This window comes from Electrona antarctica, assembly GCF_951216825.1.
Source record: "Electrona antarctica genome assembly, chromosome: 3".
Lineage (NCBI taxonomy): Eukaryota > Metazoa > Chordata > Actinopteri > Myctophiformes > Myctophidae > Electrona > Electrona antarctica.
In genome coordinates this window covers 25,431,833-25,500,381 of record NC_136808.1, presented here as the reverse complement: position 1 = coordinate 25,500,381, position 68,549 = coordinate 25,431,833, and the positions used below count along the sequence as shown (strand labels likewise).

Below are 68,549 nucleotides of genomic sequence, written 5' to 3'. Positions count from 1 at the left end.
CAGAACCGAGAGAGTGACACATTGTTGTGGATGTAAACGGCGCAAGTTGTAGCTGTGAAGTAGTTTGGATTGTGTAGTCGCAGCGGTGCTACAAAGTGAATGTTACAATTCGCACGGTGATATTGTAAGTCGCAAATGCGAGGACGTAGTGGCACTGGCGAGCCCTGTGTAGTGTAGTGCCATTGTCGCGGCATCGCGAGGCGATCCAAATCCCCCCCCCCCCGCGCACGCACGCACACACACACTGTACGTAGCTGTTTGTTGTTGCAGCGCGCGCGTGTGCGTGTAGTGTTGGTGTTGGTATCCATATATGCGCCTGGGTTTGTCCCGCTTGTACCACGCCAGGTGTCGACGCGGTCGTGTTAGCATTATGGTAAGTGTCCAAGTTAGAATCAGAGTGTGCGCTGTGTAGTTGTTCTTCTTCTAGTAAACAGAAGCCGTGTGTGTGTCACACCAAAAGTGGTGACCTATAGAATCCTGTACATAGAAGCATCACGCAATCGTCTCCCTCCCTGTGTGGGTCACGTGGTGGGCTGTGAGCCAATGGGAGAGGGAATGTAGTGTTGCCAGGTCCGCGTATTGTAAGCGAGTGGTAGTGTGTGTAAGTAGCGTGTTGAATGGCATTTTTTCTGTGGTTGTTTTCATAGACGTGGCAACAAATTAGGCGGGGGTGTCGGTGCTTGTGGCGTGTTTGTGTTTATTATTGATATTGATATTGTTTGCGAGTGTGGACGGGAGCCGGCTTTAGTGGCAGTGCGATGACAATTTTTACGCGGCTGGTGTCGAGTGTGGCCGTGCGGCGCGACATGAGGAGATAGCCGTGGATCGACGCGGAGGGTAAGTGTGTGACGTGTTAGTGTGTTGTTGCAGTGTGTGTTGCTTCTGCTTCGGCTCCCAGCGTGTCGGCTCCCAGCGTGTCAGTGACGTAGTAGCTGGTGCCTTTTGTTCCTGTGCGTGCTTTTGGGCACATGTTTTCAATTGTATTGTATATATAAGGATACTATAACCGCTCCTAAAGCTCTTCAACCAGCAGAATGACAACGCTCCAACTGATATTTCAAGGCAATTTATTATAGCCCAAGACAACGTGAAAAGCTGCAACACAAAACAAACAATATCCTTTTTAACACAATTAATTATTAATATGAAATATGAATCATGAATGTCCTCTTTGACAGTCGAGCTGTCCTTTTAAAGTGTCCATAATCATGAAAATACTCCACATTCACAATACACAATGAAACTTCCATTACATTCACATGTTCAAACAAACGATGAAATGACAATAGGCTACTGTTTACAAACAAAACAACATGTAACATACCGTGTTGCGCCTTCTGCCAATTATTTTAGGAGAGTTACGTTATCTGTATCTTATATTCTTTATTTTAAGGACTCTTTTTTTGTCGTAGGAAGAGCTCCTTGCACCACTGAAACTCTGTTCTGACTGAGCTTAGCTCACACAGGTGCAATCAATGCTGCTCAACACTAATCACATAGGACCATACCTGCATGCCCTTACAACAGGTCATAATGAAATGAGCAATAGAAGCCAAGGCACCACACACCATACAAATTCAATATGTTACCCAAAACAAAAATACATACAATGTTCACATATTACACATTTTTAGAAAGGTAAACAATAAAATAAAATATTACAAAATACCCATTGCTGGGACAGCTACATACTATATTATATCAGATCTTTTTTCACCCTGTGCCAATTGCCTAAACTGTAATCCTGGAGGGATCCAAACGTAATTCCGACGGAGCATTAGTCCGACATGCGGAAACAACGGTCGGACTAGCGCTCGAACATGCACTGCTCCCGTTGCTGCTCTGCCGACCTGGGGAGAGCCCCGAACTGAGCTCATGCTTCCTTCAATGCATGAGGAGAGAGCAGGCCGCTTCTTATCACCTGACAGGGGGGGAGTTTTACCGGCTGGACGTAGCATGTGGAAGGAACACGTTATTCCGAACAGTTCCTTTCCCCTCCATCAGGCACCCCGGCTGGCCAGGGAGAGGCAGTATAGACCAGGATTACTGCATGTTTTTTTTGTGAGGGTACCTACCCTAGGGGACATGGGGCGAACATGCAAACTCCACACAGAAAGGCCCTTTCGCCAACCCCGCCTCGGGTATGGGCACTGATGACGCGGAGGAGGGAACACGCCCCCAGCGCCCACAGCGTCCCCAGCAGGAATCGAACCCAGGACCTTCTAGCTGTGAGGCGACAGCACTACCGACTATGCCACCGTGCCGCCTATTTACTTATTTCTAACCTGATTCTCAGTAAAACAAAACAAAGAATACATGAACCACCGCACCGAGCGGTCGGTGTGAGATCGGCGGGGGAAAAAATGAGGGCGAGATGGATTATGGGCGATGGTACCTGTTAACCAGAGTAATCTAGTAAGAGAGTGGCGACATGGTTGACTCCCATTGTAACAATGGAATGCAGAAGTGCTCATTCTATCTCAATGGGATAGTTCCAGGCATAGGAGCAATGTTTGGAACTATAGCCCATAGGCACCCGCTTTGCGGCGAGATCAAAGCGTGTCGCTACTCTCCTACTCTACACTCTGCTGTTACCTTCCTCAGTGGTCATGTGGTCATGTGGCACTGACCTATCACGTCTCTCCTCAGTGGTCATGTGACAGCGCTCAAGGGCCAGCTGGGCGTGTCGGTCCACCGTCTCGCGGACGAACCTCTGGCCCGTGCTGCGCTCCCACTCGTTCTTCAGCTGCCACGCAGCCTGCTGCTTCCTGCAGAAGTCTGCCCCCTGGTGGCGGGAGGCCTCCTGTCGCCTCCTCTCTGCGGGGCCGGGATGAGGTCACCGCTCTCGCCCGCTTTTTTATTAACACATTAAAAAGAAATGTTTTAATTAAAGGGATACTATAAGCAAGTCTCTGTGTGTGCATGTGTGTGCATGTGTGTGTGTGTGTGTGTGTGTGTGTGTGTGTGTGTGTGTGTGTGTGTGTGTGTGTGTGTGTGTGTGTGTGTGTGTGTGTGTGTGTGTGTGTGTGTGTGTGTGTGTACAAACACTCTCCCCCCCACCTCCTCTCTCTGAAAGGGAACACGGGGAGAACATGTGAGGGTACCTACCCTAGGGAACACGGGGAGAACATGTGAGGGTACCTACCCTAGGGAACACGGGGAGAACATGTGGGGGTATACCTATACCCTAGGGGACACGGGGAGAACATGCAGGGTACCTACCCTAGGGGACAGTGTGATCCAGGGACTCTCTGGGTTCCTTGAGGGGGTTTAAATGGACCCTTGCAGGTCTGTAACTCTGAGTGTACAAATGGAACCAAATGGACCATTACAGGTCTGTAACTCTGAGAGTGTACAAATGGAACCAAACGGACCCTTGTCTGGAACCAAATGGACCCTTACAGGTCTGCAACTCTCAGAGTGTACAAATGGACCCTTACAGATCTGTAAATCTGAGAATGTATGGAACTAAAAGGACCCTTACGGGTTTGTAACTGTCTGAGGGTAAGAAATGGAACCAAATACTCTCAGAATCTGGGGTTCCTTGGAATTGGTTAACAAACAAACAAACAAACAAACAAACAAACAAACAAATTAAATGAAATGAAATGTTTCTTTATAAATAAACTCACCACAGCTCCAGAGTGAGGCGTTGGTCCAATGAATTCCTTCTGAAGCTTTGTCTTCTGATACGTGGACATGTTCAAATTAAACTCATTCATATACAAACTAAACTAAAACTAAACCGCAGAGGCAGAGCAACGCTCGGTCGGCAACGCTTTTAAGTTGCTGTGGCAACCGTCAAACAAGGACTTCATATCATCGCTCTGTTTACATCTCGCGGCCTCTGTCTCCCTCCAGTGGAAAACGTCGGTAACTGTAAAACTGTCAGAGTATCAAATTAAACCATTGACGACTGATTGCTTGTCTGATTGATTTAAGTATTTATTAACAGTTTGCAGAATGGGTGCATTCCCTGTGTGTGTGTGTGTGTGTGTGTGTGTGTGTGTGTGTGTGTGTGTGTGTGTGTGTGTGTGTGTGTGTGTGTGTGTGTGTGTGTGTGTGTGTGTGTGTGTGTGTGTGTGTGTGTGTGTGTGCGCGCGCGCCTGTGTGTCACAGTGCATAGTGCTTTTGTTTAGTTTTTTGTGGTTGTTTGTCACTCCTTTTATATCTTATTCAATGTATCGTCCCTCTTATTATTTAACTAATGTTGTGCACTAGCATAATCTCGCGTTACCAGACTGTTGCCTCTCGCAATCGAGACGCTAGCGCTAGCACGGATAAGATTTCCGGTTTGATTGATTGATTGATTGAAGAATTTATTAACAGTTTGCAGAATTACAGTACATTTCAAGCACAAACTCAATACAAAGGCTGTTAACTGTGAGTGGACGACCCAATTAAGCATTACACTTGTTTCCAATAGGGTCCACCATGTTCAAATCATCAAAACATTTAGAGACGTACAAATAGACACTTCTATAGACAGAACAGGAATTCATCATAAAGGAGGTAAAAAGGGAAAAGAAATATATACAGTGAGGGGAAAAAAGGAGGGGGGGGGGGGGGATTCAGATTTTACGGGGGCCAGTTTCGAATTGCAGCCATCCGTAGGTGCCCTTTGAGAGCGGTTTTGAAGGAGTCAAGGGATTCGCATGTCTTAATGACAGTTGGTAGGGCGTTCCACATTTTGGTGGCATAGGAGCGAAAAGAATTTAGTCCCTTGTTTGTGCCGAATCTGGGTTGTACATGGTTCGTTGCACTCCCTCTGGTGTTGTGGGTGTGGACTTCGTTAACATTAAGGAAGTATCTAGACAGGTACATGGGTATCTTGGTGGTGTATTGAATCTTGTGGACCAGACCCATTGCAAGATGCTGTACTCTGTCGTCGACCCTAAGCCATTCCAGCCTGTCGAAGTGGGCAGGGGTGAGGTGGGTTCGGGGGGCTAGATCAAGTAGGAGCCTGACCAGTTTGTTTTGGGAAGTCTGGAGCCTGGTTTTAAGGGCCTTTGAGGTGCTGTGGTACCAGGAGGTGCATGCATAGTCAAAGAAACCCTGTACAAGGGCTCCTGTTAAGGTCTTCAAGGTGTTTTTGTTGACCAGTGAGGAGATCCTGTAGAGGAATCTTGATATGGTTGACTTTTTTGATTACGTTGGTGGCCATTTTATCACCGGAAAGATTAGCCTCCAGGATGGAACCTAGGTAGGTAATTTCATCTTTACGTGTGATAACATTGTCACCCACTCTAACCAAGAAGCCATTTGCCTTGCTGAGATTACTAATAGAGCCAAAGAGAATGGATTCAGTTTTTCCCAGGTGTAAAGATAGTTTGTTATCAGCGAGCCAGGTGCAGATTCTACCGAGTTCAGAGCTGAGGGCATTTTCAACCTGCAGTTTGTCCCTGTCCGAGACCAGCAGTGCTGAGTCATCTGCGAACAGGAACAAGTTGCAGTCACAAGCTGAAGTCATGTCGTTTACATATATTAGGAACAGTAGAGGCCCTAGTATGCTTCCTTGTGGAACGCCACAGCTCACTGGGAGGGGGGGGGGGACAGTGTTCCGTTCACTTCCACCATCTGTTCTCTCCCCTCCAGGTAGGATTGCATCCAGCTCACTGATGTGCTATCGAAACCAATTGCTTTTAGCTTGTTAACCAGTATGGAGTGGTTCACGGTGTCAAAAGCCTTTTGGAGGTCCAGCATGACCATGCCGCAGTATTTGCCAGCGTCCACCTCTTGTTTGATGTGGTCGCTCAAATAGAGAAGGCATGTGTCAGTGGAGTGGGATGTTCTGAAGCCAGATTGGAACTCGTACAATAATTTATTAGTGGCAAGATACTTTTCAACCTGTTCATAGACTATTTTTTCCATCACTTTCGAGATGGAACTAAGAATAGAAATAGGGCGGTAGTTGCCGGGGTCTAATTTACTCCCTTTCTTGTGCAAGGGGGTTACTTTGGCCAGTTTGAAATCTTGGGGGACCTGTCCCTGTTTGATGGAGAGGTTTACTATGTGGGTGATGATTGGAGCTATAGAGATGGCTGAGTCTCTGAGAAATTTGGAGGGAATGTTGTCATGGCCTGTGGCCTTGTGGGGTTGGAGGGCACTCAGTTTCTTAATTACCTCATCAGTTGTTACCATAACTAGTTTAAAATCGTCTTTACAAACACCTAGGTTTCTGTAGAAGGTTGTAATGTGCTCTACACCAAAGAGCCCAGAGTGGGAGGGCAGTTTGTTAACCAGAGTTGTTGCTATGTTTGTAAAGAAGATATTCAAGTAGTTGGCCACATCAAGGTTGTCAGTGATGAGAGTGTTGTCCGATTTGATGTTTATGTTCGAAAATCTGGTTTTTAGTTTCTGACCATAGCTTAGTTGATTGTTTAGTAGCTTCCAGAGCTCATGAGGATTGTTTTTGTTTTCCTGAGCTTTATCATTAATGAAGTTACTTTTAGCTGATTTGGTCATGGCAGTTACACTGTTTCGTAGCTTGATTCGTTGTGTATTTAGGTTGTTCAAACGAGCTTGGCGAACACTGTCGAAGCGCTTGGCTAGCTTTGACTTGCATTTTAGAAATTCAGAGCATTTTTTGTCTCTGGCTTTCATTGCAGCCAGTATGTCCGAATTCATCCATGGTTCCGAGCGGGTTTTGCCCCTGGTGGTTCTCAAAGGAGCCATGTTGTTCAGTACTGATGTAAATTTGGTTTTGAAGCCAAGCCAAGCTTCTTCGACAAGTGTGCTTTTAAGCTCATCGGACCAATCCAGACTCTCCAATACTTGGTTAAAAACCTCACTAGAGTAGGTTTTGAGGTCCCTTGATATGACTGTTTTGTGGCAGCCGGTCTTAAGTTTTTGTATTTTGCGGGTACAGAATATCATAAAATGATCACTAAGCCCACATACAATAACCCCTTTCTTGGAGATTCTGGATTTGTCCGAGGACAGAATGAGATCAATGACAGTTTGAGTAGAATCACACACTCTAGTGGGTTGGGTAATTAGCTGACTGACACTATGTAGATCACAGAACTTACTGAATGACTTAAACACAGGTGCTTCCTTACGTTGCATGTCTGTATTGTAGTCGCCAATCAGGATTTTCTCTACACATTCCTCCTCAGCTAAGCACCCCTCAAGTATATCATAGAACCCATGTTGGTCAGGCGGTCTGTAGACGGTGCCCACTAATACTGATTTAGCCTTTTTGAAAATTAATTCAACCCACACAGTTTCAATTTCATCATGCTGTAAGTCAGTACGAGTAACATATTCAGTGTCTTTGTGAATATACATACACACGCCACCACCATGCCTGTTTCTGTCGTTTCTGATCAAGGAATAGTTCTCTATAAGATAGATAGTTCAGAATAAGATAAAATAATATAATATAATAAAATAATTTATTTTAAAAATGCATTTACCGATAGGGACCCCTGTGAGAGAAGATTTTGATGGCTCTAGCATTGATTCTCAAACCGTTACATTTCAAGGACCCCCAGTTTGACATGCATTAGGGCTACGGACCCCCATGGCATTTCTATCTCTGGGACCCCCAATTTATATTGTAAAATCAATGTTAATTTAACTCTGAGAGTGTACAAATGGAACATTTGGTTCTAAACTATCATTTAGGTGGGGACCCCCTGGAACTCCCTCAAGGACCCCTGGGGGTCCCCGGACCCCACTTTGGGTACCACTGATATAAACAACAACAACAACAGTATAATTAACTTAAAGGAGCATTCAGTGATTTGAGTGATTTGGAAAACCACCCAGTCCGCCCCGGTAACAAAATGTGCACATGCACGCTCTACAGTGGGGGGAAGTGCAACAGACCAACAGCACGTGCACCAAGGCCTGCCCCACTCGATCATGATTGGAGGAAGGCCCCTCTCATCCTGATTGGATGAAGGCTTTGCCACCCACCACCAAAACTGAAACTAGGGTTTTTTGACCCCAGGGGCTCACTGGGGACAGGGAGGAACTCCTTATATGGTCAGCACACTCTATAGTAGGGAGGATTATCCAGAAAAAAAGAAAAAATAAGTGATATTTAGATTAAGTCAAATCACTGAATATACCTTTAAGGATTCTGGGAAAATATATTAGAGCATACATACTGTACATGGGCCATTATGCGGCCCCCACCTTCACTTAATGTGGCCCTCAGGTTAATATCGGCATACTGATATCTTATTGATTTCAGCTGTTACAATTACAAACATGACTAGACCCGCTTTAAAAACCTCAGTCTATATTAGTAGCTTAATGTTATTGTCTTTTTTATGTCCAATGTGTTTGTATTTAGTAAAAGGCATGAAAAAATGAGGGATGAAAAAATAGAAGGAAAAGAAAATTCAGGATTTCAATTCAAATATAGCAAAAATATCTGATCTACAAGCTCAAAACGCGTCGCAGCTTGTAGACCGTCTATTTTTGCTACGACAGTATATGCAATGTGGCCCATCTGGAGTGAGTCTGGAAATATATAGTGGCCCTCTCCATCGTCAAAGTCGCCCACCCCTGTATTAGAGTCATACAATGTTAACAGTGTTTCAGGATTAGAGGTCTGAGGACCATTTGAAGTTCCAAATTTAAATGAAGTAATGTTAGATTTGTTAACTGTAACTGTAGGCCTACCGTGGTTTTGAAAGGTGTTCATTCACATCCAACCATCAGATATGACTTGTTTTCAATGTTGATTGATTGAAATTTGTTATTTCACGGTATGTAGAATGGGTACATGTCAAACGAAAGCACAAGTCAATATAGAAACTGTAGTGTGGAGGACACCATGATTAAGCATTACACTTGTTTACAATAGGGTCTACCATGTTCAATTCATCAGAACATTTAGAGATGTACAAATATACACTTCTATGAAAAAAGACTGGAAACCATCATAAAGAAAGTAAAAATTGGAAAAAACATGAACAGTATGGGAAGAAAGAGGTGTGGGCCCAGGGGCACGTGCCCAAAGTGCCCATATGGTAGATCTGGCCCTGCACATGTCTTTATGGCTGTTGGTAGGGCGTTCCACATTTTAGTGGCATAGGAGCGAAATTAATTTAATCCCTTGTTTCAGCCGAATCTGTGTTGCACATGGTTTGTTGAACTTTATTTTATTTTATTTTATCTCCGATTATTTGCAGGGTCATATCCGCCGATACCGATTCGGACCGATTCCGATATTATACAGAGGACCACAATGAAAACAAGCCTAAGCCCTAGGGGCTTTGCTCAAAGCCTGTTTATAAAGTATTCAATCAATCAATACATAATAGCCTATATATACTCTTTACCAAGTGTCTGTTTTCACAACTGAATGACTACTGAATGAGATGCGTACACAATTTAATTGTATTTATTTTTTTGCTGGTGAAAACCGATTAAATAATCTGTATTATATTTTGAGACCGTTCCGATACCGATATGGCATTTTTATGGCTGATATGGCCTATTCCGATTATGCTATACCGATTAATCGTGCATCCCTAAAAAAAAGTATTTAAAATAAAATAACTACAACATGCAAACAACATACAAAGAATATAATTAAATTATCTGGTCAATCAGAACAGACTTCAATTCGTTATATCAAAATGGGCAGGGGTGAGGTGGGTTCGTTCGGGGAGTGAGGCCAAGTATAGTAGCCTGACCAGTTTGTTTTGGGAAGTCTGTAGCCTCATGTGTCCTAGGCCAGTGGTTCCCAAAGTTTTTCATGTCAAGGACCCCCAAACTGACACTAATTATCCCATAACAATTTACAATTTACAATTTAGGCATTTAGCAGACGCTCTTAATCCAGAGCGACTTACATTAGGCAGGAACAAAAGTATGGGAATACATCACATATATAAAATGCATTTATCAAGAAACATGCGTAAGCTAAGAACGTAACTAGAACATATCTATATAATGACACTATACATATTAACTATACATATATACTATACTATGCTATACATATGTAGGCTACTATGATGTGCTATGACTATATACAATGCAATTATTGTGCTGTCTACATTACATGCTATAAGTCTGTTTCAAATGCTATCTAAGTCTAAAAAGTGCTATCTAAGGGGGTAGGATAAGTGCTATGGGCCATGATGGAGTCTGAAAAGGTGGGTCTTCAGACTACGGCGGAAGATTGGGAGTGATGCCGCAGTTCTGACTGCAACGGGGAGTGCATTCCACAGTTTTGGGGCCAGAAGGGAGAAGAGTTTGGGACGTGTGGAGCGTTGGCCCGGCGTTTTTAGTGAGGGTACTTCCAGCTTTCCTGCGTTGGCTGATCTGAGTGCGCGGGAGGGTTTGTAGGGTTCAATCATGCTTGCAAGATATGGGGGAGCCATACCTTTGGTTGCTTTGAATGCCAGCATCAGAGTTTTGTATTCTGTGCGGGCAGCGACTGGGAGCCAGTGCAGGGAGCGGAGCAGGGGGGAGACATGTGAGAATTTTGGCTGGTTGAAGACCAGACGAGCTGCGGCATTTTGGATCATTTGGAGAGGCTTAAGTGCACATGCCGGTAGGCCAGTAAGGAGCGAATTACAATAGTCAAGTTTTGACAAGACTGTTGTCTGGATTAGGAGCTGGGCTGATTCCTGGGTGAGGAACGGTCTAATTCGTCGTTAGATCCCCATTTGAAAAGATATGCCAGGGACCCCCATAAGAGAAGATTTTTACGGCTCTAGCAGTGATTCTCAACCCGTTTAATTTCAAGGACCCCCGGTTTGACATGCATTAGTCTACGGACCCCCATTTAATGGCATTTCTATCTCTGAGACCCCAATTTATAATTTAAAATCAATGTTAATTTAACTCTGAGAGTGTACAAATGGACCCATTAGGGTCCATTTGGTTCCATTTGTACACTCTCAGAGTTACATACCCATAAGGGTTCATTTGGTTCCTTTTCATCATCATTTCATCATTATTGTAATATTGTATATTGTATCATAATTATCATTTTGCTGGGGACCCCCTGGAACTCTCTCAAGGACACCTAGGGGTCCCCGGTCCGGGGACCCCTAGGGGTCCAGGCCGGACCCCACTTTGGGAACCACTGCCCTAGGCTGCACGTATACCACCCTGATGCAGCCTGACTAACAAATGCAGCACAGTCTCCCAGGATTGAGGAGCAGTCCTGGTCAGAATTGATGGGAATGATCGACTCCTGGATCCTTCACTTCAGCCCCATTCCTCATGCTGGTATAGTGAGTTTCCCATACATTCCTGAACCTGATCATGGTAGAATCTGAAGCTGTGAAACATTGCTAAATTGCAGCTTCCTTTACAACAGACAACAGCGTTCTCTGCTGGCCATTATGTACAGAATCCAGCAGAGATCCCTGCTGTACTGTACATATATAAGATGCGATATTTGGAGGCATCTCAATGATCATATAAACACTTCAGTGGCATTTTAAAGGTGCTGTAAGTATAATGTGTTTGGTTAAAACAGGGTAAAGCTCTATACTATTATACTACTAGTAATCATTGCTACAGTGTTTGTTCAGTAACAGGGGTGGGGTCTCCCCATGTTGTAGAGTTTATATATATATTTTATATACTGCAATCATGTATACTGGAAATTATTTATATCTTGTTATAATGTCTTTATTGTATTTTAGAGGTAGAGGCCTCGTATAAGCCTCCAGGGCTTCTTGCCTCCTCCTGGCACTTTCCCTTTTTTATTTTTATGCTTTAATGTATAGAGTATGCACATGCTTAAAGTGAATGGCAATCGAGTGGCAAATCGAGTGGCAAAGCAACATGCAAAGTGAGTTTAACATTGTTTAATGTCGTTTAATGCAATCAGATATGACTTTTCTGTGTGGATGTATGGGCTGTGAAGGCCAGAAAGTAGTTTTTTGACACTCAGTAGGCGTTCCTACATAACTTCCTGGTTTGATGATGATGTCACGCGCATACCCTCTATTGCTCTATACTGTATAGTGCTAAAAATCAAATCAAATCAAATCAAATCAAATCAAATCAAATCAAATCAAATCAAATCAAATCAAATCTTATAAAGCTTATAAATGCCTATCCTACGAACATCAAAATCCTCACGTGGTTACAGCAATTGAAGGAATTACAATAAACAATCCAAACAATTTAATACCATCGTCAAGAAGATTCATAACCAATTGACGAGAACCAACACCATACCCCACCCACCCCCGTGTCACCATAGAGATCCACCAGGATCCCTATAAATTAATTACCATAATCATCATCATCATCATCATCATCATCATCATCATCATCATCATCATCCTCATAGGTTAAATATGTTATACAAATTATCTTATGAAATACTGTATTTAGCCAAAAGGATATGCTTGAATAGTATCTTGAATCGAGAGATGTGTCTGCTGTGTTTCACATCCTCGGTCAAGCCATTCCATATTTTCACCCCACAGACAGAAATACACATGCTCTTCCGGGTGGTGCTGACACAGGGTTGTTGAAAGTTTAGGTCCCATCTTAACTGATAGCGTCCCTCCCTATCCTTGAACAATTTTAGAATATTCACAGGAAGTAATTTATTCCTTAATTTATACATAATTTGTGCCGATTTAAATTCAACTTAATCTAAGCATTTCAGTGAAATTAATAATCAGAAAATACATTTTCAGTTGGGTGCTGCTTTTAAATCGCCCTACCTCAATATGTAATTGTTTTTACTTGTGCATTTTCAGTTGCTTAATTTCAATGTTTCTGTGTGTTATATCTATATATATTATATGCCTAATATATATTCATATGCCTATATAATTCACCTTCAGGGTGATTAACTCTCTGTCTGTGAATTATCTCCCGACAATAACCACCTAGCCAGATATTATCCCTAACATAACGAGTACAAAAGTTGGCCGTTAGAGCAACGTGTATCAGACACCATGCAGTCACTTTGCTGCCTTAACTGTCAGTGGATGACATGAGTTGATATTTCACCCCAGTCTTCTGGACTCTGTAAATGGCCACTACACAGATCATGGCGACGGCAGCGAGCAGACATCCAGCGATGAAGACCAGGTTCATGTTCAGGTTCAGGCTGCTGGTAGCTGAAGAAATAAATAAAAACCCACACTGTTTCAGCTTGCAAACATTGTTTTTAGATCATTAGTTGAGCTGTCATGAAACTGTTGTAATGAGGCAGTATCTACTGTACTCTGTACTATATATACTATACTCAATCTGTGAATACAGGAAGGGTGGGCATTTGTTTGGGAAGACATGGGCACTAGAGAAGACTTTTAGTAAAATATGCCTAAAATCTAACCTTAATCCTAACCCTAATCTTAGTAAAACTATGCCTAAACCTAAATTGTGTTTTATTTTTATTTTATTTCATATTTCAGTGGGTTTGAATGCTCAAATCAAATCTACAATCTCTCAAATGTTGCAACATCATTTTATAACCGTCATCATAATACTGTAGAGATCCTTTATTTCCTTACGTAACGGATGCAGGACGTTTGTTACCTGTGCTCTCAGTCGCAGTTGACCGTCTCAGGCGCAGGGGACCCTGGGAAATGAAGTGGTTGGCCGTTTGAATGACAGCCTCCCTCTTTACTTTAGCTGACTGTGTGGAGTTACTGCATCCCCGAGAGCATCTGGTGTTGTTGTTCCCAGCTTCACACAGGATAACGGAACAGCTGATGTACACCTGAAACATCAATGATAAACAATACCACTTTAACCAGGGCGGGAACCCCTTTTGTTGTTTTAAGGATTATGTTATACTATAGCTATTGAAAAATAGCAGATCTACAAGCTCATAGCGCAGCACCGAGTGCCGTGCTACGAGCTTGTAGATCTGCTATTTTTGACAAACCGTGGAAATGTGGTGCAAATCTTTGGGTATATTGTTTCAGAGCGAAAGTTTTTAGCTCAAATCTTTGCTTCTGGGGGGGTCCCTGGAACTATACATATTTTCAGATGGGGGTCCGCAACCAAGTACAGATAATTCTGGGGATCCTCGACATGAAAATTGTTGAGCACCACTGACATAGAAACATAGATTTTTCAGAAAACTGTTTTAAGAAGCCTTTTTTTTCTTTAAACAAATACATATCTCCTCGGTTCACCTGATCATGCAATCCTATGAATTTGAAGGCCTCCATTGTGAATTGGAAATGTTTCTCATGCCGTGGTGACAGAATTGCAACAGTGGGGTCGACTGCACACCTGCATGGTTGAAACCAAACACAAATAAATCAATACAAATGCATTACACCTTGGTACGTTGCAACCGCAAACAAAAAGACATAAAACACACCTGAACAAACAAACAAAGAAACAAAGAAACAAACATGATTCCATGATTACCTACGGACAAATCATCAATCAATCATCAAGAAAACATTGGTGGATGCCAAAATCTTCTTAAGAACAAATTTCCTCTTATAATAACTTCTTAAGAACGGTTGGTGCATGCTTGAGGCCAACTATATGTGGCTATGAAGTATAGCATATGGGTCAGCAGCTCTTTAAAAGAAAGTTGGGCGTAATTCAGGCACAGGCATAGGGCTCCATCTTACGCCACCCTTATACCTTATCCCTAAACGTATTTGCCATTTTTTACTATTTTGAAAAACCTTTTAAAATAGTTCAACTAGCCGATCTACATCGAGACATTGTGAGCTTGTAGATCGGCTATTTGAACTATTTTAAAAGGTTTTTTTAAAATAGTAAAAATTGCAAATTAGTTTAGGGATAAGGGTTAAGGGGTGGTGCAAGCTTTAGCCCCAGGGGTATATGCATGGGGCTTTTAAATCATCAGGTCACAGGGATTCCCACCTTACAAAAGCATTATTGAAAGAATGATAACTTTGGTCGGGTCACTCGGGTGGGGAATGATATAGCAAAAGAGTTTGGAGTGGTTGATATGAAAATTAGTCCAATAGTGGTATATGCGGAGTTGCCAGATGGTGTGGCCATGAGGTATATTGGCATTTTTTAGAAATAAAGAGGAAAGAGAGAGGACAGGTTGACTTGGTTAATGTATAATTTACATTTGAATGTGTACAGTGAATTTGTGAACATACAGATGGTTCTAAACAACCTGAAATGGGAGTGACAGGGTTTCGGGTGGCAGCGCCATGAAAAAAGAATGCTGTGTATACTGTGAGAGAATTGGTTAAAGCAGTCAGTGAATGAATTATCATCTGCTAATGTGACTATATCAAATGGGCCTGACACTATTAATACCACAATAACCTGTATTGTGCTATACTAAATTGACCATCCATAAGTAAGTATTATTTTCCACTCACCCATGTTCTATGATGGAGTAGGTATTGGGGTAGCTGGGGTTATCGTACGGCGCGGCCCTGCAGGACTCCACAAACAGCTCGGTGTTGTTGACCAAAGACGTGGCCTCTATCTCCATGTAGATGGTGTCCCCCACGTCGTACTCCAGCGGGTAGGAGCTGGGGTCCATCATGGAGGCGAAACTCTGGCTGTGGAAGAACTCAAACTGGTAGGTGAAGGTGCCGAAGCCTTTCTCCTGGACGGTGAGGTTGCTCCGGTGTGCGGTGAAGCTCGCGAAGGTCACGTTGCCAGTCTTGGGGTACTTGCAGTATAAATCCACCTCCAGCAGGTGCTTGTGAGTGATCAGGGCTTTGGCATCGTCGACGTTGGTGATACAGTTTTTGAATATGAGGTTGTCGTCATCCTCCTGCATGGAAATGTAAAGACTTAATCTAACCGGTAGCAGGCTGGCTATCTAACATCAAGTTAATGGACTGTAAAGTATAGTAGACATTGAACAGTGCAGTCTGTTTATTTATTGGTCATATTTAATTTGCAATAGTTATTTATGACAGACAGACAGACAGACAGACAGACAGACAGACAGACAGACAGACAGACAGACAGACAGACAGACAGCTCTCTAGTTACTATAGAGAGTTGTGTGTAGTATTGTTCTAGAGCTGAATGATGGAGAGTTGGTAACCAAATGGATCCTTATTAGATATTTAACTCTTGACAGTGTAACTAAAATGAAACCACATAAACCCGTCAGAGTTAAATTATTGTTAAACACCTGCATTAGGCTACTTAATTAGAGCATGTAAAATCATTCCATATATTGCCATATCTCTCCTATACGCTATATACCACAAAATCTTATCCAACGACGACAAAATATTCTTTAGTTTTGGGTCTGCGAGGCTAAATCTGATCAAATGGTTGTCTGTGGCTCAAATGCAAAATAAATAACGTGCCTTGATATGAAATTGGTTGAAAACCTGCACTGTTCTAGATCTAGATGTTCTAGATGTTCTTAATCTAGAGCAGTGCTTCTGAGGGGACTACTGTACCTCAAGCTGAGTGCCACAGCCACTGAGGGGGACTACTGTACCTCAAGCTGAGTGCCACAGCCACTGAGGAGGACTACTGTACCTCAAGCTGAGTGCCACAGCCACTGAGGGGGACTACTGTACCTCAAGCTGAGTGCCGCAGCCACTGAGGGGGACTACTGTACCTCAAGCTGAGTGCCGCAGCCACTGAGGGGGACTACTGTACCTCAAGCTGAGTGCCACAGCCACTGAGGGGGACTACTGTACCTCAAGCTGAGTGCCGCAGCCACTGAGGGGGACTACTGTACCTCAAGCTGAGTGCCACAGCCACTGAGGGGGACTACTGTACCTCAAGCTGAGTGCCGCAGCCACTGAGGGGGACTACTGTACCTCAAGCTGAGTGCCGCAGCCACTGAGGGGGACTACTGTACCTCAAGCTGAGTGCCACAGCCACTGAGGGGGACTACTGTACCTCAAGCTGAGTGCCGCAGCCACTGAGGGGGACTACTGCGGTGATGTGAGTGCTGTTTCCAGTGCTGTCCACGAGGCAGGCTACGTTGCTTGCATCATTTAGTCGTAGATGACCCAAGTGTCCCTTGAACGAGGATTTTTCCACCTCTACTGTCATGGCTGTTGCGTTACAAATCACATTGGCTTTCACTGAAATAAGAGGTTTTGGGAGGAAAATTATTATTTTAGTAAAACCTGTATGTCTACAAATAGTTTGAATGCCAAATGTAGGCTACAGTAGTCTAAATATAATAATAATAATTGTAATAATAATAATAATAATAATAATAACAATAATAATAATAATAATAATAATAACAATAATAATAATAATAATAATAATAATAATAATAATAATAATAATAATAATAATAATAGTAGTAGTTTGAGTGAATGCATGTGACTCAGCATTAGGAATGTGTGTCCTCATAATAATTTTAATGGGAGATATCATGTAGCCTATATTATGTGTTCAATCTTGCTCATAGAGCATATAGTTGCATATTTATGTTGCCATTCAAAAATAGGCCATTCATTTTTCCCCATAGAGATTTACAAAAATATTTATATCAATTATTTTAAGCCTAGAATCAAGCCATCCAGAATCAAAGGTTTAGTTGTCATGATTCACCACTGCCAGCATCCTGGATGGCTTAATTCTCAGCTTAAAATAATTGATATAATAATAGAATATGTGGACTCATATATGTGGACTCAAAAAAGGTCAGAGGCGTTCGTTCTTTTGTGGGTCTATACAGAGCAAGACAGAGTTACGACAACTCTGTTCACTTCATGGGGCCTTCCTGGAGACTTCTACATCTATAGACTTCTATTGGCGAATAGGGACACCAGAAGTTTACGGAATGCATTGGATGGGCTCGCAAGAGTACATGAACCATGTGACCAGGCTGTTTTCTGCCCCCTCAATGTCAGGACTCTCTTGTCGTTCGTTTATTTAGTACACTCGGTGCGTTGTCGTTCGAAAATCCAGTGCGCTGCGCACCGGGTGTGCCGAGTGCCCGCACTGAGCGACCCTACCCTGAAGCTGGGGTTGTCCGGTGTCGGTGTGAATGCGTCACAGCTGTGGTCGTTCGTAAATAAGGCACACTGAACACACTCTGTGACGTCACCGCCCACCACACTCAACAAACTGACCACATTCCCGGTGCACATTTCCGAACGCACCCTATGGCTCCAGAGCCATCTAATAGAAGAGTTACGATATAGAGGGGGCAGAAACCGAGCGCTTGATCGCTGTTCATGCAGCCTGAACTGAGACAAGCTGGAGTTGGAAATACATTGTTTTCAACGAGGGTGCATGGCGCAAATAAGAGCTATTTTAGGCATGTGTGCATATACGAACTGTTTTTGTATTGTACAGTAACAACTAAAGTCTCTTTAATGTTTATGTTGTACTATTACTACAAAACAATCTAAAATAAAGGGATTTAAGATCATTAAATCTGGGCTGTTGCCTGAGTCCAATGCATTTCTGCCTACTTCCGGTCCAGGACTTGTCCCAGTCGCGAGTCCCCATTTTCAATAGAAGTCTATGTAGAAGAGGACTTGGACTGGCCCCATTGAGTGAACGCAGTTTGCGTAACTCTGTCTATATCTAAGGCTCTGGGCCTACTTACAGCCCAGTAGCCTTTAACGACCCTCAACAGTGACACCTCTGATTATAATGAATGTAGATATTCACTTCAAATTCAAATAAATGTTCTACATTTAGGTTGTTGTTGCTACTGTATGGTGTCTTTAAAATTGTGGTTGTGTCAGCAACAAAGACTCACCTCCTCCCTGTACCACCTGCACACCAACACACCTCATCTCAGATTGATACACATCGACATTCTTATCCCTGAAATGAGTGACAATTTTGACAAACAACCGTCATCTTCAATTAGTGTAATTTCTATTTTTTAAATATATTTTTTTATCCCACGATTTTGTAACCCATTTTTCACCCCTGTGTCAATTATCTGATGTGATCCTGCAGGGCTCTACACCTGCACCAGCCTAGTCCCATATATGGGGGACATGGGGAGAGCAACGGACTTGAACTCATGCTTCCTTCATGCCTGAGTGTCCATGTTGCTCCTTTTACACCTGACAGGGGGGAGTTTCCCTGGTTGGACGTAGCACGTGGAAGGAACACGTTATTCCAACCAGTTCCTTTCCCCTCCATCAGGCGCCCTGGCTGGCCAGGGGGAGGCAGTTTAGAGACCAGGATTACTGCATGTTTTTTGTGAGGGCACCTACCGTAGGGGACACGGGGAGAACATGCAAACTCCACACAGAAAGGCCCTTTCGCCAACCCCGCCTCGGGTATGGGCACCGATGACGCGGAGGAGGAGACACGCCGCCAGCGCCCACAGCGTCCCGAGCGGGAATCGAACCCAGGACCTTCTAGCTGTGAAGCGACAGCACTACCAACCAATTATTGCCCCAATTATTGTCATTAGTGTCATTTCACTGACTAGGCTCAGGCTGTAGCTGAGTTCGGAGACGTTAATTGCAATACATGTAGCCTAGGCTACTTTTAGCCAGACATAATGTGGTGTCCTCTCAAGCTTGCTGCCCTGGCTGGTCTGCAGGACCGCATGCACCTAAAGACTGCATTATCACTGATGTAAAAATGTGGCTGCTTTGTAGGCTATACTTTTCTTTGTTAAAACAAAAAGGTTTTCGTTATATTGGTTAAATCACAAAATTCTGATAGTATGGTGTTTGTTCCGTAACTAGGTGTCTCACCAATACATTTTGAGGTGGGCTGCCAATTTCATGCAGACTATCAATAACCACTTGTGTAATCTGTATCCTGTGCGAGTTCTCTATCGTGAATGGCCCTTGATACATATTAGTATTCCGGCCTGAAAATGCATTAATTGTCTGATTAAGTAAAAAGTAAAAAGGTTTATCTTGAAAAAGTGGGGGGTTTTAGAATACGTTCTGTGAGGAAGTTAGGGCATTAAATATGATAATTGATGATAAATAATGTATTACGTTGCACCACTTGGTCTATAGGCTAGTGGATGGACTATACATTTTTTTGTCCCAAACTCTCAAATTGTCAATCATTAATATTTCTGTAAAAAGGGGAGCGATGACTTTCTGGGCAAGGGCATTGCATAAGATTTTATTAATCTTGAAAAAACATGGGCATTTGTGTATTGGGTAACAGCAATGATCTACCAACCTCAATCCCTCCTGGAGAATCCATATTATATTAACCCATTTAGACCTGAGGCTGATTCTCGAACCCGGGCTCCCCCAGAGTTAGTGTCGAAGTGTCCTTATGAGCAAGATACTGAACCCCTAATTGCTCCTGATGTGCTGGTTGGTGCCTTGCATGGTTTCCGCCGCCATCAGTGTGTGTGTGTGTGAATGGGTGAATGTAATGCACAATCTATGTAAAGCGCCTTGGATAAAGGCGCTATATAAATGCACCATTTACCATTTACCATTTACCAAAAAAACAGTTAAAAAAACAGTTTTCTGAAAAACCTGTGTTTCTATGTCAAGGACTCCCAGAATTATCTGTATTTGGCCGCGGACCCCCATCTGAAAATATGTTGTAAAGATTTGAGTTAAAAACATTTGCTCTGAGGAATGAATGTGAGGCCTGGCTTACAAAAACCGTGCCTCAACAAAAAAGCAAATGGGGAAGTGTTGTCCCAGGTCATCAGGAACAGGAGTCCATCGTAGAACAAACTCGTCTGTTTTCTTTCTTGGTGGTACAGTAGTGCTCTTAGTGACATTCAGCGGTCCACTGAAGAACAGATCATGGATTCTGCATAAAACAAATTAACACATTTCATCTTGCATAATGCTTAAACCCATTTAGACATGAAACCAGATTCTACAAATGTCTTCTAAATCATGACAGTTTTCAGAAAAAAACAATGTTTCTATATCAGTGGTTCTCAAACTATTTCATGTCAAGGACCCCCAGAATTATATGTAATTGGCCCTGGCCCCGGACACCCCCCCCCCCCCTCCTGTGAAAGAATATTCAAAGATTTGCGCCACATTTCCACGATTTTTCAAAAATCGCAGATCTACAAGCTCGTAGCGCGGCACTTGGTGCTGCGCTATGAGCTTGTAGATCTGCTATTTTTCACAGCTAAAGTTTAACACGGTGGTGGTTAAACGCAAGAGCTACACAAATGCGTTCCCGTCCCTGCATGGGTTAAACGGGAAACACTTTTGTCAATAACACAACAGGTTGTTGGCCCGTTAGTCTTACAGGCACTTAGCACAAGTGACTTGTGCTTTGACTCTGATCTCTGTCTCTTTGTTGACTTCAGCTTGGAGTTGCTCTCCGTTCTTGGGCGTCGGAAGCAGGAGCCTCGGTATATATACTCCCTCTACACACGAGGGAGCCGGAGAATCCACTGCAATTTAAATGAAAATCTATTTCACCCTCAACAGTAATGTGATAGATATAATTACTAATGAGAGACATTTGTGGCCAAATTTGACTGAGGGACTGCCATTGGATTTTTTTTTAAATTTTCGTTTGAATCATATAGCTTCAAATTGACATATTGGTTGTTCAGTTTGACCCACCAGTTTTGGAGATATGGCTTATAGAGTAATGTCTTGCAGAAAACAGCGAATTGAGAAAACGGGCTTGAAAGGTTCACTTCTGTGGACTCTAACATTACACCTAGCTACATTATTTCATATTTACATGTCGATGTCAGCTCTGATATTTATTTCAGACATGCTCTAGAATGTGAAGAGTCTGCCTGCATGTGCTATTAACTCATTTAGGATCAAATATAAATAAATTCAGTTTTTCTCCTCTGGCAAAAAGCTGGAGGTTGCACGATGGCAGGCTCTCAGTCAAATCTGGTCACATTTGATCTGGCATCATAGTCCACTTGCCAGAATGTGAACCCGGGCATGTTGAGTACACCAACGTTTTATGTTAGAAATGTTGAGTATGGGTCCCCAGCATGTAGAAACTGATTTCATCATGGTTTAAGTTAAACATGTGACGTGTCAAACTAGAGGGTTTTCATGATGCTGAATACATTCTAAGCATTAGCTGTGCACAAAAACACTCCTTGGGCTAAAAACGGACATAGCCGATGATGTCAGCACATTTGGGCGCAAAAGTGGCTGTGGCCGTTTTTATCCCAAGGAGTGTTTTTTTTTGTTGCAAAACTAATGCTTGGAATGGATTCAGCATCATGGAAAGCCCCTAGTATGACTCGTCACATGCTACATAAATCATGATGAAATTTTGATATTTTGTTTTGCCTTCTATAGGTTGTTAATGGTATGGTCACATATTATGCCAATTATGAAAATTGCTCAACATATGCAAGTTAGCATCCGGCAGTTTCTACATCCTGGGGACCCATACTCAAAAGTTCTTCATGTCCGGGTTCACAATGGGGCTCTATGGGCCAATCACAAGAGGTGAAAATTAAAGGGGTACTTCACTGCTGGAATATACTGCAATCACACAAAGTTAGCACTATTTGTAGTGGGGAAAAAGTACAAATATTTGAAATTGGTACCGTGTATGACTTGAAAACGAATAGTCTTTGTGTGTTTGAGCTGTCAGGAAGCAACCAAGTGTAAAATGACTTTTCTAAAACGGGTAGTCCCAATACTTGATTCTGATTGGCTGGTTACCGTCACGTGACCGGTGTAAATTTCACCGATAACCCACACCTTCAATCACTTTATATCATTCGCAGCTGATTCCGCATCTCTGTAGCTGTACTGTGAATGACTGCATATGACTGTGAATGTGTGGCTCCAGGTGGCCCCGTAAAGACATCAAACGCTATTCTCCCGTCACATAGCCTACTTGCAGCAAAACAAGGAAGTGATGCGGCTCGCTCTGGTGGCGCAAAGCGTAGCTACTTTTGTGAATGTAATAGTTTTATTAGGTTAATATTGCTATATCTTTGTAACCGTTTTAGAAAAGCAATAAGCCACTCGAGGCCCCAGCTTACCGGGTATTTTACAATGGCTGCCTACGCCCCCAGCCATTGTAAAATACCCGGTAACCTGAGACCTCTCGTGGCTTATTGCTTTAATACTGGATCTCTTGTCCACTAGTCCCCTCCTAACATTTTAGTCTAGTTTTTATTTGTTGACGAAATTTGAGTATATTTAGTCTTAGTTTTAAACATCATAGCTTAGTTTTCATTTTGTTTCCATTTTAGTTTTCACCAGTGGAAAAAGGTAGTCGACGAACATTTTTTGTCATAGTTTTAGTCGACGAAAACAACACTGCTGTCAACCATCAACCATGTTTACTTACCTTGAAGAGTGAAATGTAGAGGAATCTTGCTCAGAGGACGAGAGGACGTGGACAGGGAGGAGACTTGTGATTGAGAGCCATCCGTGTAGGTCAGAGTGATGTCACGCCTTGGGAAATCCTCAACCACCAACTCGATCATATTGGAGACGCCAGGTGTAGCAAAAGTGCTAGTGTGCAATGCGCAAGAACCCTAAAATGAGATAATTCTGATGAGCGACGATAGAAGACAAGATCCTTAAATGTTATATTATATCACACCCGAGTCAGTTTTCTAAATATTCTCTATACGTTTGAAAACTTGAAACGAGACATTCTGCATAATGAGTATACTTGTTGGTACTTTAAGTACATTTTGATACCAATACTTTTGTACTTTTACTCGAGTACTTTTTCCATCACTTTTTCCAACCTCCCCCATCTCTCCCCCCATTTCCTGTCAGACTAGCGTAATCTATCAATAAAGGCAAAAGCCCCAAACAATTAAAACTGGGGCTCCTATAGGACCTGAGGCCGATTGTAAAAACACCTTCTGAATACTGAACTAAGTTTTCTGAGGAAAAATAAGAAAATAAGAAAGAAAGAAAGAAAATGTAAAAAAATGTTATGCTGCTAATATACTTATACATATAGCAACAAGAACCCCAAAAGGGGTTCCCGTCCTGAATGGGTTAAAAAAAGAAGAAAGAAAAAACTCCACTAACCGGATCCAGGTAGACGCCTGTGGGCAGCTTGCATATGTGACACTCGCCAGTGCCGGTCTTACCATATCTGCATCGAACCTGGTCCCCATCAGGATCAAAGGCGGTCAACATCATCTTGTATGACCTTGGGCAGTTAACAGGAAATCTATAACACACATGCAGTATGAACAGAAAGTAAGTTAACCTCTTAAACCAAAAAGTGTGCAGTGCAAGCATATTATTTATTTAGATCTACAGTAACATACCCCACTTCACATTCCCGTTGGATATCTGACATACTATACTTTTTAAAATTGGAAAGAAATTAAATACACATTGCGTGGCTCAATCTCCAAATTCAGTAAAGCATGGCAGCCTTTTCTATCTCATGTTGACCGCCTTACACTCGTGCCCTCGATTGAACCTGAATAGCTGTCACCTGACTAGCCAACCTGTCTTGTCTGGATGATGTTTGTGACCATGAACTGATTTGTATATTGACTATATTGGAGTTGTTATTTTATTTTATATATATATATATATATATATATATATATATATATATATATCTTCTTTTTTTCTTTTTTTTTATGTTCTTTGGTTGTCTTGATTTGAAATTTGTGTTGTTTTGTTGTTGTGTGTGTTTTTTGTATTTGTATTACTCTGTTTGTATTTCTCAATTTACTACTTACTATTTGTAAAAAACAAAAAATGAATAAACAGAACATTAAAAAAAAAGAGATCTACATATACAGTATAGGTAGTAAACTGACCTCAGGAATGGCAGACTGTTAATGACTGGAGAGCTGTTTGGTGTTCCAGTGTCAGACCTTGTTCCCAAATCCACCAGAGTCAGCATGTCTCTATACCTGGCATATCGAAACAACAGCCATTGTGAGTGACTTGCACTTGGAAGTGATACCAGTGGTGTAAAGTAACTAAGTACTTTTACTTAAGTACTGTACTTAAGTAGGCTACAAATTTGAGGTATTTAGAGTATTTCCAATTTCCAATGCTTTTACTTCTACTCCACTACATCTCAGAGCCAAAATGTGTACTTTTACTCCACTACAATTATTTGAAAACTTTGGAGATTTTAATTTTGATTAGAAAACATACATTAACCACTTCAACCCTATACATTTCGGCCATTTGAAAATAGCCGATCTATAAGCTCACAATGCTATTTTCAATAGATTTTGTACACATTTTGAACTTGAACTGCACAATGAGTACTTTTACTTTTAGTACTTTAAGTACATTTTGATGCCGATACTTTTGTACTTTTACTCAGGTCCATTTTCAATTCTGTACTTTTACTTGTAACGAAGTAGTTCTAAATTGCAGTATTGGTACTTTTACTTAAGTAAAACAATTGACTACTTTTTCCACCACTGAGTGATACCGCGTCCGCATGCTTGGCCTCACTCACACCTTTCGATCTAGCATACAACATTGATGCATGCTTGTTGGCCGCCCCAATTCATTTCCAATGGAAGTCACATGGTTTGTAGTCCACATTTTGGACTACAAGCTGTTGTATGGCTTTCGGCTGTTTTTCGACTGCCCCCCTCCCCCTCATACAACACAAATGTTGTGTCAAACCATGTGACTCCCATTGGAAATGCATTGGGGCAAGATGTGTCACACACACCTTTACAACAGACTGATGTATGCTTGTTGTATGAGATGTATAGCTCGCAATGCATTTCCAATGGGAGTCACATGGTTTGACACAACATTTGTGTTGTATGAGGGGGAGGGGGGCAGTCGAAACACAGCCAAAAGCCATACAACACAAATGTTGTGTCAAACCATGTGACTCCCATTGGAAATGCATTGCGAGCTTGCATCAGCTATACATCTCATACAACAAGCATGCATCAATGTTGTATGCTAGATGTAAAGGTGTGAGTCGGGCCTAAGCAAACTTATGTTGGACCAGTGAAGGTCATAATAAGTGGAATAAAACATAATTTGAGTAAAATAACTCACCTCATTTGAAAAGGTAGGTTACTTGAGACATCTGTTGATACGACGGTCGCACTTTCGGTGTATTTTTGTGTGTCTTTTTTTGAAGTGCCATTGTCGATTCTGCCACTGTGAATAACGGATCTGTTGCCACAGTCACCACTGTAACATTTCAAGTTGACGAGGCCAGAATTAATGGGACAACAACCCTTGTAGCTACAAGTGTAACAATCATTTGTTACTTTAGTGCGAATCACCACCTGTGGAAGAAAGTCATACTATATGTAGTGAATATATACTTTACATGATACATGCTCTCCACATAACCAAACAAACAAATACAACCTTTTTATGTCCTTGGTCAGCAAGGACATAAAACGTTTTATTTGTTTGTTTGGAATGTACAGCAAGGCAAGGAATGTACAGCAAGGCAAGGAATGTACAGTAGGCCTACAGTCTTCTGTCTAACTAATGAACATGTAACCGGGGCAATAGTACACTGCGGCACGTTTTCCACCGAAATATAACCGTGGTTCTAGAACTGGTTCTGTTCTACATTCTTGGAACCCTTGGTGCTTTCACAGAACCGGCAGCTATTTTTTTTTAACCGAACCGGCTCAACCTCGGTGGAAAATGTGTGTGCGTGTGTGAGTGCGTGCGCGTGCGATTGCGTGTGTGCTTGCGTGTGTGCTTGCGTGTGTGTTCGTGTGCACATGTGCGTGCGTGTGTGCGTGCGTCCGTGCGTGCATGCTCGTGAAATGCATGCATGCATTTTCCTGCGGCCATTAATAAGAGTCCATTAATATGTTTATTTTCTGAAATCGGTGAAAAAGGAAAATGTCCGTCCTATTCCAGAAGGTATTTCTCATTGTGATTTTGTATCATAAGTTGTACTCAGAAGGTAAGTAATCAAAAAACTGGAGAAACTAATGATTAATAATAGATGCATGGTAAATATAGAAATAATAATTGTTAATAGTAATGATAAGGTTATGTTTGCTATAATAGGTGAATCATAAATCGCAGCATCCTGTAATAATAATATTACCTCAGATTTATATAGTGCTTTTCTAAGAACCTTGCATGAAAAAAGTTTAATTTGGTAAAAACATAAATACATAATAATAATAATAATAATAATAATTATTGTATAATAATCTCTTGTATGTTAACCCCGTGTATGTATCCCTATGGACCTGAGTCTGCTAATAAAGTTGAATTGAATTGAATTGAATAATAATAATAATAATAATAATAATAATAATAATAATAATAATAATAATAATAATAATAATAATAATTATAATAATAATTATAATAATAATAATATGTATTGTGTCGAATATAAGACGACTCTGATTATAAGACAACCCCCATGTTACAAGACTCATTTGTGGGAAAAGAACATTGAATGTGAAAAAGTCTATAGTCCCCGGCTATAATATACGACCCCATTTGTTAGGATATTTCCATTGAAAAAAAACTATAGTCTTACATATTCAGCACAATAGTGTAATAATAATAGAATAGAATAATTCCCTGTTTTCCAACTATGTCCTTATGGCTTAGTACAGTAATTGATGCATTAATAGAAGCATCATTCCAGACAAGCAGAAGTTGAACCGTGCATAGTCAGGTTAACCCATTCTGTACGGGAATGGGGAACCCCTTTTGTTGTCATAGCGCGGCACCGAGTGCCACACTACGAGCTTGTAGATCTGCTATTTTAGAAAAATCGTGAAAATGTGGCGCACATCTTTGAATATATATTCTTTCAAAGTGAATGTTTTTAACTTAAATCTTTGCTTCTGGGCGCCGGGTCCCTGGAACAACATATATTTTCAGATGGGGGCCAAATACATATAATTCTGGGGGTCCTTAGAAGACATTTTTTTTAGAATCGTCCTCAGGTCTAAATAGATAAAAATGTGCCCTCACCCTGAACGTCCCATCTGGGTTTCTCCTGGCCGTGAAGGTGTTGATGCCGCCGTATAATGCGCTGGCCAGCGATGCCATCAGGACCAGCATCACCAGAGTGGTGGAAGCCATGGTGCACATTCTGCACAATCACCATACACTCTGTTCCAGAGTGCAGGTGTTGCAGCTGTTATTTATACTGTATATCGTGACTGACAAATACCGTGCTGTCAATTTCTGGAAACTCAACATTCACAGTTGAATAACTGTAATCACGGCCCGCATACCGAATCAACATGCAAGGAAACCTTTTTGGCATGCTGTCCCTCCACATTCAACATACTGTACAACTGGAATTCGTTCCCAAGTAGGTCGGTCTATCAATAAAGGCAGGGGGGGGGGGGGGGAGTCTGTTGCACCACTCTTTTATTTTATGTGAACACCACGGTGTGGTCATACGGATACAAAAACAACACTTAGGACAACATAAAGACAAGTAAAACCAGACACAATGACATAGCGAAAAAAATAGATACGATGAAGAGAAAAGGAAAAAAAAGGACATAGCAGTAATATGTCACAGGTTACCTATCAATATACAAACAAAAGGAAAACAAAAACACTGTAGGCATTATGCATGGGCCGAAAGCCGAAACCCTTATTTAAATGAATTGTCTTTATCTAATAATACATTTTTGGTTAGGTTGTTCTGTGTGTGTTGTTCTTCCTTAATACATTTACTGTTCGTTGCTCAGCACCTGCCCCAACCTGGCCCAATAATTGGGGTAGGGATGAACTGCACACATCATGTGCATGCAGTACTCATAGCCGTCTTTTCCAGTTCATTGATCGCTCAACCTGCTCTGCCGGTCTCGTGCCTATAGTTTAATAGCCAGCACACACGAGACGCACGCACGCACACAGCCATTTTGAAATAGGACTAACGGCTGACGGCCAAGCTACACCAGGCTTTTCTCGCACAAAATGCGTGCGTTTACCCTAAACGCGTGCGTTGAATTTACGTTTACCGTAAACGCGCGTTCCGCGCGTGCGTTTTTTAAAATAGGACTGGCGGCCAAGCTACACCGGGCATGTGTGCGTTTGACGTAAGCGCACTGCGCGCATGAAGTACGCGTGCGAAATGCCCCGGCTACACCAGATATGTGGCGGGCGGCGGATTCGTGCGGGACCTTCCGGGAGGATATGTAGATACGCGCACATGGGGGCATACGCACGTAAAAAAATTAGAACCGATCCTATTTTTAGAGCACGCGTAGGATGGCCCGCGGTATCCGTGCGTCTGGTGTAGCTGGTATCATTGACATATATTGGTCCTATCCAAACGCACTGTACGCGCGCAGTAAACGCGCGCAGTAAACGCATACGCACGCGCGCAAAATCGCCTGGTGTAGCTTGGCCGTGGACCTAAATTAAACCCACGCGCGGTGGTAAACGTGGCCGTGTAGCGTGGCCGTTAGGTCCAGTCCTATTTTTAGGACTGGATTTTTAGGGTAAACGCGAGAGTTTTTTTGATTGATTGATTGAAAAATGTATTAACAGTTTGCAGAATTACAGTACATTTCAAGCACAAACTCAATACAAAGGCTGTTAACTGTGAGTGGACGACCCAATTAAGCATTACACTTCCAATATGGTCCACCATGTTCAATTCATCAAAAACATTTAGAGACGTACAAATAGACACTTCTATATAGACAAAGGACAGAACAGGAATTCATCATAAAGGAGGTAAAAAGGGAAAAGAAACATATACAGTGAGGGAAAAAGGGGTGGGGGGGGGGGGGGGTGGGGGTGGGGAATCAGATTTTACGGGGGCCAGAAAAGCCTGGTGTAGCTTGGCCGTGAACAGTCATCAAAAGTCTGGGTTTTCGGTGAAAATTCTCAGTTTTCGTCTTTAGTTAACTGTTGTTTAATCGACTTTTCAGTTTTTAAATGTCAGCTGACTACTTTGAAGGGCTTGCCGCCGCTTGCGCCAAGCTCGTTAGCTCGGTATGAACAAAAGTCGGCGACAGAGTGTCCATACACACTCCCCGGAGATGCCCCGGGCCACCCCTGAGTTAAAACATATCTTCACGCCCCCCCCCCCCCCCCCCCCCTGTCTGTTGCAGGTTAAACTATAGGCTATACTATTAAGTACTTTTTCACTGAAGGATACTCCCTTGAGTTGCAGCAACTCGTTTTCAAGGGGTTCCTCAGGGTACAACAAAACAATACAGCAACAAAAACAAACAAAAGGCTCTTCCCCATCACAAACCCACCACAAACCCACTACATCAGTATACTCGAGTCGTAACCCCAGAGTTTCATTGGGAAGAAAAAATACATTATACAACATTAATACAAGAAATAAGACATTCAATGCAAATAAACAAGTATGATGCCAATAGGATATAGTCTCAAGACAACACAAAAGAGCAATCAAAAACAAGAATAGCTAGATATAAGATGAACTAGTAATGCATTCTTGAAAGCATCAACAGAAGTAATTGATCTAAGAGACAAGGGCAGGACATTCCAGTCTGCTGGTGCTTTGAAATTAAAAGCACGCCTACCTATCTCTCTAGAGATTATGGGCAAATAAAATAAAGATGTTGAGTATGTCTTAGAGAATAAACAGATGAGAATCAGTATGTGGGATAATTAAAATAAAAACATTTAAACACAAAAAGCAACCAATGGAATTGTCTCCTAGCTTGGCGTGATAACCAGTTCAATGACTCATACATAACACAATGGTGCGTACGGTATAAGGACACCTCAAAACAAACATATATATATATAATTATATATTAGTAAAGAGGTGTTCTCGTGAATTATGTCGCCATAGTCCAGTATAGGAAATAACAATTGTTGTGCAATTCGTTTTCTTGACTTGAAAGAAAAACAGTTAATTGATCTGTACATTATTTTAAGACTAATATTTACCCTAGTTCTAATTAAATCGATATGAGGCCTATAACTGATGTGATATCTGGAATTGTAGATGCAATTTGCAAAAGTATTAAAACAAAATGTACAGTATTCAAAATTAAATCCCATGACACACACAGAAATATGCAACGTATTATGAAATTAGGCACATATAGGCCATAACAATAGTATAATGCAGCCCAAGAATGCCACTCCATGGATCTCCCCTTATATGCCAACCGCATTCCACAGTCAACACATAAGAGTACTGTGACAGGCTATATCTTATCAGCCTGATTTATTGCAACCAGCAGTATAACTTAAAGAAGAAAATACTTGGCACGCCAGTTACAATAACACAATATCATCTGTCATCAAGTCTGTAGCCTGCAGGTCGATCACCTCGTAGAACGGAATGAAATGTATTCAAGGTGGAGTGCAGGTTAACCAGGCTAGCAAGTCTCATTGGTGACAGAACAAACAAAGCCTTGTGTGTGATTGATTGATTGATTGATTGATTGATTGATTGAGAATTATATTAAGTTTGTAGAGTGGGACTGGGTGATCCATGCCCGTTGGGGGGTGATCAGGTGTGATCATCATTATTGGCTAATAAAGGGCGAGGTCGCGCATCATTGTGATGTCTGAACATCATTGTGATGTCTGAACATCATTGTGATGTCTGAACATCATTGTGATGTCAGAACATCATTGTGATGTCAGAACATCATTGTGATGGCCCAATTTTATGTGAACACCACGGTGTGGTCATACTGATACAAAAACAACACTTAGGACAACATAAAGACAAGTAAAACCAGACACAATGACATAGCGAAAGAAATAGATACGATGAAGAGAAAAGGAAAAAAAGGACATAGCAGTAATATGTCACAGGTTACCTATCAATATAAAAACAAAAGGAAAACAAAAACACCGTAGGCATTATGCATGGGCCGAAAGCCGAAACCCTTATTTAAATGAATTGTCTTTATCTAATAATACATTTTTGGTTAGGTTGTTCTGTGTGTGTTGTTCTTCCTTAATACATTTACTGTTCGTTGCTCAGCACCTGCCCAAACCTGGCCCAATAATTGGGGTAGGGATGAACTGCACACATCATGTGCATGCAGTACTCATAGCCCTCTTTTCCAGTTAATTGATCGCTCAACCTGCTCTGCCGGTCTCGCGCCTATAGTTGAATAGCCAGCACACACGAGACGCACACACGCACGCACGCACGCACGCACGCACGCACGCACGCACGCACGCACGCACGCACGCACACATCCATTTTGAAATAGGACTAACGGCTGACGGCCAAGCTACACCAGGCTTTTCTCGCACAAAATGCGTGCGTTTACCCTAAACGCGTGCAAAAAACACACACGCGTCCCGCGCGTGTGTTTTTTAAAATAGGACTGGACCTAAATTAAACGCACGCGCGGGGGTAAACGTGGCCGTGTAGCGTGGCCGTTAGGTCCAGTCCTATTTTTAGGACTGGATTTTTAAGGTAAACGCGCAAGTTTTTTTGATTGATTGATTGAAAAATGTATTAACAGTTTGCAGAATTACAGTACATTTCAAGCACAAACTCAATACAAAGGCTGTTAACTGTGAGTGGACGACCCAATTAAGCATTACACTTGTTTCCAATAGGGTCCACCATGTTCAATTCATCAAAAACATTTAGAGACGTACAAATAGACACTTCTATATAGACAAAGGACAGAACAGGAATTAATCATAAAGGAGGTAAAAAGGGAAAAGAAACATATACAGTGAGGGAAAAAGGGGGGCGGGGGGGCGGTGGGGGGGATTCAGATTTTACGGGGGCCAGAAAAGCCTGGTGTAGCTTGGCCGTGAACAGTCATCAAAAGTCTGGGTTTTCGGTGAAAATTCTCAGTTTTCGTCTTTAGTTAACTGTTGTTTAATCGACTTTTCAGTTTTTAAATGTCAGCTGACTACTTTGAAGGGCTTGCCGCCGCTTGCGCCAAGCTCGTTAGCTCGGTATGAACAAAGGTCGGCGACACACTCCCCGGAGATGCCCCGGGCCACCCCTGAGTTAAAACATATCTTCACGCCCCCCCCCCCCTCCCACCCTGTCTGTTGCAGGTTAAACTATAGGCTATACTAACTACTTTTTCACTGAAGGATACTCCCTTGAGTTGCAGCAACTCGTTTTCAAGGGGTTCCTCAGGGTACAACAAAACAATACAGCAACAAAAACAAACAAAAGACATTACACAAAGGCTCTTCCCCATCACAAACCCACCACAAACCCACTACATCAGTATACTCGAGTCGTAACCCCAGAGTTTCATTGGAGAAAAAAAAATACATTATACAACATTAATACAAGAAATAAGACATTCAATGCAAATAAACAAGTATGATGCCAATAGGATATAGTCTCAAGACAACACAAAAGAGCAATCAAAAACAAGAATAGCTAGATATAAGATGAACTAGTAATGCATTCTTGAAAGCATCAACAGAAGTAATTGATCTAAGAGACAAGGGCAGGACATTCCAGTCTGCTGGTGCTGTGAAATTAAAAGCACGCCTACCTATCTCTCTAGAGATTATGGGCAAATAAAATAAAGATGTTGAGTATGTCTTAGAGAATAAACAGATGAGAATCGGTATGTGGGATAATTAAAATAAAAACATTTAAACACAAAAAGCAACCAATGGAATTGTCTCCTAGCTTGGCGTGATAACCAGTTCAATGACTCATACATAACACAATGGTGCGTACGGTATAAGCACACCTCAAAACAAACATATATATATATATATAATTATATATTAGTAAAGAGGTGTTCTCGTGAATTATGTCGCCATAGTCCAGTATAGGAAATAACAATTGTTGTGCAATTCGTTTTCTTGACTTGAAAGAAAAACAGTTAATTGATCTGTACATTATTTTAAGACTAATATTTACCCTAGTTCTAATTAAATCGATATGAGGCCTATAACTGATGTGATATCTGGAATTTTAGATGCAATTTGCAAAAGTATTAAAACAAAATGTACAGTATTCAAAATTAAATCCCATGACACACACAGAAATATGCAACGTATTATGAAATTAGGCACATATAGGCCATACCAATAGTATAATGCAGCCCAAGAATGCCACTCCATGGATCTCCCCTTATATGCCAACCGCATTCCACAGTCAACACATAAGAGTACTGTGACAGGCTATATCTTATCAGCCTGATTTATTGCAACTTAAAGAAGAAAATACTTGGCACGCCAGTTACAATAACACAATATCATCTGTGGGAAGTCTGTAGCCTGCAGGTCGATCACCTCGCAGAACGGAATGAAATGTATTCAAGGTGGAGTGCAGGTTAACCAGGCTAGCAAGTCTCATTGGTGACAGAACAAACAAAGCCTTGTGTGTGATTGATTGATTGATTGATTGATTGATTGATTGATTGATTGATTGAGAATTATATCAAGTTTGTAGAGTGGGACTGGGTACAGTTCAAGGAAAGTACAAGCAAACTGAGACCAATTTCATTGGTCTCAGTTTGCACTGCAATGCAAATTTACATTCATATAAATGCCCAAAATGTATTCCACATTGTGATGTCAGAACAAGCCAGCTCCATATATGGAGATCTAGGGGTCATCCATGCCCGTTGGGGGGTGATCAGGTGTGATCATCAATTATTGGCTAATAAAGGGCGAGGTCGCGCATCATTGTGATGTCAGAACATCATTGTGATGTCAGAACAGGCCAGCTCCATATGCAGATATGCTGCTCTGCCGGTCATGCATCAACAGTTTAAGCCTTTATTTTTGAGTGGTGTAAACCACTCCTACAACTGGCTTTGTTAGTTTACGTGTCTGTCTGTCTGCGCTCAAAAAATGAGCACGGTTGCTATGGTCACCCAGTTCACACGGGTGTTATTTCATTACGTCAGACATTACATCAGACCACAGCTGATCAGTCTATATAAGACCTTACACCACTCAGTTCACACGGGTGTGATTTTTTTAAATACTAAAATACTGACAGACAGACAGACAGACAGACGTGTGTTTCTTTGTTTTCTCTGGCCTCATTTGATGATAACAACATACTTCACATAAATACATATAATTATCTTTTAATTAGTACAGTAGTACACTTCAGGGAATTTAAACGTGAAACACCACAAATGAAACAATACACTGTGAAATAATTCACACAGATAGTCCAAAAACTAATAGTAATGAGACCTGTTTTTGACATCCTTTTTAATTCCTCTTATATGAGTATGGAAAATATTGAAATATTATCAGCAGTATATCAGAATTAGTACACAGATTGGAAAAATGAAAGCCTAGGATTGTTGGTTTATGATCCTTGGAACGTGGTGGAGTCACACTGCCACCTCCTGGCTATAACTAATAAAAGTAGTGCTTTTTTTGTCATACAGATTCTGTTACAGAGGGCACTACATTTAAATCAGGGAATCTAAGGGGGGGAAAGGGGTCAACCTCAAACGAATTGCAACAGAAACTCATTAAACTTTGTTTTGTTTCATAAATATGTTAGTAATAACATAGCAAAAGTCCTAAGAAATCCAAGTAGGGGATCATATTGAAAAATGCTGAAATAGGCACACAAATTTCACAATTTCCCATTGACGCCCATGTTAAAAACAAGGTTCACTTTTTGTTTTAAAGCCCTAAATATGACGACATAAGATAAATATTTGTTAGTAATATTAGTGATTTGCTGGAGTTAGATGATTCTGCGGGAAAAATGTATACGTTTTCTAGGGCTAGGACTGGATTAAAAATAATCTAATTAATTAGACTTTGTAATTAATTAATTTCATGTTTAATACCATATCAATATTTGACCTGAGAAATTATACATTTGTTTTTCCCAATTAAAACATATTTTGGTAGCCTACACGAGTGAATCAATGAGTGAGGTTTTTTGAGGTGAGGTTCCTTTTGGTGTTTTAAGCATTATGTTATACTTTAGCTATTGAAAAATAGCAGATCTACAAGCTCATAGCCTGGCACCGAGTGCCACGCTACGAGCTTGTAGATCTGCTATTTTTGAAAAATCGTGAAAATGTAGTGCAAATCTTTGAATACATATTCTTTAACTCAAATCTTTGCTTCTGGGAGGGGTCCCTGCAGGAACAACATATTTTCAGATAGGGTCGGTGGCCAATTACATATAATTTCTGGGGTCCTTGACATAAAATATTGAGCACCACTGATACAGAAACATAAGTATTTCAGAAAACTGTCAGGATTTAGAAGACATTTTTTAAATTTCAGGCCTAAATGTATTTCCCATCATCAACTGGGCTAAGCAATGCGGCCTGATCGGTTTCTTCTCCTGTTGCGTGTACTGGCGGTTTGTTGTCTGTTTGGTTGGTTGTTGCACCAGTATTCTGATCGGTACGTGGGAAAGGTTCTGTAAAAAAAAAACAGAAAATGTACAAAACTATGGCACGCCATCTTTAAATATCGGTTCAATCTATTTGTGAGTTATGTGACTGAACTAGAACACTTAGAGAACCACTTTCACTCACAACACAACACAGTCACATACCAATGTATTTATTAATTTATTTTTGGTTCTTATATGACACAATCTATAAGACTTCTCCGTGGGGATTTTCAATAGAAAAGTGAGCTTGCAGATCTGCTATTTTCAAATGGCCGAAATTAAGCGTGTATTGTAATAATGATGAAAAACCAAGTAACTATAATAAGTAAAGATTTCAAATAAATGCAATGGAGTAAAAAAGTACAACATTTGGATCTGAGGTGGGAGCAGTAAAGTAAAAGTACTGGAAATAGTTAAAGCACCTAAAAACAGTAAACGCAGTTACTTTCCGCCATCGCTGCAGTGTTTTAGTCAAACTATAAATGTTCGTCGACTACCTTATTTACACTGACGAAAACTAAATGGAAACCACATGAAAACTAAGCTATGATCACTAAAAGTACAAGACTAAATATATCTTAAAAATAATAATAATAATAATGTAACCCATTTTTCACCCCCTCTGTCAATTATCTAATGTGATCCTGGGCTCTACACGCCCTCCACCAACCTGGGGAGAGCAACGGACTTGAACTCATGCTTCCTACATGCATGAGTGTCCAAGTCGCTCCTTTACACCTGACAGGGGGGAATTTCCCTGGTTGGACGTAGAGCGTGGAAGGAACACGTTTTTCCAACCAGTTCCTTTCCCCTCCATCAGGCGCCCCGGCAAGGCCAGGGGGAGGTAGTTTACAGACCAGGATTACTGTTTTGTGAGGGTACCTACACTAGGGGACACGGGAAGAACATGCAAACTCCACACAAGAAAGGCCCTTTCGCCAACCTTCGCCAAGGCCCGCCAAAATACATTGTGGTCGACAATGATATTTCGTCGACTACACGAACACTGAAACATTCCAGGTGAGTAAAATGACTATAAAATGACGCAAACTAAAATAAAAAATGCCTTACAAAATCAACACTGCACCGCTGAGCGTCTAAAGGGGTGGACAGACGTGACAGCGGAGGAGGAGGAGGAGAGAGGCTGAGACAAGATGTCGTCCATCTTGTGGCGGTAGCGCTCCTGGACCAGAAGACCCTGCTGGTGTTCCGTCTCCGTCTGAGCCCGGTCGGCCTCCAGCAGACCCTGGCGGTGCTTCATCTGAGCCAGAAGATCTTGCTGGTACTGCTCACAGCTCTGCTTGTGACTGGCGGGGGGGGGGGGGGGGGGGGGGGCAAAGAAATAATGTCAAGGCCCATTATTTATTCGGCATTTGAGCCACGGACCACCATTTGATGAGATTCAACCTCTCAGACCCAAAACGAAAGAATATTTTGTTATCGATAACATTTTGTCCACAACAAGCAAAATAACAGTTATTTTATATTCTCTAATTGTGTAGAGTTCTTGAAAATTAAGTAATGCAGATGTTTAACAATATATATTTTTTTACTCTTGAATCACAAAAAAACGAAAAATAGATAGGGGGACAAAATCAGTGAAAAATTAAGTTGGGAACTTCTCCTTTGGTCCACCCATTCCTAAGACATGTGAGAATGGTCCAGTGAAGAAAAATTAAATAAAAAAAGTCCATTGTGGGTGTATAGGATTTTCCTCTTTTCTCACTAAACGCGAGTGAAATTCACCCAAACACCTGCCTGTAGAAATAACCAGGAATGTGGGCAGGAAAACAAATATACCTTCTACGATGTCACTGAGCATCATGAAGGTACTGAAAGACCCACCCACCTCAGACATCAGCAACATTATGATGTCACTGAGCATCATGAAGGTACTGAAAGACCCGCCCACCTCTGACATCAGCAACATTATGATGTCACTGAGCATCATGAAGGTACTGAAAGACCCGCCCACCTCAGACATCAGCAACATTATGATGTCACTGAGCATCATGAAGGTACTGAAAGACCCGCCCACCTCTGACATCAGCAACATTATGATGTCACTGAGCATCATGAAGGTACTGAAAGACCCGCCCACCTCTGACATCAGCAACATTATGATGTCACTGAGCATCATGAAGGTACTGAAAGACCCGCCCACCTCAGACATCAGCAACATTATGATGTCACTGCCGCCCACCTCTGACATCAGCAACATTATGATGTCACTGAGCATCATGAAGGTACAGAAAGACCCGCCCACCTCAGACATCAGCAACATTATGATGTCACTGAGCATCATGAAGGTACTGAAAGCCCCGCCCACCTCTGACATCAGCAACATTATGATGTCACTGATCATCATGAAGGTACTGAAAGACCCGCCCACCTCTGACATCAGCAATATTATGATGTCACTGAGCATCATGAAGGTACTGAAAGACCCGCCCACCTCAGACATCAGCAACATTATGATGTCACTGCCGCCCACCTCTGACATCAGCAACATTATGATGTCACTGAGCATCATGAAGGTACTGAAAGACCCGTTCACCTCAGACATCAGCAACATTATGATGTCACTGAGCATCATGAAGGTACTGAAAGACCCGCCCACCTCAGACATCAGCAACATTATGATGTCACTGAGCATCATGAAGGTACTGAAAGACCCGCCCACCTCAGACATCAGCAACATTATGATGTCACTGAGCATCATGAAGGTACTGAAAGACCCGCCCACCTCTGACATCAGCAACATTATGATGTCACTGAGCATCATGAAGGTACTGAAAGACCCGCCCACCTCTGACATCAGCAACATTATGATGTCACTGAGCATCATGAAGGTACTGAAAGACCCGCCCACCTCAGACATCAGCAACATTATGATGTCACTGAGCATCATGAAGGTACTGAAAGACCCGCCCACCTCTGACATCAGCAACATTATGATGTCACTGAGCATCATGAAGGTACTGAAAGACCCGCCCACCTCTGACATCAGCAACATTATGATGTCACTGAGCATCATGAAGGTACTGAAAGACCCGCCCACCTCAGACATCAGCAACATTATGATGTCACTGCCGCCCACCTCTGACATCAGCAACATTATGATGTCACTGAGCATCATGAAGGTACTGAAAGACCCGCCCACCTCAGACATCAGCAACATTGTGATGTCACTGAGCATCATGAAGGTACTGAAAGACCCGCCCACCTCAGACATCAGCAACATTATGATGTCACTGAGCATCATGAAGGTACTGAAAGACCCGCCCACCTCAGACATCAGCAACATTATGATGTCACTGAGCATCATGAAGGTACTGAAAGACCCGCCCACCTCTGACATCAGCAACATTATGATGTCACTGAGCATCATGAAGGTACTGAAAGACCCGCCCACCTCTGACATCAGCAACATTATGATGTCACTGAGCATCATGAAGGTACTGAAAGACCCGCCCACCTCAGACATCAGCAACATTATGATGTCACTGAGCATCATGAAGGTACTGAAAGACCCGCCCACCTCTGACATCAGCAACATTATGATGTCACTGAGCATCATGAAGGTACTGAAAGACCCGCCCACCTCAGACATCAGCAACATTATGATGTCACTGAGCATCATGAAGGTACTGAAAGACCCGCCCACCTCTGACATCAGCAACATTATGAAAGTACTAAAATATAATCGTCCGGGTGAAAATCACCCGTGTTTAGTGTTAATTATTAAACATCTTTTTAACCCATTAAGGGCGAGAACCCCTTTTGGTGTTTTAAGCATTATGTTATACTTTAGCTATTGAAAAATAGCAGATCTACAAGATCTGAGCTTGTAGATCTGCTATTTTTCAAAAATCCTGAAAATATGTGCAAATCTTTGAATATATATTTCCCAGTGAACGTTTTTTAACTCAAATCTTTGCTTCTGGTTTAAAACGTACCATCTCTTCTGTTCCTCGTCCAACACTTTGACCTCCTGGACAGTTCTGGTCAGCTCAGTCTTCTCTGCATCCAACTGCAGCTGCTGTTGCATGTTCTGATCCACTGACGCGCGCGCGCGCGCACACACACACACACACACACACACACACACACACACACACACACACACACACACACACACACACACACACACACACACACACACACACACACACACACACACACACACACACACACACACACACACACACACACACACACACACACACACACACACACAATTGTTATGAAGAATAATAATACATACTACATACATACGTATGACACAACAATATACAGAAAAACATGACATACATATTTTGGACATAGTTCGAATGGTGATTAATCATGATTCATTATTTTTTAAGCTGTGATTATCCATCCACCCATCTTCAACCGCTTATCCGTAGTCAGGTTGCGGGGGCAACAGCTCCACCAGAGAGCTCCAGACTTCCCTCTCCAGAGCAACATTAGTGACTTCCTCCTGGGGGATCCCGAGACGTTCCAAGGCCAGTGAGTCGATGTGATTCCTCCAAATGCGCCTTGGTCTGCCCCGGGGTCTCCTCCCAGTGGGACGTGCCTCGAGGACCTCCATAGGTAGACGCCCGAGAGGCATATAACCAGATGCCCGAACCACCTAAGCTGGCTCCTTTCCAGGTGAAGAAGCAGCGACGCTACTTTATCGTTTGACAGCCCTAAGTATTATTATTATCATATTAAGTTATCATAATTACATCGGTGTTGGATCTGAAGACGTCTCACATCCGCCACGTCTCTCATCAGCCTGCTCCTTGCTCGCCCCTCCAGATGTTTCCGCTCCGCTCTCTCTCTCCAGATGTCATGGAGCTGTTCTCCAACGCGGAGCTCCTCCTCCTGCTCATCTCTCCTCTGCTCGTCTCTCTCCTCCTGGAGGTAGTCGCGGTACTGTCTCTCCTCCTGCTGCCGCTGAAGCTGCGTGCACGCACCACACACGCACCACCACGCACCACACACCACGCACGCACCACCACGCACCACACACCACGCACCACGCACGCTCCACCACGCACCACACACCACACACCACGCACGCAATTTAGGCATGTATTAGCACTTGCCGTAGCACTTGCCCTAGCCTTGACGACCTTACAGGCGTATGCAAAGGCTAAACTCATTTAATTTAGATACACTTCGACACTAACTCTGGGGGAGCCCGGGTTCGAACTGGCAACCTTGCATCCAGCCACTCTACCCCTGAGCCACCGCCGCTCATAGTTTCATTATACAGATATAGACAGATGTTAGGCTCTTAGGTTGCTTATGAATATCACTGTTGTGACGACACAGAGACACCTCCCTGACAATATCGCTGAGACAGTTTATTTATTTTTAGACCACAATGCTTATATGAGCCAATTTAAAATGAAACTTCTACGGCCCTGAGCGAGTGACATCAGGACTTTGGTAGAGATTTTACCGTCTGTCCGCTCCGCTGTAGTGCTGACATAATGAATTGACATTTTCCGGTAGAGTGTCTCAGCCCTGCGGTCGCTTCTCGCCTGAGGCGTCTTACTGGTGACTCTTCCTATGTATTTGATGTATTACCATGTGTTGTTCTTGCTTTCTGTAAATCGCTCTCGAGAGCGTCTGCTAAATGCCTAAATTGAAAGTTGTAAATTAGTCTCGCACACCTAGACTGTTGTTGCCTCCCGCAATTTTCAAATGTTTCCAGTCATACAGTCTGGAGCAACGGAATCTCTGATCATGAACAAAGCGATAACGCGGAAGTGAAGCAGCTCCCCACTTCCGTTTCGTCTTTTCAGTCGTGCAAATCTATCAAAAAAATATAAATCAAAATCATCTAAGCATACATAGCTCGCTGCTTGTCTAAATCACATTTTTAGATTTTGCATAAGTCTGCAAGGTCTTCGAGGCTAGGGCGAGTACCACAGGCTAAGGTGGAGTCTGAAGAGTCTGACTGTACCTCTGTGTAGTTTACATACTTTATGACTAATAAACTATTGTGTTATCCTTTCAGCCTTAAAGGACCGATAATATAAAATTCAACTTTTATTTTTTTTAATGTTTTTTGTCCATCCGTCCGTCCGTCCGTCCATCCGTCCGTCCGTCCGTCCGTCCGTCCGTCCGTCCGCCCGCCCACCCATCCATCCATCCATCCATCCGTCCGTCCGTCCACCCACCCACCCACCCATCCATCCATCCATCCATCCATCGTCACCTTCCTGCGCGCGGCCTCCTGCTCCTCGTCGGTGTCCTGGGAGAAGAGCGTCTCCAGGAGACGGGCGTCAACGGCCAGCTGGTCGCGCAGCTCGCGGGACAGACGGCGCGTCTTCAGGCGGAGACATCCGTCCAGCTGTCTGCGACGAGCCTCCTGGTCCCTCTGCTTCTGGACGCCAGCCTGCTGCTGCTCCGCGCGCAGCGCCTCTGTCTCTGTCCTCTGTGATGACACAACACACACACTCTGTCTGTCCTCTGTGATGGACACAACACACACACTCTGTCTGTCCTCTGTGATGGACACAACACACACACACATTGTCTCTGTCTGTCCTCTGCGATGGACACCACACACACACACACATTGTCTCTGTCCTCTGCGATGGACACAACACACACACACTGTCTCTGTCTGTCCTCTGTGATGGACACAACACACACACACAGTCTCTCCTCTGCGATAGACACAACACACACACACAGTCTCTCCTCTGCGATAGACACAACACACACACACTGTCTCTCCTCTGCGACACAACACACACACACTGTCTCTGTCTGTCCTCTGCCTGCCACACACACACACACACACACACACACACACACACACACACACACACACACACACACACACACACACACACACACACACACACACACACACACACACACACACACACACACACACACACACACACACACACACACACACACACACACACACACACACACACACACACACACACACACACACACACACACACACACACACACACACACTCTCTCTCACCACACGTTGTGCTTCCTGTTCTTTGAGCTGCTTGGCTTCCTGTCTCTGTTGCTCCGCCTCCTCCACCTGAGCCTGCACAGGTGAGCAGAAGAGTTCATTAACACACTACCCCCTGGAGGTGAGCCAGGGTCATTACAGGTCAAACTAATCCAGTGGTTTTCAACCCTTTTCATCCTATTTTTAATACATTATTTATGCAGCATTATTTATTTATCCTCTCAGACCCATCTGAGCCACGGACCACCATGACATTTATCCTCTCAGACCCATTTGAGCCACGGACCACCATTTGATGACATTTATCCTCTCAGACCCATTTGAGCCACGGACCACCATTTAATGACATTTAGCCTCTCAGACCCATTTGAGCCACGGAGCACCATTTGATGACATTTAGCCTCTCAGACCCATTTGAGCCACGGACCACCATTTGATGACATTTAGCCTCTCAGACCAATTTGAGCCACGGACCACCATTTGATGACATTTAGCCTCTCAGACCCATTTGAGCCACGGAGCACCATTTGATGACATTTAGCCTCTCAGACCCATTTGAGCCACGGACCACCATTTGATGACATTTAGCCTCTCAGACCCATTTGAGCCACGGACCACCATTTGATGACATTTAGCCTCTCAGACCCATCTGAGCCACGGACCACCATTTGATGACATTTAGCCTCTCAGACCCATCTGAGCCACGGACCACCATTTGATGACATTTAGCCTCTCAGACCCATCTGAGCCACGGACCACCATTTGATGACATTTAGCCTCTCAGACCCATTTGAGCCACAGAGCACCATTTGATGACATTTAGCCTCTCAGATCCATTTGAGCCACGGACCACCATTTGATGACATTTAGCCTCTCAGACCCAAAACTAAAGAATATTTTGTTCTCGTTGGATAACGTTTTTTATTTGTCCACAATTCCATGCTGTATTGATGTTGCTATACCATTAGGAGAGATAACAGGTTCAAAATAACAATTATTATTCTACATTCTCTAACTGGGTATTGTGTAAACTTCTTGTAAATTAATTAATGCAGATGTTTAACAATAATTTAAATGGAACGGTAAAAGGGTCCATTTCGTTTCATTTTACACCTTTTAGTTATCAACTCTCCATCAGCTGCTATTTTCTCTGCTTTTTGAAGTTACAATATAAAACAAAACTAACCCTTTCAACAACAAAAAAGAAAAAGAAAAAATACAGTTAAAACTAAACTAAACTTTTAGGTTTTATGACCTCAATTACACCCACACAACCTGCACTTTGAATGTTCAGTGGATTTTCTGTGGTTTTCTCTGTGTGTTCTGAAGCCTTTTGAGCTGCAATGAAAACAGGCAAAATGCCCTCAACAGTGACATCTGCTGCGCGTCATCTGCTGGCGCATCATGTCATATATGGGATTTGTGGACTATCACAGTTCACAGGCAAATCAGAGCTCTTGTTTGAGCCAGAAATCCCCAGACCACAGAAAATCAACTGAATGTTAAAAGTTCTGTTTCTTTTGGTGCAATTGAGCTCAGAAAACCTAAAACAAATATGAAAAAATGTCACGATCTGTTTAAGTCACAAAAGAAAAAAAAATGAAAAAAGTGATAACGACCTGCAGGTGAGCCAGGTCCTCCTGGTTGCTCCGCCTCTGTCTCCGCCCCTCCTCCTGGCTCCGCCCCTCCTTGGCCAGCCGGTCCGCCTCCCACAGGCCGGCGTAGAGCTCCTCCTCTTCCTGCCGCTGGCGGTGCTCTTCCTGCGCGCTGCGCAGCTGCACGGCGCGCTCCACGCACACCTGGTCCTGACAGCGCTTGGTCTGCGTCGCGCGAAGCTCCTCGCTCTGCTCTCTGGAGCGGAAATGACAAAAAAAAAATCACACCCGTGTGAAGTGAGGGGTGCTCTTATCATTATACATCATCATACATTATCTCATGAACAACTGAATTTATGTGATTGGGTTGGTTAAATTTACATCATATTTGGCGGACATTTGACCTAATTTCTCCTTTCATTGTCATTGGCAAATGTCGAGACGTGTGGGGGACAAAAGCTGTATATAGGAGGGGCTAGCACCCCTCAAAAATAATCATACCCGTGTGAAGTGAGGGGCGCTCTCATCATCATACATCATCATGACGTAAAATAGACACTATGCCTGTTTGCTGAGACACTATGATGTAAAATTCTCCATTCATTGTCAATGGGAATTTAATGTTTGTTTAAGACATGGTTTGTGGGGACAAAAGCTGGATGTAGGAGGGGCTAGCGCCCCTCAAAAAAACCCACGCGCGAAAACAAAAATAAAATGCATAGCAGAGTGGCGTCTGATCAGCTGGGACCCAAGAGGGTCGCCAAGGTGCGTTTCCTCCTCAAACATCACACACAACAAATTAGCGACACCCCTTCTGTGACGGACACGGAACTACCGCATTAAATGACTCCCCAAACCCCTTGCTACCACCAGATGGCAGCGTGATGTCGCCGTTTATTTTAAACGTCAGGCGTATAGGCATAGTTTTATGACTTTTTTATGGCACTCAGCTCACTTGGTGAGAAAAGACTACGTCGCTAATTGTGCGTGATTACGGGGAGCACAAGCCCTGTGTTCCTATTGGCTGGGCTTTTCAACAGCCACAACTCCAGTTCACAGCATGCTAAAGGCCCCAAAGTGCAGGGGAGCTCTTAGACGACCAATAGGGACGGGCTGAAATTACTTAAGCCTCTGTCTTCCTATTGGCTGGGTTTCCAAAAGGGACGCCCCCTATACCTGCACAGCTGCTCCATCTTGTCCTCCACCAGCTGCAGCCTCTCTCTCTCTCTCTGCTCCTTCAGAGTCCGTGCTCGCTCTCTCATCCGGGCCTGTCTCTCCAGAACTGTCTCCTGCTTGGCCTCCATTTCCCTCTGCAGGTCCTGCTCCTCTGTCTGTAGCATGAAGCGCAGTCTGGAAAGGGTTAATATTAGATTCATTATATTAGATTAACATAACGTTATATTATACTATAACCGCTCCTAAAGCTCTTCAACCAGCAGAATGACAACGCTCCAACTGATATTTCAAGGCAATTTATTATAGCCCAAGACAACGTGAAAAGCTGCAACACAAAACAAACAATATCCTTTTTAACACAATTAATTATTAATATGAAATATGAATCATGAATGTCCTCTTTGACAGTCGAGCTGTCCTTTTAAAGTGTCCATAATCATGAAAATACTCCACATTCACAATACACAATGAAACTTCCATTACATTCACATGTTCAAACAAACGATGAAATGACAATAGGCTACTGTTTACAAACAAAACAACATGTAACATACCGTGTTGCGCCTTCTGCCAATTATTTTAGGAGAGTTACGTTATCTGTATCTTATATTCTTTATTTTAAGGACTCTTTTTTTGTCGTAGGAAGAGCTCCTTGCACCACTGAAACTCTGTTCTGACTGAGCTTAGCTCACACAGGTGCAATCAATGCTGCTCAACACTAATCACATAGGACCATACCTGCATGCCCTTACAACAGGTCATAATGAAATGAGCAATAGAAGCCAAGGCACCACACACCATACAAATTCAATATGTTACCCAAAACAAAAATACATACAATGTTCACATATTACACATTTTTAGAAAGGTAAACAATAAAATAAAATATTACAAAATACCCATTGCTGGGACAGCTACATACTATATTATATCAGATCTTTTTTCACCCTGTGCCAATTGCCTAAACTGTAATCCTGGAGGGATCCAAACGTAATTCCGACGGAGCATTAGTCCGACATGCGGAAACAACGGTCGGACTAGCGCTCGAACATGCACTGCTCCCGTTGCTGCTCTGCCGACCTGGGGAGAGCCCCGAACTGAGCTCATGCTTCCTTCAATGCATGAGGAGAGAGCAGGCCGCTTCTTATCACCTGACAGGGGGGGAGTTTTACCGGCTGGACGTAGCATGTGGAAGGAACACGTTATTCCGAACAGTTCCTTTCCCCTCCATCAGGCACCCCGGCTGGCCAGGGAGAGGCAGTATAGACCAGGATTACTGCATGTTTTTTTTGTGAGGGTACCTACCCTAGGGGACATGGGGCGAACATGCAAACTCCACACAGAAAGGCCCTTTCGCCAACCCCGCCTCGGGTATGGGCACTGATGACGCGGAGGAGGGAACACGCCCCCAGCGCCCACAGCGTCCCCAGCAGGAATCGAACCCAGGACCTTCTAGCTGTGAGGCGACAGCACTACCGACTATGCCACCGTGCCGCCTATTTACTTATTTCTAACCTGATTCTCAGTAAAACAAAACAAAGAATACATGAACCACCGCACCGAGCGGTCGGTGTGAGATCGGCGGGGGAAAAAATGAGGGCGAGATGGATTATGGGCGATGGTACCTGTTAACCAGAGTAATCTAGTAAGAGAGTGGCGACATGGTTGACTCCCATTGTAACAATGGAATGCAGAAGTGCTCATTCTATCTCAATGGGATAGTTCCAGGCATAGGAGCAATGTTTGGAACTATAGCCCATAGGCACCCGCTTTGCGGCGAGATCAAAGCGTGTCGCTACTCTCCTACTCTACACTCTGCTGTTACCTTCCTCAGTGGTCATGTGGTCATGTGGCACTGACCTATCACGTCTCTCCTCAGTGGTCATGTGACAGCGCTCAAGGGCCAGCTGGGCGTGTCGGTCCACCGTCTCGCGGACGAACCTCTGGCCCGTGCTGCGCTCCCACTCGTTCTTCAGCTGCCACGCAGCCTGCTGCTTCCTGCAGAAGTCTGCCCCCTGGTGGCGGGAGGCCTCCTGTCGCCTCCTCTCTGCGAACAGGTGGTCTGGGGAGCGGGGCCGGGATGAGGTCACCGCTCTCGCCCGCTTTTTTATTAACACATTAAAAAGAAATGTTTTAATTAAAGGGATACTATAAGCAAGTCTCTGTGTGTGCATGTGTGTGCATGTGTGTGTGTGTGTGTGTGTGTGTGTGTGTGTGTGTGTGTGTGTGTGTGTGTGTGTGTGTGTGTGTGTGTGTGTGTGTGTGTGTACAAACACTCTCCCCCCCACCTCCTCTCTCTGAAAGGGAACACGGGGAGAACATGTGAGGGTACCTACCCTAGGGAACACGGGGAGAACATGTGAGGGTACCTACCCTAGGGAACACGGGGAGAACATGTGGGGGTATACCTATACCCTAGGGGACACGGGGAGAACATGCAGGGTACCTACCCTAGGGGACAGTGTGATCCAGGGACTCTCTGGGTTCCTTGAGGGGGTTTAAATGGACCCTTGCAGGTCTGTAACTCTGAGTGTACAAATGGAACCAAATGGACCATTACAGGTCTGTAACTCTGAGAGTGTACAAATGGAACCAAACGGACCCTTGTCTGGAACCAAATGGACCCTTACAGGTCTGCAACTCTCAGAGTGTACAAATGGACCCTTACAGATCTGTAAATCTGAGAATGTATGGAACTAAAAGGACCCTTACGGGTTTGTAACTGTCTGAGGGTAAGAAATGGAACCAAATACTCTCAGAATCTGGGGTTCCTTGGAATTGGTTAACAAACAAACAAACAAACAAACAAACAAACAAACAAATTAAATGAAATGAAATGTTTCTTTATAAATAAACTCACCACAGCTCCAGAGTGAGGCGTTGGTCCAATGAATTCCTTCTGAAGCTTTGTCTTCTGATACGTGGACATGTTCAAATTAAACTCATTCATATACAAACTAAACTAAAACTAAACCGCAGAGGCAGAGCAACGCTCGGTCGGCAACGCTTTTAAGTTGCTGTGGCAACCGTCAAACAAGGACTTCATATCATCGCTCTGTTTACATCTCGCGGCCTCTGTCTCCCTCCAGTGGAAAACGTCGGTAACTGTAAAACTGTCAGAGTATCAAATTAAACCATTGACGACTGATTGCTTGTCTGATTGATTTAAGTATTTATTAACAGTTTGCAGAATGGGTGCATTCCCTGTGTGTGTGTGTGTGTGTGTGTGTGTGTGTGTGTGTGTGTGTGTGTGTGTGTGTGTGTGTGTGTGTGTGTGTGTGTGTGTGTGTGTGTGTGTGTGTGTGTGTGTGTGTGTGCGCGCGCGCCTGTGTGTCACAGTGCATAGTGCTTTTGTTTAGTTTTTTGTGGTTGTTTGTCACTCCTTTTATATCTTATTCAATGTATCGTCCCCCTTATTATTTAACTAATGTTGTGCACTAGCATAATCTCGCGTTACCAGACTGTTGCCTCTCGCAATCGAGACGCTAGCGCTAGCACGGATAAGATTTCCGGTTTGATTGATTGATTGATTGAAGAATTTATTAACAGTTTGCAGAATTACAGTACATTTCAAGCACAAACTCAATACAAAGGCTGTTAACTGTGAGTGGACGACCCAATTAAGCATTACACTTGTTTCCAATAGGGTCCACCATGTTCAAATCATCAAAACATTTAGAGACGTACAAATAGACACTTCTATAGACAGAACAGGAATTCATCATAAAGGAGGTAAAAAGGGAAAAGAAATATATACAGTGAGGGGAAAAAAGGAGGGGGGGGGGGGGGGGATTCAGATTTTACGGGGGCCAGTTTCGAATTGCAGCCATCCGTAGGTGCCCTTTGAGAGCGGTTTTGAAGGAGTCAAGGGATTCGCATGTCTTAATGACAGTTGGTAGGGCGTTCCACATTTTGGTGGCATAGGAGCGAAAAGAATTTAGTCCCTTGTTTGTGCCGAATCTGGGTTGTACATGGTTCGTTGCACTCCCTCTGGTGTTGTGGGTGTGGACTTCGTTAACATTAAGGAAGTATCTAGACAGGTACATGGGTATCTTGGTGGTGTATTGAATCTTGTGGACCAGACCCATTGCAAGATGCTGTACTCTGTCGTCGACCCTAAGCCATTCCAGCCTGTCGAAGTGGGCAGGGGTGAGGTGGGTTCGGGGGGCTAGATCAAGTAGGAGCCTGACCAGTTTGTTTTGGGAAGTCTGGAGCCTGGTTTTAAGGGCCTTTGAGGTGCTGTGGTACCAGGAGGTGCATGCATAGTCAAAGAAACCCTGTACAAGGGCTCCTGTTAAGGTCTTCAAGGTGTTTTTGTTGACCAGTGAGGAGATCCTGTAGAGGAATCTTGATATGGTTGACTTTTTTGATTACGTTGGTGGCCATTTTATCACCGGAAAGATTAGCCTCCAGGATGGAACCTAGGTAGGTAATTTCATCTTTACGTGTGATAACATTGTCACCCACTCTAACCAAGAAGCCATTTGCCTTGCTGAGATTACTAATAGAGCCAAAGAGAATGGATTCAGTTTTTCCCAGGTGTAAAGATAGTTTGTTATCAGCGAGCCAGGTGCAGATTCTACCGAGTTCAGAGCTGAGGGCATTTTCAACCTGCAGTTTGTCCCTGTCCGAGACCAGCAGTGCTGAGTCATCTGCGAACAGGAACAAGTTGCAGTCACAAGCTGAAGTCATGTCGTTTACATATATTAGGAACAGTAGAGGCCCTAGTATGCTTCCTTGTGGAACGCCACAGCTCACTGGGAGGGGGGGGGGACAGTGTTCCGTTCACTTCCACCATCTGTTCTCTCCCCTCCAGGTAGGATTGCATCCAGCTCACTGATGTGCTATCGAAACCAATTGCTTTTAGCTTGTTAACCAGTATGGAGTGGTTCACGGTGTCAAAAGCCTTTTGGAGGTCCAGCATGACCATGCCGCAGTATTTGCCAGCGTCCACCTCTTGTTTGATGTGGTCGCTCAAATAGAGAAGGCATGTGTCAGTGGAGTGGGATGTTCTGAAGCCAGATTGGAACTCGTACAATAATTTATTAGTGGCAAGATACTTTTCAACCTGTTCATAGACAATTTTTTCCATCACTTTCGAGATGGAACTAAGAATAGAAATAGGGCGGTAGTTGCCGGGGTCTAATTTACTCCCTTTCTTGTGCAAGGGGGTTACTTTGGCCAGTTTGAAATCTTGGGGGACCTGTCCCTGTTTGATGGAGAGGTTTACTATGTGGGTGATGATTGGAGCTATAGAGATGGCTGAGTCTCTGAGAAATTTGGAGGGAATGTTGTCATGGCCTGTGGCCTTGTGGGGTTGGAGGGCACTCAGTTTCTTAATTACCTCATCAGTTGTTACCATAACTAGTTTAAAATCGTCTTTACAAACACCTAGGTTTCTGTAGAAGGTTGTAATGTGCTCTACACCAAAGAGCCCAGAGTGGGAGGGCAGTTTGTTAACCAGAGTTGTTGCTATGTTTGTAAAGAAGATATTCAAGTAGTTGGCCACATCAAGGTTGTCAGTGATGAGAGTGTTGTCCGATTTGATGTTTATGTTCGAAAATCTGGTTTTTAGTTTCTGACCATAGCTTAGTTGATTGTTTAGTAGCTTCCAGAGCTCATGAGGATTGTTTTTGTTTTCCTGAGCTTTATCATTAATGAAGTTACTTTTAGCTGATTTGGTCATGGCAGTTACACTGTTTCGTAGCTTGATTCGTTGTGTATTTAGGTTGTTCAAACGAGCTTGGCGAACACTGTCGAAGCGCTTGGCTAGCTTTGACTTGCATTTTAGAAATTCAGAGCATTTTTTGTCTCTGGCTTTCATTGCAGCCAGTATGTCCGAATTCATCCATGGTTCCGAGCGGGTTTTGCCCCTGGTGGTTCTCAAAGGAGCCATGTTGTTCAGTACTGATGTAAATTTGGTTTTGAAGCCAAGCCAAGCTTCTTCGACAAGTGTGCTTTTAAGCTCATCGGACCAATCCAGACTCTCCAATACTTGGTTAAAAACCTCACTAGAGTAGGTTTTGAGGTCCCTTGATATGACTGTTTTGTGGCAGCCGGTCTTAAGTTTTTGTATTTTGCGGGTACAGAATATCATAAAATGATCACTAAGCCCACATACAATAACCCCTTTCTTGGAGATTCTGGATTTGTCCGAGGACAGAATGAGATCAATGACAGTTTGAGTAGAATCACACACTCTAGTGGGTTGGGTAATTAGCTGACTGACACTATGTAGATCACAGAACTTACTGAATGACTTAAACACAGGTGCTTCCTTACGTTGCATGTCTGTATTGTAGTCGCCAATCAGGATTTTCTCTACACATTCCTCCTCAGCTAAGCACCCCTCAAGTATATCATAGAACCCATGTTGGTCAGGCGGTCTGTAGACGGTGCCCACTAATACTGATTTAGCCTTTTTGAAAATTAATTCAACCCACACAGTTTCAATTTCATCATGCTGTAAGTCAGTACGAGTAACATATTCAGTGTCTTTGTGAATATACATACACACGCCACCACCATGCCTGTTTCTGTCGTTTCTGATCAAGGAATAGTTCTCTATAAGATAGATAGTTCAGAATAAGATAAAATAATATAATATAATAAAATAATTTATTTTAAAAATGCATTTACCGATAGGGACCCCTGTGAGAGAAGATTTTGATGGCTCTAGCATTGATTCTCAAACCGTTACATTTCAAGGACCCCCAGTTTGACATGCATTAGGGCTACGGACCCCCATGGCATTTCTATCTCTGGGACCCCCAATTTATATTGTAAAATCAATGTTAATTTAACTCTGAGAGTGTACAAATGGAACATTTGGTTCTAAACTATCATTTAGGTGGGGACCCCCTGGAACTCCCTCAAGGACCCCTGGGGGTCCCCGGACCCCACTTTGGGTACCACTGATATAAACAACAACAACAACAGTATAATTAACTTAAAGGAGCATTCAGTGATTTGAGTGATTTGGAAAACCACCCAGTCCGCCCCGGTAACAAAATGTGCACATGCACGCTCTACAGTGGGGGGAAGTGCAACAGACCAACAGCACGTGCACCAAGGCCTGCCCCACTCGATCATGATTGGAGGAAGGCCCCTCTCATCCTGATTGGATGAAGGCTTTGCCACCCACCACCAAAACTGAAACTAGGGTTTTTTGACCCCAGGGGCTCACTGGGGACAGGGAGGAACTCCTTATATGGTCAGCACACTCTATAGTAGGGAGGATTATCCAGAAAAAAAGAAAAAATAAGTGATATTTAGATTAAGTCAAATCACTGAATATACCTTTAAGGATTCTGGGAAAATATATTAGAGCATACATACTGTACATGGGCCATTATGCGGCCCCCACCTTCACTTAATGTGGCCCTCAGGTTAATATCGGCATACTGATATCTTATTGATTTCAGCTGTTACAATTACAAACATGACTAGACCCGCTTTAAAAACCTCAGTCTATATTAGTAGCTTAATGTTATTGTCTTTTTTATGTCCAATGTGTTTGTATTTAGTAAAAGGCATGAAAAAATGAGGGATGAAAAAATAGAAGGAAAAGAAAATTCAGGATTTCAATTCAAATATAGCAAAAATATCTGATCTACAAGCTCAAAACGCGTCGCAGCTTGTAGACCGTCTATTTTTGCTACGACAGTATATGCAATGTGGCCCATCTGGAGTGAGTCTGGAAATATATAGTGGCCCTCTCCATCGTCAAAGTCGCCCACCCCTGTATTAGAGTCATACAATGTTAACAGTGTTTCAGGATTAGAGGTCTGAGGACCATTTGAAGTTCCAAATTTAAATGAAGTAATGTTAGATTTGTTAACTGTAACTGTAGGCCTACCGTGGTTTTGAAAGGTGTTCATTCACATCCAACCATCAGATATGACTTGTTTTCAATGTTGATTGATTGGAATTTGTTATTTCACGGTATGTAGAATGGGTACATGTCAAACGAAAGCACAAGTCAATATAGAAACTGTAGTGTGGAGGACACCATGATTAAGCATTACACTTGTTTACAATAGGGTCTACCATGTTCAATTCATCAGAACATTTAGAGATGTACAAATATACACTTCTATGAAAAAAGACTGGAAACCATCATAAAGAAAGTAAAAATTGGAAAAAACATGAACAGTATGGGAAGAAAGAGGTGTGGGCCCAGGGGCACGTGCCCAAAGTGCCCATATGGTAGATCTGGCCCTGCACATGTCTTTATGGCTGTTGGTAGGGCGTTCCACATTTTAGTGGCATAGGAGCGAAATTAATTTAATCCCTTGTTTCAGCCGAATCTGTGTTGCACATGGTTTGTTGAACTTTATTTTATTTTATTTTATCTCCGATTATTTGCAGGGTCATATCCGCCGATACCGATTCGGACCGATTCCGATATTATACAGAGGACCACAATGAAAACAAGCCTAAGCCCTAGGGGCTTTGCTCAAAGCCTGTTTATAAAGTATTCAATCAATCAATACATAATAGCCTATATATACTCTTTACCAAGTGTCTGTTTTCACAACTGAATGACTACTGAATGAGATGCGTACACAATTTAATTGTATTTATTTTTTTGCTGGTGAAAACCGATTAAATAATCTGTATTATATTTTGAGACCGTTCCGATACCGATATGGCATTTTTATGGCTGATATGGCCTATTCCGATTATGCTATACCGATTAATCGTGCATCCCTAAAAAAAAGTATTTAAAATAAAATAACTACAACATGCAAACAACATACAAAGAATATAATTAAATTATCTGGTCAATCAGAACAGACTTCAATTCGTTATATCAAAATGGGCAGGGGTGAGGTGGGTTCGTTCGGGGAGTGAGGCCAAGTATAGTAGCCTGACCAGTTTGTTTTGGGAAGTCTGTAGCCTCATGTGTCCTAGGCCAGTGGTTCCCAAAGTTTTTCATGTCAAGGACCCCCAAACTGACACTAATTATCCCATAACAATTTACAATTTACAATTTAGGCATTTAGCAGACGCTCTTAATCCAGAGCGACTTACATTAGGCAGGAACAAAAGTATGGGAATACATCACATATATAAAATGCATTTATCAAGAAACATGCGTAAGCTAAGAACGTAACTAGAACATATCTATATAATGACACTATACATATTAACTATACATATATACTATACTATGCTATACATATGTAGGCTACTATGATGTGCTATGACTATATACAATGCAATTATTGTGCTGTCTACATTACATGCTATAAGTCTGTTTCAAATGCTATCTAAGTCTAAAAAGTGCTATCTAAGGGGGTAGGATAAGTGCTATGGGCCATGATGGAGTCTGAAAAGGTGGGTCTTCAGACTACGGCGGAAGATTGGGAGTGATGCCGCAGTTCTGACTGCAACGGGGAGTGCATTCCACAGTTTTGGGGCCAGAAGGGAGAAGAGTTTGGGACGTGTGGAGCGTTGGCCCGGCGTTTTTAGTGAGGGTACTTCCAGCTTTCCTGCGTTGGCTGATCTGAGTGCGCGGGAGGGTTTGTAGGGTTCAATCATGCTTGCAAGATATGGGGGAGCCATACCTTTGGTTGCTTTGAATGCCAGCATCAGAGTTTTGTATTCTGTGCGGGCAGCGACTGGGAGCCAGTGCAGGGAGCGGAGCAGGGGGGAGACATGTGAGAATTTTGGCTGGTTGAAGACCAGACGAGCTGCGGCATTTTGGATCATTTGGAGAGGCTTAAGTGCACATGCCGGTAGGCCAGTAAGGAGCGAATTACAATAGTCAAGTTTTGACAAGACTGTTGTCTGGATTAGGAGCTGGGCTGATTCCTGGGTGAGGAACGGTCTAATTCGTCGTTAGATCCCCATTTGAAAAGATATGCCAGGGACCCCCATAAGAGAAGATTTTTACGGCTCTAGCAGTGATTCTCAACCCGTTTAATTTCAAGGACCCCCGGTTTGACATGCATTAGTCTACGGACCCCCATTTAATGGCATTTCTATCTCTGAGACCCCAATTTATAATTTAAAATCAATGTTAATTTAACTCTGAGAGTGTACAAATGGACCCATTAGGGTCCATTTGGTTCCATTTGTACACTCTCAGAGTTACATACCCATAAGGGTTCATTTGGTTCCTTTTCATCATCATTTCATCATTATTGTAATATTGTATATTGTATCATAATTATCATTTTGCTGGGGACCCCCTGGAACTCTCTCAAGGACACCTAGGGGTCCCCGGTCCGGGGACCCCTAGGGGTCCAGGCCGGACCCCACTTTGGGAACCACTGCCCTAGGCTGCACGTATACCACCCTGATGCAGCCTGACTAACAAATGCAGCACAGTCTCCCAGGATTGAGGAGCAGTCCTGGTCAGAATTGATGGGAATGATCGACTCCTGGATCCTTCACTTCAGCCCCATTCCTCATGCTGGTATAGTGAGTTTCCCATACATTCCTGAACCTGATCATGGTAGAATCTGAAGCTGTGAAGCATTGCTAAATTGCAGCTTCCTTTACAACAGACAACAGCGTTCTCTGCTGGCCATTATGTACAGAATCCAGCAGAGATCCCTGCTGTACTGTACATATATAAGATGCGATATTTGGAGGCATCTCAATGATCATATAAACACTTCAGTGGCATTTTAAAGGTGCTGTAAGTATAATGTGTTTGGTTAAAACAGGGTAAAGCTCTATACTATTATACTACTAGTAATCATTGCTACAGTGTTTGTTCAGTAACAGGGGTGGGGTCTCCCCATGTTGTAGAGTTTATATATATATTTTATATACTGCAATCATGTATACTGGAAATGATTTATATCTTGTTATAATGTCTTTATTGTATTTTAGAGGTAGAGGCCTCGTATAAGCCTCCAGGGCTTCTTGCCTCCTCCTGGCACTTTCCCTTTTTTATTTTTATGCTTTAATGTATAGAGTATGCACATGCTTAAAGTGAATGGCAATCGAGTGGCAAATCGAGTGGCAAAGCAACATGCAAAGTGAGTTTAACATTGTTTAATGTCGTTTAATGCAATCAGATATGACTTTTCTGTGTGGATGTATGGGCTGTGAAGGCCAGAAAGTAGTTTTTTGACACTCAGTAGGCGTTCCTACATAACTTCCTGGTTTGATGATGATGTCACGCGCATACCCTCTATTGCTCTATACTGTATAGTGCTAAAAATCAAATCAAATCAAATCAAATCAAATCAAATCAAATCAAATCAAATCAAATCAAATCAAATCAAATCAAATCAAATCAAATCTTATAAAGCTTATAAATGCCTATCCTACGAACATCAAAATCCTCACGTGGTTACAGCAATTGAAGGAATTACAATAAACAATCCAAACAATTTAATACCATCGTCAAGAAGATTCATAACCAATTGACGAGAACCAACACCATACCCCACCCACCCCCGTGTCACCATAGAGATCCACCAGGATCCCTATAAATTAATTACCATAATCATCATCATCATCATCATCATCATCATCATCATCATCATCCTCATAGGTTAAATATGTTATACAAATTATCTTATGAAATACTGTATTTAGCCAAAAGGATATGCTTGAATAGTATCTTGAATCGAGAGATGTGTCTGCTGTGTTTCACATCCTCGGTCAAGCCATTCCATATTTTCACCCCACAGACAGAAATACACATGCTCTTCCGGGTGGTGCTGACACAGGGTTGTTGAAAGTTTAGGTCCCATCTTAACTGATAGCGTCCCTCCCTATCCTTGAACAATTTTAGAATATTCACAGGAAGTAATTTATTCCTTAATTTATACATAATTTGTGCCGATTTAAATTCAACTTAATCTAAGCATTTCAGTGAAATTAATAATCAGAAAATACATTTTCAGTTGGGTGCTGCTTTTAAATCGCCCTACCTCAATATGTAATTGTTTTTACTTGTGCATTTTCAGTTGCTTAATTTCAATGTTTCTGTGTGTTATATCTATATATATTATATGCCTAATATATATTCATATGCCTATATAATTCACCTTCAGGGTGATTAACTCCCTGTCTGTGAATTATCTCCCGACAATAACCACCTAGCCAGATATTATCCCTAACATAACGAGTACAAAAGTTGGCCGTTAGAGCAACGTGTATCAGACACCATGCAGTCACTTTGCTGCCTTAACTGTCAGTGGATGACATGAGTTGATATTTCACCCCAGTCTTCTGGACTCTGTAAATGGCCACTACACAGATCATGGCGACGGCAGCGAGCAGACATCCAGCGATGAAGACCAGGTTCATGTTCAGGTTCAGGCTGCTGGTAGCTGAAGAAATAAATAAAAACCCACACTGTTTCAGCTTGCAAACATTGTTTTTAGATCATTAGTTGAGCTGTCATGAAACTGTTGTAATGAGGCAGTATCTACTGTACTCTGTACTATATATACTATACTCAATCTGTGAATACAGGAAGGGTGGGCATTTGTTTGGGAAGACATGGGCACTAGAGAAGACTTTTAGTAAAATATGCCTAAAATCTAACCTTAATCCTAACCCTAATCTTAGTAAAACTATGCCTAAACCTAAATTGTGTTTTATTTTTATTTTATTTCATATTTCAGTGGGTTTGAATGCTCAAATCAAATCTACAATCTCTCAAATGTTGCAACATCATTTTATAACCGTCATCATAATACTGTAGAGATCCTTTATTTCCTTACGTAACGGATGCAGGACGTTTGTTACCTGTGCTCTCAGTCGCAGTTGACCGTCTCAGGCGCAGGGGACCCTGGGAAATGAAGTGGTTGGCCGTTTGAATGACAGCCTCCCTCTTTACTTTAGCTGACTGTGTGGAGTTACTGCATCCCCGAGAGCATCTGGTGTTGTTGTTCCCAGCTTCACACAGGATAACGGAACAGCTGATGTACACCTGAAACATCAATGATAAACAATACCACTTTAACCAGGGCGGGAACCCCTTTTGTTGTTTTAAGGATTATGTTATACTATAGCTATTGAAAAATAGCAGATCTACAAGCTCATAGCGCAGCACCGAGTGCCGTGCTACGAGCTTGTAGATCTGCTATTTTTGACAAACCGTGGAAATGTGGTGCAAATCTTTGGGTATATTGTTTCAGAGCGAAAGTTTTTAGCTCAAATCTTTGCTTCTGGGGGGGTCCCTGGAACTATACATATTTTCAGATGGGGGTCCGCAACCAAGTACAGATAATTCTGGGGATCCTCGACATGAAAATTGTTGAGCACCACTGACATAGAAACATAGATTTTTCAGAAAACTGTTTTAAGAAGCCTTTTTTTTCTTTAAACAAATACATATCTCCTCGGTTCACCTGATCATGCAATCCTATGAATTTGAAGGCCTCCATTGTGAATTGGAAATGTTTCTCATGCCGTGGTGACAGAATTGCAACAGTGGGGTCGACTGCACACCTGCATGGTTGAAACCAAACACAAATAAATCAATACAAATGCATTACACCTTGGTACGTTGCAACCGCAAACAAAAAGACATAAAACACACCTGAACAAACAAACAAAGAAACAAAGAAACAAACATGATTCCATGATTACCTACGGACAAATCATCAATCAATCATCAAGAAAACATTGGTGGATGCCAAAATCTTCTTAAGAACAAATTTCCTCTTATAATAACTTCTTAAGAACGGTTGGTGCATGCTTGAGGCCAACTATATGTGGCTATGAAGTATAGCATATGGGTCAGCAGCTCTTTAAAAGAAAGTTGGGCGTAATTCAGGCACAGGCATAGGGCTCCATCTTACGCCACCCTTATACCTTATCCCTAAACGTATTTGCCATTTTTTACTATTTTGAAAAACCTTTTAAAATAGTTCAACTAGCCGATCTACATCGAGACATTGTGAGCTTGTAGATCGGCTATTTGAACTATTTTAAAAGGTTTTTTTAAAATAGTAAAAATTGCAAATTAGTTTAGGGATAAGGGTTAAGGGGTGGTGCAAGCTTTAGCCCCAGGGGTATATGCATGGGGCTTTTAAATCATCAGGTCACAGGGATTCCCACCTTACAAAAGCATTATTGAAAGAATGATAACTTTGGTCGGGTCACTCGGGTGGGGAATGATATAGCAAAAGAGTTTGGAGTGGTTGATATGAAAATTAGTCCAATAGTGGTATATGCGGAGTTGCCAGATGGTGTGGCCATGAGGTATATTGGCATTTTTTAGAAATAAAGAGGAAAGAGAGAGGACAGGTTGACTTGGTTAATGTATAATTTACATTTGAATGTGTACAGTGAATTTGTGAACATACAGATGGTTCTAAACAACCTGAAATGGGAGTGACAGGGTTTCGGGTGGCAGCGCCATGAAAAAAGAATGCTGTGTATACTGTGAGAGAATTGGTTAAAGCAGTCAGTGAATGAATTATCATCTGCTAATGTGACTATATCAAATGGGCCTGACACTATTAATACCACAATAACCTGTATTGTGCTATACTAAATTGACCATCCATAAGTAAGTATTATTTTCCACTCACCCATGTTCTATGATGGAGTAGGTATTGGGGTAGCTGGGGTTATCGTACGGCGCGGCCCTGCAGGACTCCACAAACAGCTCGGTGTTGTTGACCAAAGACGTGGCCTCTATCTCCATGTAGATGGTGTCCCCCACGTCGTACTCCAGCGGGTAGGAGCTGGGGTCCATCATGGAGGCGAAACTCTGGCTGTGGAAGAACTCAAACTGGTAGGTGAAGGTGCCGAAGCCTTTCTCCTGGACGGTGAGGTTGCTCCGGTGTGCGGTGAAGCTCGCGAAGGTCACGTTGCCAGTCTTGGGGTACTTGCAGTATAAATCCACCTCCAGCAGGTGCTTGTGAGTGATCAGGGCTTTGGCATCGTCGACGTTGGTGATACAGTTTTTGAATATGAGGTTGTCGTCATCCTCCTGCATGGAAATGTAAAGACTTAATCTAACCGGTAGCAGGCTGGCTATCTAACATCAAGTTAACGGACTGTAAAGTATAGTAGACATTGAACAGTGCAGTCTGTTTATTTATTGGTCATATTTAATTTGCAATAGTTATTTATGACAGACAGACAGACAGACAGACAGACAGACAGACAGACAGACAGACAGACAGACAGACAGACAGACAGACAGACAGACAGACAGACAGACAGACAGACAGACAGACAGACAGACAGACAGACAGACAGACAGACAGCTCTCTAGTTACTATAGAGAGTTGTGTGTAGTATTGTTCTAGAGCTGAATGATGGAGAGTTGGTAACCAAATGGATCCTTATTAGATATTTAACTCTTGACAGTGTAACTAAAATGAAACCACATAAACCCGTCAGAGTTAAATTATTGTTAAACACCTGCATTAGGCTACTTAATTAGAGCATGTAAAATCATTCCATATATTGCCATATCTCTCCTATACGCTATATACCACAAAATCTTATCCAACGACGACAAAATATTCTTTAGTTTTGGGTCTGCGAGGCTAAATCTGATCAAATGGTTGTCTGTGGCTCAAATGCAAAATAAATAACGTGCCTTGATATGAAATTGGTTGAAAACCTGCACTGTTCTAGATCTAGATGTTCTAGATGTTCTTAATCTAGAGCAGTGCTTCTGAGGGGACTACTGTACCTCAAGCTGAGTGCCACAGCCACTGAGGGGGACTACTGTACCTCAAGCTGAGTGCCACAGCCACTGAGGAGGACTACTGTACCTCAAGCTGAGTGCCACAGCCACTGAGGGGGACTACTGTACCTCAAGCTGAGTGCCGCAGCCACTGAGGGGGACTACTGTACCTCAAGCTGAGTGCCGCAGCCACTGAGGGGGACTACTGTACCTCAAGCTGAGTGCCACAGCCACTGAGGGGGACTACTGTACCTCAAGCTGAGTGCCGCAGCCACTGAGGGGGACTACTGTACCTCAAGCTGAGTGCCACAGCCACTGAGGGGGACTACTGTACCTCAAGCTGAGTGCCACAGCCACTGAGGGGGACTACTGTACCTCAAGCTGAGTGCCGCAGCCACTGAGGGGGACTACTGTACCTCAAGCTGAGTGCCACAGCCACTGAGGGGGACTACTGTACCTCAAGCTGAGTGCCGCAGCCACTGAGGGGGACTACTGTACCTCAAGCTGAGTGCCGCAGCCACTGAGGGGGACTACTGTACCTCAAGCTGAGTGCCACAGCCACTGAGGGGGACTACTGTACCTCAAGCTGAGTGCCGCAGCCACTGAGGGGGACTACTGCGGTGATGTGAGTGCTGTTTCCAGTGCTGTCCACGAGGCAGGCTACGTTGCTTGCATCATTTAGTCGTAGATGACCCAAGTGTCCCTTGAACGAGGATTTTTCCACCTCTACTGTCATGGCTGTTGCGTTACAAATCACATTGGCTTTCACTGAAATAAGAGGTTTTGGGAGGAAAATTATTATTTTAGTAAAACCTGTATGTCTACAAATAGTTTGAATGCCAAATGTAGGCTACAGTAGTCTAAATATAATAATAATAATTGTAATAATAATAATAATAATAATAATAACAATAATAATAATAATAATAATAATAACAATAATAATAATAATAATAATAATAATAATAATAATAATAATAATAATAATAATAATAATAATAATAGTAGTAGTTTGAGTGAATGCATGTGACTCAGCATTAGGAATGTGTGTCCTCATAATAATTTTAATGGGAGATATCATGTAGCCTATATTATGTGTTCAATCTTGCTCATAGAGCATATAGTTGCATATTTATGTTGCCATTCAAAAATAGGCCATTCATTTTTCCCCATAGAGATTTACAAAAATATTTATATCAATTATTTTAAGCCTAGAATCAAGCCATCCAGAATCAAAGGTTTAGTTGTCATGATTCACCACTGCCAGCATCCTGGATGGCTTAATTCTCAGCTTAAAATAATTGATATAATAATAGAATATGTGGACTCATATATGTGGACTCAAAAAAGGTCAGAGGCGTTCGTTCTTTTGTGGGTCTATACAGAGCAAGACAGAGTTACGACAACTCTGTTCACTTCATGGGGCCTTCCTGGAGACTTCTACATCTATAGACTTCTATTGGCGAATAGGGACACCAGAAGTTTACGGAATGCATTGGATGGGCTCGCAAGAGTACATGAACCATGTGACCAGGCTGTTTTCTGCCCCCTCAATGTCAGGACTCTCTTGTCGTTCGTTTATTTAGTACACTCGGTGCGTTGTCGTTCGAAAATCCAGTGCGCTGCGCACCGGGTGTGCCGAGTGCCCGCACTGAGCGACCCTACCCTGAAGCTGGGGTTGTCCGGTGTCGGTGTGAATGCGTCACAGCTGTGGTCGTTCGTAAATAAGGCACACTGAACACACTCTGTGACGTCACCGCCCACCACACTCAACAAACTGACCACATTCCCGGTGCACATTTCCGAACGCACCCTATGGCTCCAGAGCCATCTAATAGAAGAGTTACGATATAGAGGGGGCAGAAACCGAGCGCTTGATCGCTGTTCATGCAGCCTGAACTGAGACAAGCTGGAGTTGGAAATACATTGTTTTCAACGAGGGTGCATGGCGCAAATAAGAGCTATTTTAGGCATGTGTGCATATACGAACTGTTTTTGTATTGTACAGTAACAACTAAAGTCTCTTTAATGTTTATGTTGTACTATTACTACAAAACAATCTAAAATAAAGGGATTTAAGATCATTAAATCTGGGCTGTTGCCTGAGTCCAATGCATTTCTGCCTACTTCCGGTCCAGGACTTGTCCCAGTCGCGAGTCCCCATTTTCAATAGAAGTCTATGTAGAAGAGGACTTGGACTGGCCCCATTGAGTGAACGCAGTTTGCGTAACTCTGTCTATATCTAAGGCTCTGGGCCTACTTACAGCCCAGTAGCCTTTAACGACCCTCAACAGTGACACCTCTGATTATAATGAATGTAGATATTCACTTCAAATTCAAATAAATGTTCTACATTTAGGTTGTTGTTGCTACTGTATGGTGTCTTTAAAATTGTGGTTGTGTCAGCAACAAAGACTCACCTCCTCCCTGTACCACCTGCACACCAACACACCTCATCTCAGATTGATACACATCGACATTCTTATCCCTGAAATGAGTGACAATTTTGACAAACAACCGTCATCTTCAATTAGTGTAATTTCTATTTTTTAAATATATTTTTTTATCCCACGATTTTGTAACCCATTTTTCACCCCTGTGTCAATTATCTGATGTGATCCTGCAGGGCTCTACACCTGCACCAGCCTAGTCCCATATATGGGGGACATGGGGAGAGCAACGGACTTGAACTCATGCTTCCTTCATGCCTGAGTGTCCATGTTGCTCCTTTTACACCTGACAGGGGGGAGTTTCCCTGGTTGGACGTAGCACGTGGAAGGAACACGTTATTCCAACCAGTTCCTTTCCCCTCCATCAGGCGCCCTGGCTGGCCAGGGGGAGGCAGTTTAGAGACCAGGATTACTGCATGTTTTTTGTGAGGGCACCTACCGTAGGGGACACGGGGAGAACATGCAAACTCCACACAGAAAGGCCCTTTCGCCAACCCCGCCTCGGGTATGGGCACCGATGACGCGGAGGAGGAGACACGCCGCCAGCGCCCACAGCGTCCCGAGCGGGAATCGAACCCAGGACCTTCTAGCTGTGAAGCGACAGCACTACCAACCAATTATTGCCCCAATTATTGTCATTAGTGTCATTTCACTGACTAGGCTCAGGCTGTAGCTGAGTTCGGAGACGTTAATTGCAATACATGTAGCCTAGGCTACTTTTAGCCAGACATAATGTGGTGTCCTCTCAAGCTTGCTGCCCTGGCTGGTCTGCAGGACCGCATGCACCTAAAGACTGCATTATCACTGATGTAAAAATGTGGCTGCTTTGTAGGCTATACTTTTCTTTGTTAAAACAAAAAGGTTTTCGTTATATTGGTTAAATCACAAAATTCTGATAGTATGGTGTTTGTTCCGTAACTAGGTGTCTCACCAATACATTTTGAGGTGGGCTGCCAATTTCATGCAGACTATCAATAACCACTTGTGTAATCTGTATCCTGTGCGAGTTCTCTATCGTGAATGGCCCTTGATACATATTAGTATTCCGGCCTGAAAATGCATTAATTGTCTGATTAAGTAAAAAGTAAAAAGGTTTATCTTGAAAAAGTGGGGGGTTTTAGAATACGTTCTGTGAGGAAGTTAGGGCATTAAATATGATAATTGATGATAAATAATGTATTACGTTGCACCACTTGGTCTATAGGCTAGTGGATGGACTATACATTTTTTTGTCCCAAACTCTCAAATTGTCAATCATTAATATTTCTGTAAAAAGGGGAGCGATGACTTTCTGGGCAAGGGCATTGCATAAGATTTTATTAATCTTGAAAAAACATGGGCATTTGTGTATTGGGTAACAGCAATGATCTACCAACCTCAATCCCTCCTGGAGAATCCATATTATATTAACCCATTTAGACCTGAGGCTGATTCTCGAACCCGGGCTCCCCCAGAGTTAGTGTCGAAGTGTCCTTATGAGCAAGATACTGAACCCCTAATTGCTCCTGATGTGCTGGTTGGTGCCTTGCATGGTTTCCGCCGCCATCAGTGTGTGTGTGTGTGAATGGGTGAATGTAATGCACAATCTATGTAAAGCGCCTTGGATAAAGGCGCTATATAAATGCACCATTTACCATTTACCATTTACCAAAAAAACAGTTAAAAAAACAGTTTTCTGAAAAACCTGTGTTTCTATGTCAAGGACTCCCAGAATTATCTGTATTTGGCCGCGGACCCCCATCTGAAAATATGTTGTAAAGATTTGAGTTAAAAACATTTGCTCTGAGGAATGAATGTGAGGCCTGGCTTACAAAAACCGTGCCTCAACAAAAAAGCAAATGGGGAAGTGTTGTCCCAGGTCATCAGGAACAGGAGTCCATCGTAGAACAAACTCGTGTGTTTTCTTTCTTGGTGGTACAGTAGTGCTCTTAGTGACATTCAGCGGTCCACTGAAGAACAGATCATGGATTCTGCATAAAACAAATTAACACATTTCATCTTGCATAATGCTTAAACCCATTTAGACATGAAACCAGATTCTACAAATGTCTTCTAAATCATGACAGTTTTCAGAAAAAAACAATGTTTCTATATCAGTGGTTCTCAAACTATTTCATGTCAAGGACCCCCAGAATTATATGTAATTGGCCCTGGCCCCGGACACCCCCCCCCCCCTCCTGTGAAAGAATATTCAAAGATTTGCGCCACATTTCCACGATTTTTCAAAAATCGCAGATCTACAAGCTCGTAGCGCGGCACTTGGTGCTGCGCTATGAGCTTGTAGATCTGCTATTTTTCACAGCTAAAGTTTAACACGGTGGTGGTTAAACGCAAGAGCTACACAAATGCGTTCCCGTCCCTGCATGGGTTAAACGGGAAACACTTTTGTCAATAACACAACAGGTTGTTGGCCCGTTAGTCTTACAGGCACTTAGCACAAGTGACTTGTGCTTTGACTCTGATCTCTGTCTCTTTGTTGACTTCAGCTTGGAGTTGCTCTCCGTTCTTGGGCGTCGGAAGCAGGAGCCTCGGTATATATACTCCCTCTACACACGAGGGAGCCGGAGAATCCACTGCAATTTAAATGAAAATCTATTTCACCCTCAACAGTAATGTGATAGATATAATTACTAATGAGAGACATTTGTGGCCAAATTTGACTGAGGGACTGCCATTGGATTTTTTTTTAAATTTTCGTTTGAATCATATAGCTTCAAATTGACATATTGGTTGTTCAGTTTGACCCACCAGTTTTGGAGATATGGCTTATAGAGTAATGTCTTGCAGAAAACAGCGAATTGAGAAAACGGGCTTGAAAGGTTCACTTCTGTGGACTCTAACATTACACCTAGCTACATTATTTCATATTTACATGTCGATGTCAGCTCTGATATTTATTTCAGACATGCTCTAGAATGTGAAGAGTCTGCCTGCATGTGCTATTAACTCATTTAGGATCAAATATAAATAAATTCAGTTTTTCTCCTCTGGCAAAAAGCTGGAGGTTGCACGATGGCAGGCTCTCAGTCAAATCTGGTCACATTTGATCTGGCATCATAGTCCACTTGCCAGAATGTGAACCCGGGCATGTTGAGTACACCAACGTTTTATGTTAGAAATGTTGAGTATGGGTCCCCAGCATGTAGAAACTGATTTCATCATGGTTTAAGTTAAACATGTGACGTGTCAAACTAGAGGGTTTTCATGATGCTGAATACATTCTAAGCATTAGCTGTGCACAAAAACACTCCTTGGGCTAAAAACGGACATAGCCGATGATGTCAGCACATTTGGGCGCAAAAGTGGCTGTGGCCGTTTTTTTGTTGCAAAACTAATGCTTGGAATGGATTCAGCATCATGGAAAGCCCCTAGTATGACTCGTCACATGCTACATAAATCATGATGAAATTTTGATATTTTGTTTTGCCTTCTATAGGTTGTTAATGGTATGGTCACATATTATGCCAATTATGAAAATTGCTCAACATATGCAAGTTAGCATCCGGCAGTTTCTACATCCTGGGGACCCATACTCAAAAGTTCTTCATGTCCGGGTTCACAATGGGGCTCTATGGGCCAATCACAAGAGGTGAAAATTAAAGGGGTACTTCACTGCTGGAAGATACTGCAATCACACAAAGTTAGCACTATTTGTAGTGGGGAAAAAGTACAAATATTTGAAATTGGTACCGTGTATGACTTGAAAACGAATAGTCTTTGTGTGTTTGAGCTGTCAGGAAGCAACCAAGTGTAAAATGACTTTTCTAAAACGGGTAGTCCCAATACTTGATTCTGATTGGCTGGTTACCGTCACGTGACCGGTGTAAATTTCACCGATAACCCACACCTTCAATCACTTTATATCATTCGCAGCTGATTCCGCATCTCTGTAGCTGTACTGTGAATGACTGCATATGACTGTGAATGTGTGGCTCCAGGTGGCCCCGTAAAGACATCAAACGCTATTCTCCCGTCACATAGCCTACTTGCAGCAAAACAAGGAAGTGATGCGGCTCGCTCTGGTGGCGCAAAGCGTAGCTACTTTTGTGAATGTAATAGTTTTATTAGGTTAATATTGCTATATCTTTGTAACCGTTTTAGAAAAGCAATAAGCCACTCGAGGCCCCAGCTTACCGGGTATTTTACAATGGCTGCCTACGCCCCCAGCCATTGTAAAATACCCGGTAACCTGAGACCTCTCGTGGCTTATTGCTTTAATACTGGATCTCTTGTCCACTAGTCCCCTCCTAACATTTTAGTCTAGTTTTTATTTGTTGACGAAATTTGAGTATATTTAGTCTTAGTTTTAAACATCATAGCTTAGTTTTCATTTTGTTTCCATTTTAGTTTTCACCAGTGGAAAAAGGTAGTCGACGAACATTTTTTGTCATAGTTTTAGTCGACGAAAACAACACTGCTGTCAACCATCAACCATGTTTACTTACCTTGAAGAGTGAAATGTAGAGGAATCTTGCTCAGAGGACGAGAGGACGTGGACAGGGAGGAGACTTGTGATTGAGAGCCATCCGTGTAGGTCAGAGTGATGTCACGCCTTGGGAAATCCTCAACCACCAACTCGATCATATTGGAGACGCCAGGTGTAGCAAAAGTGCTAGTTTGCAATGCGCAACCCTAAAATGAGATAATTCTGATGAGCGACGATAGAAGACAAG

At 42.6% G+C, this 68,549-nt stretch overlaps 1 protein-coding gene across 1 annotated transcript; it reads right to left on the bottom strand.

Moving 5' to 3' along the window:
* Positions 1-34,719: 34,719 nt before the first annotated feature.
* Positions 34,720-46,535, bottom strand: LOC306919455 (cilia- and flagella-associated protein 53-like). Its single transcript, XM_079496178.1, has 9 exons — positions 46,353-46,535; positions 45,799-45,972; positions 44,647-44,878; positions 43,031-43,102; positions 42,242-42,460; positions 40,758-40,974; positions 39,984-40,086; positions 37,096-37,331; positions 34,720-36,048 (listed from the first exon to the last, which is right to left on the bottom strand). The coding sequence occupies exons 2-8, from the start codon at positions 45,960-45,962 to the stop codon at positions 37,100-37,102; spliced, it is 1,239 nt and encodes a 412-aa protein (XP_079352304.1). The 5' UTR covers positions 45,963-45,972; positions 46,353-46,535; the 3' UTR covers positions 34,720-36,048; positions 37,096-37,099.
* Between the last annotated feature and the right edge of the window lie 22,014 nt (positions 46,536-68,549).

Excerpts from the sequence above, each read along its gene's own strand:
- LOC306919455 (XM_079496178.1), bottom strand. The coding sequence starts at position 45,962 with ATGCTACAGACAGAGGAGCAGGACCTGCAGAGGGAAATGGAGGCCAAG. Across the intron at positions 40,975-42,241 it reads AGGAGGCCGCGCGCAGGAAG|CTTCAGCGGCAGCAGGAGGA; the intron begins GTGACGATGGAT and ends GCGTGCACGCAG. Across the intron at positions 37,332-39,983 it reads GACGAGGAACAGAAGAGATG|TCACAAGCAGAGCTGTGAGC; the intron begins GTACGTTTTAAA and ends CCCCCCCGCCAG.